The sequence below is a fragment of the Panthera uncia genome, assembly GCF_023721935.1.
Source record: "Panthera uncia isolate 11264 chromosome B3 unlocalized genomic scaffold, Puncia_PCG_1.0 HiC_scaffold_1, whole genome shotgun sequence".
NCBI lineage: Eukaryota > Metazoa > Chordata > Mammalia > Carnivora > Felidae > Panthera > Panthera uncia.
In genome coordinates this window covers 55,136,346-55,208,434 of record NW_026057582.1, presented here as the reverse complement: position 1 = coordinate 55,208,434, position 72,089 = coordinate 55,136,346, and positions in this window count along the sequence as shown.

The window sequence follows — 72,089 nt, the reverse complement described above, 5'->3', positions numbered from 1 at the left end:
GAGTGAAAGAGCCTGCTTGTGGGGAGGAAGGGCAGTGAGAGAGAGAGAGAGAGAGAGAGAGGGAGGGAGAGGATGAGAATCTTAAGCACGCTCCATGCACTACGCAGAACCTGACGGGGGGCACAGTCCCACGTCCCTGGGATCACGAACTGAGCCAAATTGAAGAGCCAGATGCTTAACCATCTGATGCCCAGACACTCCTGTCCTGTTATTTCATTTGGGACATGTTTCTCCGTCTCTTCATTTTGTCTAACTCTCTGTGCTTATTTATATATATCTTAGGAAAGTCAGCTATGTCTCCCGATCTTTAAAGTGGTGCCCTTGTGAAGAAGAGGTTCTGTGGTGCCCTCTAGTGGAATGTCCCTCTTCATCAGAACCAAGTGTATCAGAGATGTCTTCTATGGAGGTTGTGTGTGCCCTACTGTTGTGGGTGAACCACATTTGCCTTAGTCCAATTAGTGTCAGTGTTTGGTTCCCATGCTGTTAAGGTGCCAGTCTAAGGCTGTTTTGTGCTTGTATTTGGGCAATGTTAGCGGTCAGAACAGATGCCTTCCCTCAGCCCATCTACCTGAGCTATGGCCCCACTGAAGTACAGGGCACTATCCCTGTATTGTCCCTGAGAAGCTTCCCTAGGCAGGCAGGGCCTGCAGTCAATCCAGTTGCCTGCCCCGCAGTCCATCTGCTTGGATTGCACATGCATTGGTGTGTGTGGTATGTGGTTATATCCCCCTCTGTACAGGGTTGATTTCACTTTGGAGTGGTGCTCATCCCTGTAGGGGCTGCTTGTAGAATGAGATATGGCAGGAGGTGCTTTGGAGGGATGCCTGGTGAGTAGGGCAGGTTGGATAAGCAGATTCATAGAAGGCAAGGGAGGGGTACGTGGTGTTATCAAAAGAGGTGGAGAGTGTTCATGCTGGTTTCTGAAGTTGTCTGGGTATCTAAGCTCTATTGTCCTTGGGGAAGTCTCTTAAAGACCCCTGCCCCCTCCAGCACATGTTCTAGGATTATTAAATAAATCTTCATGTATACCCTAAATGCTTTTCAAACGGCTGTTTCTATGCTGTATCTCAGTGGAGTTGTTAGACTTGCTCTTTAAGGTCAGGGACTCTATTTCTAGCCATCCTCTAGCTCTGCCAGATCTAGGTCCACTGATTTTTAAGTACCTGGAGTTAAGCCCCACTGATGGTAAAACTCATGAAGGTAAGCCCCACTGATTTTCAAAACCTAATGTTATGGGGAGTCATCTTCGCAATGCTGGGATGCCTGGTATGGGGTCTGCTGCCTTCCTTATTCAGGCTTGTTGTGTCCTTCCCTTTTCTTAGTCTCACAGGTTACTTTGGTTTCTGACTGCATCTCCACCCCTCCTACCCTCTTTGGTGTGGCTCCTCTCTAGTATTAACTGTGGAAAGTCTCTTCTGCCACTCTTTCGTCATTTTCTGAGTTAGTTGCACTGATACAGCTGTTACCTAGTTGTGTTCATGGGATAGGGTGAGCTTAGGATCCTATTACTCCGCCATCTTCTCATTGAATTTTTTTAACAGTTATTTTGAATTCTTCATCTGTTAGATTGCAATATTCTGTCTTTGAGTTTGGTTGCTGGAGAATTATCCTTTTATGATTGTGATACTATATTTCCTTGTTTTTTTTTATATTATTTGTAGGTATGCACTTCTGTTTTTGCATTTGAAGCAGCCGATACATCCTTATCCAAGCTTTTATATTTTCCGTGATTCTTAGAATTTACCTATCAGAAACTTTTCTTTCGTATTCCAGAGGGTAGTGATAGAGCTCAATTTTGTTTTCAGTCCCTTGTCCAACCTTGGTCTCTTTTGTGAGCTTGATCTGTGGATGCTTTCATAGATTCCCTAGAGAGCATACACAGGAAGCCAGTAGCAGAGTATAGGGTGGTATGGGTTTAGCATTTGGGGTTTTGATGGTACCTGCAGGCCTGGAGGGAAGATCCTGGATTTAGGGTACCTCCAGGAGCTTATAAGCAGACTTTCTGGTGAAGCCTTGAAGCAGACTACAGGAAATGCATTCCCTGAATACCTTTTGATAATTTATTTGCTTCCTTCTCTTTTCCTCTCTCTCCCCAGTGATTGAGGTCCATCCTCAGATATCTAAGTGTTGCTGGAGAGATCAGGTTTCTCCAGCCACAACCCACATTGGTGGGAGAGCATAGTAGTCACTCACTACTTACAGTTCCTGCCTCCTCTGTGGAAGAGGCTGCCACTGTTATGGCTATTACACAGTTTAACCCTAGCTTCCCCCACCCCTGGGAGTAGGCAGCTCTGTTGAGTTTCACTGTTCTGCCATGAGACTTGTCTCTATTCCACTCCCATGGTGTGCTGGAATGTTTCCTCAGGCAGGTGGGACTTCTGCAAATTCCTTTTCCTCCATGGGTTTCTGTGCAGATTTATTTCTGTCCATTTGTTCCCTCTGATTGCATAGAGTGAGGGTGAGCATATTTGTTAAATCCATTGACTCTATGGTGCTTACTGAAGTTTTGTTTATTTTTGGGTGCTCACGTGGGCTAGAATCCTCCTAGGTTTTTTTGGTATAAGGTGCAGAGGCACTTTTGTTCAGTTATGGATGTTTAATTAAGTTTAAAAAAGGAGAGAGGGGGCGCCTCACTCAGTCAATTGAACATCCGACTTTGGCTCACGTCATGATCTCAAGGTTTGTGAGATCAAGCCCCACATCAGGCTCTGTACTGAAAGCATGGATCCTGCTTGGGATTCTTTTTCCATCTCTCTCTGCCCCTCCCTTACCCATGCTCTCTCTCTGTCAAAAATAAACATTAAATAATAATAATAATAATAATAATAAAGTATGGGTGTGAGAAAAGAGAAATGAATTGTCACCATGATACTGACATCATTCCTTGCTGACTTATTTTTTAATGTTAAACATTTGAGGATGTGTATACAATAAAGGAAGGACTTAACAGACAGGAAGAAATTGAGCATAGTTAAGAGAGAAAAAGAGCTGTGGAGAAAAATGGCATAGGGTGAGTAAAGGCAGAAGTGGCACTGTTGATGTTCAGCATCTAATTTTGTCAACATATTTATATCTTAAAGAGCACATTAGAAGTTCAAGTGTCATCAAGGGGAGGGAAGCAAAAATAATATAAAAAGAGGAAGGAGGACAAAACATAAGAGACTCTCAAATATGGAGAACAAACAGAGGGTTACTGGAGGGGTTGTGGGAGGGGGATGGGCTAAATGGGTAAGGGGCATTAAGAAATCTACTCCTGAAACCATTATTGCACTAGATGCTAACTAACTTGGATGTAAATTAAAAAGATAAAATAAAATTTTAAAAATTTAAAAAAAAGTTCAAATGCCATGCAAAGGAAGCCCCAGCTTTGTTAGAAATGATAAAAGCTACTCTTGTTGCACATTTAACAAGGCACTATTAGTATTTTTTATATAATTTACATGCAATTATCTGATTTAATCACATATTAACTAATGTGGTAAGCATATAATAAATCTTGGTGCACAGAGTTTAATTACTTTTAATAATTATGCAGCCAGAATTTGAATCCAGACACATAGTTCCAGCACTTGAACCCCAAATGGCTTTCATTAATGTCTCTCAAAAAGGTAAGAGCTTCTGTGGAAACCGGGGGTGGGCAGAGTGTCGGGGGGGGGGACCCTAATGTGAACCTAACAAACTAGTTGAAGTCAGTTGGGTCATGATAAAAGAGATGAGAAACTTCCCAGAGGTAAAATCAAGTTAAGGAAATTAATAGTTAATAAAAGGACAAGTATTTATTAATTTCTGACTATCCCCTATAATAGATTTTTTATATAAGGTATCTATTTTCATGTTTATCAATGTGTTGAGATAGTTATTTTAACTCTTTTCTTATTTTAAGAGAAGAAACTTGAGGCTAAAAAGGAAAAACAACTTGCCCACATTCACAAATTAAAATACTAGAGTTGAGATTTGAACCCAGGCCTATCTGATTTCATTGTTGACATATTTTTCTTTTTTACCTAATTCTATAATTCTGTCATGTATTTTGACAAAATGGTATATGACAAAATGGTAATAAGCAATAGCAACATACCTCCACTCACTCTTAGAATATAAATTTGCCATTATTCTATCAATGGCATAGAAAGTTGGTTATAATTTTAATGTAATTCTATAATAATCCTGACTTTTGGATCCTAATGTGAATTATTTGTTTTGTGCCTGACATGTTGCATAGCTTCACAGTCTAAAATCACAAGCCTTACTTTGTTGATTATATTTCATGGATTCATCTTTATACATTTTGGTTCCTAGAGTCATATAAACCCCTAAATCCCATGAGTGATTGCCCTGTAAGGTGTGTGATAGCTAAATTCTCAGGGATTGAGTATTAGTATGTACAATTACAATGAACCCAATTCTTTCTTCCAAGAAACATCTGTTCACTTTTACTCACAGATACATGCAGAATATACAGCATTCTATGTTATCACTGTTGTAATTTAATACTTATTTTCTTGATAGATTCTGAATGTAAGTTTCTCCAAATATTTTATTGTGCTTACTGCAATAAACCATCCTACATTGAAAATAACCCATTAAATGCCAAATTAGTGAAACTTCTACATTTTCTGAAAGACCACTGAATCGATAGATTTTCTTTTGTGTGACACTTGGATATAAGACTCTCCTTCAATGGATTAAATAAAAGCAACATTTATAAAACAGTGTGTTAACATATTCTCAGAAATATGTGGAACGGTTGACAAGTAGGATGGCCTGGTTGAAGTTTAGATACCATTGTAATAAAATTGAAAAGTCAAGGTTTTGATATACTATAAATTTATTTTTTTATTATCTGCAGTGTTTATAACATGGATTTATTTTGAGCTATAAATGATGAAAAATTAATATTTTCTTACAATTCACACTAGTATATTAAAATTCAACATTAAAAAGCTTGGTAGTAGAAGATCTTAATTGCTTACCTCAAAAATTGGAACGATCCAATACTAAGGTTAAAATTGGTGGGTAAACCCATCTTTTATGTCTTTTGTACTGGGATCCATGATTCCATAAACAAGAAACAAATTGTCTCCAATATGCTAAAACAAATAAACATATTTCATAGAGGCTTTCCCTATTGGAATACTCTCCAAAATACTATGTATACTTTTTATATAAAAATGTATATGTAAATTGGGACAGAAGGTGAGTTCTAGCTGTAGCATTCAGAAAATTCTTCTCCCAGACAACAATATAAAACTATATTAGAGTAGTGTTAAAACAATTAACTTGGATATAGCTTTTTATAGCTCTTTGGGGACTATGACCTCCATTTCATGTTTAATACTATTGGTGTTAAATACTAGCTGTGATTCTGCCCAAGCATGGATTGTTGAACATATCTTACAGTGTTACTTACCTAAGTAGGATAATATTTAATAAAATGAATAAAATTGTTGAAGTATAACATAGGATTTTGAAATACAGTTTATAGATTGAAATGCCTAGTTCCACTTATATTTTGAAAGCATCTAACACTGCCAGAAAAAAAAAAAAAGAGAACAAGTCATCTTAATTAATGAAATACACTTGTTATTTTTAGTTATTGTGGGTTGAAAATAAGTCTTAAGTAAGAAATGTGACTAGTGGAATACCCAGGGAAGATTTTTTAAATAATGTATCAAAATGGCATTAAGACATCTATGTTAAGTGAAATAAGTAAGAGAAAGACAAATACTGTATGATCTCTCTTATATGTGGAGTCTCAAAACAAAACAAACAAAAAAACAGCTAAAGCTCACAGATACTGAGAACAGGTTGATAGTTGCCAGAGGAGGTGCAAAACGGTGAAAGAAACCAATTAACTGTTTTTTGTTTTTTTTTTTTTTTTAGTTTACATAAATTGAATAATGAAAAAAAAAAGCAAAAAACACTTAGATGTTTCAAACAGTCTACTTGCAAGCTGAATACAACAGTGTTATTTCAGTGAATGGAAGTGACACATGTTCTGTAGTGCATGTAGTGAAAGGTTAAAAAACAATTGCAGTAAAGGTATATGTAACAAATGTACTTACAAGCTGTGTTCCACACTGTGCTTTCAGTGAATGGAAGTGTTAATCATTCTATAATGCATGTGGTGAAGTGTCCAACAACAATTGTTACAATGTTTCTAGTGAGACACACTCCCTGGCACACTCACACATACACACACACAGAAAACGGATTTCTTTTATCACATTTTTGGAGGTTATGGACTTGCATTGATGGAATATATGGAGAAGCCTTTTCAGATGACACATTGTATCATCATATCATGAATTGGCAAATATCATTACCCAACAGGCTGCTTTGGCAAATGTGTAAGAACCAGAATAAGAGCTTAGAAGAAAAATGAATGAGGATGCAATTATGTTAATGCATCACTTGATTTCTAAGCTTGTAATAATATAATATAATATAATATAATATAATATAATATATAATGTACAATACAACACAATATAATATATAATTTATAATTAATATATAAATAATTTTAAATACTTGAGTATTGATTAAATGATGTCTATTAGTTTTCATATTTAGTAATAAAGTAGTTCTTGCCAGTATAATATGGAAATGGAAGGACTCTGTTCCCCCAGTGAAAATTTTTTCATACCCCTAAATATAGGATAATTAAATTTCCGTAACATCGGTAGTATACTTGGATAACAATTTCCTGAGCCTTAATAAGACAACCAACTTGACCAGAGTCTGTTAGCAAACAGATGTATCAATTTCCTGTTGTCTGGTCTAACATATACAGAACAATAGATTGTCCAAAGTATATTTTGACTATCCATAAATTCTAGACCAATGCAACTTTTATTATGGGAGATATTCCTCTTATCAACAATGAAATATATTAATCATGAGGACAGAAAACCTGTGTCTCTTTTATTTAATGCTATTTTTCCTCTTTTAGTCCGGGGAGAAGGAATACTTCAACAGTGCAATAAATTATCAGGAAGAAAACTTTTCTTTTTGTCTTATAAAATACCCTTGAAAAACCTTCGTAACATATATAAAAATCTAGCCCTTTGAGATAAGCAATTGGCACCTTATAAACTTCCCTTTAATATGGTGACACTTTCCGATTATTTTTAAAGCATAGTGGCTAAAACTGGAAAATTTAATAGTTGTATATCAGATTATAAATTTGGCCAAATCTGGATTAAAAAAATGAAATTAAACTGTGCATTTCAAATCCAATTGCTTGAAGAAATATAAAAGAGGGGGCCACCTGGGTGGCCCAGTCGGTTAAGCCTCTGACTCTTGACTTCGGCTCAGGCCATGATCTTGTGGTTCATGGGTTCAGACCCCCATGCCAAGCTCTACATTGACAGTGCGTAGCCTGCTTGGGATTCTTTCTTTCTATCTCTCTTTGCCCCTCCCCTGCTAGCTGTCTATCTCTCTCAAAATAAATACGATTTTAAAAATTTATAAAAAATAAAAATAAATTTAAAAAAGAAATATAAAAGAATGTCTTAAACATATACAGCGAAATGTCTCCAACTGATTATTTGGGGAAAAATACGTTGGAGCAAAACTAATGAGTTTTTAAATAAGGGGTCGCTTTTTGTATCTGCATGTTTGCTGTTTAGTTGTCATCCTAGATTTGAAAAATAAATGTTCTCCGGAAAAGCATGCCAGACCAACTATTACTCTTTTTTTTGACACAGAATGAAGGCAAGCTTTGTAATTTCTATTCTACTTGTGTAAACTTTTTCAATTTTCTATTTGTTAAACTTGAGGTTAATTCTCCATGTAGACTTCCATCTTGGCTTGTCAGTTGTGACCACTTCTTGCTTACTAAAGTAGATAACTCTTATCTTTCCCAAGCCCATTTATTTTATCTTTATTACTGTAGAGCAAGGCTCTCAGGGTTTCTTACACTTATTTTATTACAGTTTTCTTATTACTGGGTTTTTCTCATACAAGTGATAGATTGCCACTGCCCTTTTGTCTTTCAATTCTATCATAATAAAAAGAAAAATACCTCTAAAAAAGTCACATTGGAGAGTGTTCAGGAAGAAGATTAAGTCACAGTTTATAATCCTGCACCTTTATTTCTCTGAGTGAAATAATACCACACAGTATCATGTTTATTAAAAGAAATTGGTCAGAAATGAACTTCAGAGATCTTCAAATAAATTATAAAGACATAAAACAATTCTATAACAAAAAAAAGCTGTTTTTGAAATAGTTGTTTCTATATAAAAAAATTTGTTTCTGAAAGTGTCACTAGTTTATATACTGATATATTGTCTTGTGATATTTATGACCAACTCGGAAACTTGATTCTGCCTCCTGCCATGAATTTCAATATTCTTGTCCTATGCACAATTCTTTCTAAGAAGCAAAAAATGTGGAATTATTAATTAAAAATAATCTCAGATGCTGTAGTAATACTTTCTGTGATGTAGACTGGAAAGTAATGAAATGAAACCAGGGTCAGAGATTGATAATGATAGATTATCCATAATTCTAAATATGATCAGCATTCTGCGTCTGAGGAAAGTACTTGTTATAATGATTCTATGAAAAAAATGTCAAAACCACTACCCCCAGTATCTATGGATGTCTCCATTGCAACAAATATGGTAAAAACAATGCTATTTGTCATATACTAGTAACAAAAAGTTTATTTAAAATGTTCTCAAAACTACATTTATAATGTATAATAGTGTGTGTGTATATATATATATATATACACATATATACTCACATGTGCTTGTAGGTACTATATGTATATGTGTGTGTGTATACATATATATATGTATAGACATATATATGTATACACACATGTATATGTATACACATATCCATGTATACACACATGTATATGTATACACATATCCATGTATACACACATGTATATGTATACATATATGTGTGTATATATATATATATATATACACACACACACACACACACACACATATAGTACCTACAAGCACATGTGAGTATATACTTACATTGGTTTCTATTACTGCCATTTGAAAACTATCACAAATTTAGGTAATAAATTTGTGCTGTTTTAAATGGCTAACAGTTGTGTAGGTCAGCGGCCTTATATACATCTCAGAAATCTGATAGCTAGGTTTTGGCAGGGCTCTGTTTCTTTTTGGAGGCTCTAGGGGGAGAATCTGTTTCCTTGCAGTTCAAATTGTTTGCAGTCAATACCATGTGGTTGTAGGACTGAGGTCCTGTTTTCTTGCTGGCTGTCAACTGATGACTGTGTTCAGCTTCCAGAGACCACTCACACTGGTTGACTCATGATTTGTTTTCTCTGTGTTCAAAGCAAGAAAAAAGGAGTCTAGTTCCTCTCACACTTTGAATGTTTCCTGCTACTTTTTCCATTTTCACATATTTTATGCCTTCTGTTCTTTCATTTTTTACAGACTGTGTCATTATATTGAGTTTATCTGATAATCCAGGATAATCTATTTTAACATTACAACCGTAATTCTATCTGCAGAGTTCCTTTTGCCGTGTAAGGTAACCTACTCCCTGACTCCAGGGAGTAGGGTGTAGACATTTTGGGGGACTCTGTATTCTGCCCTTTTCAGTTCACCCTCTTGTCTCCAAAGATTCACATCCATAGCATATGCAAAATAGATTCACCCCAACCCAGGTCCCTAAAGGTTTGATCCTATTACAGCATGAAGTCAAAGTACAAAACCTTAACTAAATATTATAGGATTTAAACTCCCAAATTTTACTATCTAAATCCTCTAAATTAGGTATGGGTGAAGCTCTGGGTATTCAGAGACTAATTCCTCTCCATCTTTTGATCCATGCAAGAAACTAAAGGAGCATGTTATTTGTTCCATAAATGCCATGGCAGGGCAGGCGGAGAAAACCACTGATGGACATTCTGGTTCAAAAAGGGATACAATGGAAGGAAAAAGAGAGTCCTTGGTTTCAAGCAATTTTGAAATCCACCTGTGAAAACCCCATTTGGTTTTAAGGCCTGGAGATAATTCTCTCTGGTTACTGATTCCACCCTCAGAGTACAGTGCTACATCTTCTTAGTCATCCTTCTTTTCCATGAAAGAGGAGAGCAGGTTGTTGTAGTTGAAGAGTTACATCATTCCATTTCCTGCAGGTAGAATTTCTGGAGTCCAAAGACCTTTCATTTTGTACTGTGTCCCTTTCAGTACACACTGGCAGTGTTTCCGCTGCTATGTAATTCTCAGTCACTTCGCGCATCTCCTTATATGTCATGGGGATTCGGGCCATTAAACATAACGTCTTTACTAGGCAATACTATTTCTATTTGGCTGCTACTGAGATGGCTAAAAAAAGAAAATTCCCCCAAGTTTCCTCAAGACCACTGGTTAGTTTCAGAGGTTAAACTTGAGATGCTCACATTTCCTCAAAGAACCTTTTAAATAATATAATACCCTATACTTTTAATCTTAGCAAAATGTGGTATGGTCATATCTTTGACTTTTCCTCTGGAAATGGTTTCCTGACCCTCAATTTCTTAATTTTAGTGTCTTTTGGCCATGCCAGTAGGTTGAATTCTCACAATCATTGTTTTAGTTATGTTTTATTTAAAGTTTTATTTTCTTAATCTTAGCATTCCCCTCAGGCATTTTTATAAGGATTCATTTGCTTTGTTCAACAAAAGGGGAACATGAGTCTTACTCTCAGATTGATGCACTTAAAAAACCCAGTGAAATTTTTATGTCCTTTCTTTTTTCGCAGTGAGTGTTGAGAAATTAATGTCATAAATGGGTGAAGCTTTATCAACTTGGGACCCTACCACCTTTGTGTGAGAATTAAACTATTGCTAATTTAAGCTACTGAGTATTCAGGATTATTTTTTTACTGCAGCATAATGTAGCCTGTGCTGACTATCACGTGAGGAATTTCAATGGATTTCTGTTTATTAATGATGGACTACAGAGGTGAACTGAAAGGAGTGTTAAGGAAAGTCTCTGTAGAGAGAAGGACATTTTTTTAGAAGCATGGATACAAGGAAAAGAAAATAAATAGGCTGTAAGTAGGCTGATCAAAGGCTACTTAAATATGGGTAACTTTTTATACTAAGTAAGCAGGGAATAAATAATGATTTTTTAATAAGGAAAGTATAATAAGGTACAATATTTGTAGACACATGAAAGAGAACAGCATGTAAAAGAAAAGAGTGATTTATATCAAATAGCAGAGTAATTTGGTCTTGTAAGTAGATTTAAAACTGACTTTTTTTTTTTTTTTAGGCTGGGTTGCGCCAATTATTTCATGGCAAAGAAATCTTGTCTTGATATTTTCACAGAGCCAGAAATGAGAATGGTAGTATAACCATCTTTATGATTTTCACCTCCCTGCTTATCTACTTATTTATTCTTTTTCAAAACAGAAGAACACTGAACAGAAAAATAAAAGACCAAACATGTTATCAAATATTTGATTTCCATCTAAGATTTTCTTTAAGTTATCAATTCAAGTTGAAATGAAATATATTTGATGGGATGAATTTGTAATGCTACTGTCCTTTAAAGTACCTATTAAGTATTCAGTATAATACAAGGCGTTGTGAAAACACCATTGGAAATCCTTCACAGTTAATGTGGTTTTTAATTTGTAAATGAAAAGGAATAATGGCTATTAATCTGCAGCTATGAAATTATGAATGGTTATAGAATTACTTTCCGTATTTATTGGACAGTTGATAAAAAAATCTAATATATTTAAAAGTTTAGAATTACTGATGGCAAGGCTCATCTCTGGATATCCAGTGATAGCAAATAATTGAAGCCACAGTATCTCCTTCGTTTTTATTTTAAAGAAGTTTAATTTCTTCTCACCGTTGAGATTTAGTACATATTTCTATTTCCACCTGCTGAAAAGGAATCCGTTTTATAGTTGCATGCTAAGTTCTTTTTTAACTCTGTATCCCTCAGGGAAACCCAATTAATAGTGATGGCGGTTGCAAAATGATTCCTTTATTTAACCTTTGTACTTTCCAAGTATTTTGAACATGTAAGAATGCAGTAAAAAAAACAATTAAAATCCTGCAATTAAAATTAATTTCTTCTTTACTGTCACATACTTAGAAATCATGCTTCTCTTAAGATATTTTTCCAATATGCCTAATCAGGAATAGACTGTACTATAAAACTGAATATTCTAGATGAAATTATTTTTAATAAAAAACAGTTAAGAGTTAAGATTTCTGATTACCTCTGTTATCTAGGAGTAAGGTAAAAAAATTTAAAGTACTAAAAAATTCTAGTCTAGTTCTTCTTTGATAAAAATTTCATGTTAAAACCAGCAACTTTAAGATTTTAATGAGAGTGTTATATGTTAAATAGGGATGTGTATATATACATTTTTTCTTTTTTTCAACTTGAGAGAGAGTGTGAGTAGAATGGGCAGAGAGAGAGGAACAGAGAAAATCCCAAGAAGGCTCCATGCTGTCATAGTGTCATGAGCCTGGGTGATGCCCCAGGATGTTTATTTCTAAAAGCTATGGTAAACCTGCATAAAACAGCTATCAGAAACAGAATTGTTCAACACAGCTGAACCACCCTTTCATTAAACTCCTGGTTTGTGTGAAGCACTTTGCCAAGACCTATACATATAATCACTCATACAATCCTCACAATTGTATAGAGTTGAGTTTACATAGGACAAATTTGGGCTTTAGGTAGGTTAGATAACTTCCCAAGATCACTTGGTTAAGAACTGATAGGATCTAGATTTAAACCTACGTGTGTCTGACTCTAAAACTTGTTGCTTGAGCAAAGGCAAAAACAGCCCTATACCTAGATCAATATTCTCCTGCCTTAGTGGGCATCAGAATCACCTGCAGCTTTTTCTTCAGTGGATCTAGAGTAGGACCCAAGCTTTAGTATTGCAACAATTTTCCAGTTACTGTTGGTCTGAGGACCATACTTGAGTACCACTGCTGGGTGAAAATTGAAAATAATACTATTTGTTATTACTTGTATGCATGAAGAAACATTGGGATTATATTCACACTCTATGTAAGAAAACAAGGAAACATGTAATGCATTTAAGAACTTCCATCAGGAACCTCTGGGTGGCTCAGCTGGTTAGACGTCTGACTTCAGCTCAGGTCATGATCTCACGGTTTGTGAGTTCGAGCCCCATGTTGAGCTCTGTGCTGACAGCTTGAAGCCTGCTTTAGATTCTGTGCCCCCTCTGTCTGTTCCTCTCCCCTGCTCATGGTCTGTCTGTCTGTCTGTCTCTCAGAAAATAAATAAACATTATTTTTTTAATAAAAAAAAGAACTTCCAAACATATATTGTTCAAAGGATTAACCTGGAAAGATTTCATAAATTGAAAAATATTCTCTAAATTTGTTCAAAAGGGTGTGTTTCTCAGGTAAGAACTGATCGTGTTTTATTTCCAATATTATTCATTTGTGTGCCTTATGATTATGTCGGGACATCCTTGAGCAAGGTCAGTGACATGTATAACTCTAACTACCAATCTGAGAGCCCTAGGAAGTGGAATCAAGATTTCATTGAGTCAGGCTATATTTTCAGACAAATGATAACCCATGCTCCAAACTTCCTTTGCCTTCACACATACACCATGTCAGTGTTAACTGGCCTAAGCACGTTCATTCTTTTGAATGATATAAATTATTTTTAACAAAACAATGAATTGTAAATGATAAATGTAATTAATTCATTGGTAGCTTACTATTGAAATTACAGGTATTTTGACTCAAAGTCTACAGTCCTGTATGGGTATATCAAGCTGTCACTTTGCTAAGAAATTGATTTGGCAATGTATCACCAGCCTTCTAGAAAAATCTCTCAGTGTCCTGTGTAGGGTAAAGATGAAAATTGAGATGCAGTGGAATTGTATTTCCTTATCTCAGAATGGAATGATGTAACAGCAGAAGCCACATATACATAATTTATATTTAGAGACAAGATGGGAACAATTATCCCAATAATGGTGATCAGAGTTTTGATATACAAAAGTCTCTGGTGATATTTAGTTGATTATAAGACCCCTAGAAATGAAATAGCTGGGCACTCTGTTAAGGTGCTTATTTGATGTTTATAGGCAAGAAAATTTCAGCTTTGGTGGATGAAACCTGTCTTTGAGGTAGCATGTTGTAGTGGAAATTCAGTGTTCAATCCAAACAAGTTGGCAGACTCTAAGCTCTTTAAATGGTGTGTGTGTGTGTGTGTGTGTGTGTGTGTGTGTGTGTGTGTGTGTGTCAGGGTGGGGGTTTTCCATCTCTTTGAAACCATACACTGCAATGAATCCACAAGTGTATATGCATGAATATTCCTGCAAGCCATATTCAAAGGCATCAGTAGCCACTTGTTTAGGTTGAATGTGCCTTCAGAAAATAAAAATTCTCATGCCTTCTGTAGGTTATTTGATTTGGGCCCTGAAGTGATGGTAATCCTTGGAGACTAAATTCACCATAGTGGTCCAATTTGAAGATAAAGCTTAAAGGAGTTTAGGCAATGGATGAAGTCTTGGCTCTAGTTGATGACCTATTGCTCTAGTGAGACTGTAGCTGCATTTTGGCTCTTTGACCAATTTCAAAATATATGTTGTGACCGGGAGAATCCCCACATGAATCTCTGAACTGGGTTTTATGGTAGGGTTTTATGATAGGAAGGGCAAATGGAAACTACTGAAACTCCCAACTCTTACAACGTGGTTTACATTTGGAAGTATTGTTTTGTTCCACCAGCAAGACTTGAAAGATGCAGGGTGGTAACTGCTCCCACAGCCTATATTCCCTCACCCGATGGTCATAGAAAATGGCAGTAGGTCATTGTGAATGTAACCAGATGGTGATACTCACTAAACCTGTGATTACAGGTATACATATTTAATAGGGGAATCCACAATTTCTGATACTGGCATAAAGTTTTTGGCCAGGAAAATAGTTTTATGTTTCTACCCCAGTCAGTAGAGAAACTGAGCAGAAGAATCAGAAGCTTATTTACCCTTGATATGAATACAGGGAACTTTAGTCTTTGCCATAAATTAGCCTAGACACCTTGGTTAGTTTCACGTAGTGCACGGTACCGAGCTGATCTATAATAGTATGCTAATTGGGCCTGGAAAGAATGAAGTTGCAAATATCCTATGTGATTTGGTAAGATATGTGCCAGAGTGTAGAAGATATACCTCATGGATGTTTGGCTAAAACTATCAATTGAGCTTTTAGGGTCTGAGACATGTTGGGATATATTTTCTAAAGGGAGAGACGAGGTGCAGGCCTCTTGTTATTTTTGGCTATAAATAACCTATTAGGGCAAGCTGCTTCAGTCATTTACTTGGCAATTTGTATGACTACCGATTTTTAAAGAGGCCCAGATAAATGGTGTGTATTGCTCAATTGGACCACTTATTCTATCAAATGCATTGGTAGTGGAGGTGGCTAGGACAGAGAGATGTGCTTTATGGACCCTCTGACAACCTCAGTAGAAAAATACTATGCAGACTTTGGGTTTTGGAAGAGAGCCAATCCCTCTGTTCCCTGCTAGTCATTTCTGTGTCAAAAACAACTCCTGGCTTGCTACTGGACCATAGTAAATCTAAATGGCTGACCATGGGGTCCCATGTAATTATGCAACCAATACTTCCATCATTAATTTGGATTTTTATAACTCCTCAAACCATAAAATTGTGTGTAATGACATTTCATTATAAAATTGAAATGGTACATAAATAACAGGCTAAAACTGGCACAGCGCACAACTGGGTGGTTTACTTATGTGATATCTAGTTCTACTGATTTGCTATATCTCTCTTAATCAGACCCCTGGCCTCTAAATAGTTCATGGGAGGACAGTAATAGCTCTAGTTTAAAGATAGATCTGTACATGATGCCATCTCTAACCGGAACTGAGTGGCTACTTTCCTACAGCACCATCCATAGGTGGCTCTGAAAAATAGTGGTAAAGTGAAATTCTCCCAGTGAGAAAAATTTTCAGATGATACAACTGGTCATTTGCTTTGTACAAAGGTAAACTAGAAACAGAAGGGGAAAAATTGGTGACAAGTCCTTTGGATAGCAGGCATGAAACTGGAGCTCCTGTAATGAACACATAGTGAGAAAATACTCAATACGTTTATGTGATGCATCTGTTGCAGAGGGAGTGATTGGCTTCTCTGTTTTCCTTACATTTTCTGTTTTTCCTAAATGAAATACACTTCCTAAATGAACCTCTTTCTTACAATGTGAAAGAACTCATGTATAAATGGATATTTCTAGCTCTTCATCAAAGAATCCTAGTTATGTTAATTTTGTCCACAATCCTTTAGAGTACTGTCTGAAAAAATATATATACAGACTGTAGTGTGTAAGTATGACTGATTTGTTGGAAGACTGGGAATATAATCAAAAGGCTTTCATCTAAAAATTAACTTCAAGAATTCTCATAATTTAGTACTTTTGTTTAGCAAAATCATCCTAGTGACATGATTTTGGGAAACGGTACTATTACATGTGGTAAGTAACAAGGCCAGCTCAAACACCGTGCAGAATCATCATGAGGAAGAAACTCCAAATCCAGAATGTCTGCAATCCAGAGAAAATCATGATACTGGTCTCTGAGCAAAGAGAAAGCTGGACGAAAATCAGACATATTGGCTACATCAGCCATTATATTATATCAGCCATAGCAGGCATATTTTTCATTTTATTAATTGGCCTTCAACACATGTGAAATTGCTAAAGTGAATTTATCGATTAGAATGCAAGACAATACTTTTCAGTATTTTTCCGATTGCAAATTATATTTTGAGCAAAACACATACCCTCTTGAAGAAAAAGGAAAGAAATATAATGATGGCTTATAATGTGATATTTAGAAGTAATGAAAAATAATGGATACCAAAAGAATAAAGTCTAGTAGTTCATTCTTTTCTGGTGTTTAATGGATTACCATTCACTCTTTTATTTAAAAATAACATTCCATTGCATCTCCAGTTTTTCAATGGATGTATTTTGCTATTTCTCTCACAAGGCCATTGATCACAAAATTTTAACTCAATGATAAATGAAAGAGTGTTAGCAAGATCTGCCTTTCAATTCATATTTATTGATATAGCTTTTATTTGAGTGAATTACAGTAGAAATATATCAAACAGATACTTTTCGCACCGTAGATTAGGAAGGGGCAGAGTAAATGTTATTTATTATCCATTTTAATCTTATTTTGTACTTAATTAGGACAGCTTCATTCAGGAGTAGTTATCTGACATTAATCTTGTTTTCTGAATATAGATGAAATATGAGCTTCATAAAAATTCTGCAACTTATCATCTTTAATTCAAACAAGATTTCTAACCCCTTATAAAGCTTTAGCTTTTCCCAGCAGCGTGGTAATGTCAGTTATCATTTGTCTCTGTAAAGAAATTTGAGAACATAAGGATTTTTTTTTTTTGCATAAAACTATATTTGAAAAGTTTCATCTATTTTCTGGCTTAGCCAGAAAGCTTCACATAAAATGTTACATATGAGCATTTTAAATGTGTTATGTACACATAAAAAAGGATATTGAGAAATTATTTTAATTTTTGTGGGCAAAGAGAAATACAATATGGAGAATAATGTGATTTTTGACTTAAGTTTTTCAAATGATTTTTATTAAATTGATATTCTTAATTATGGAGACATTTTCTTATTTTATAACAGCTACAAGGAGTGTTCTTTATATGGACTGTTAACGGGTAAATGTTGGCTATAGAATGTTTATTCCATTTGTCCAAATTTTGTTTCTCACAATAAAAGTGTCTAGTTGGATTAAGGGAGGGATAAGGTTTATTTTTCATTTACTCACACCACAGAATATGTACTTATTCAACATGCATAGATTCTTGAATTATTTTTCCTGAAACTCAAGTCATGTTTCTGTTTCAAATTGAAGAACAAAAAGGTGGAATTACTTTAGTACCATCTCTGTGTTGTGATGTCTACAACCTAAAATGACCCACCCTTCAGTCTTTTAAATAAGGAAAAGCTCTGACTTATGGGTGTGTCCTTAGATTGTTTTTGGTGTGTTATCACTAGTAAGATCACTTTCCTCCAGACTTTTACAGAGAAAATGTACTATTTTCCCCCTTGTAAAAAATATTATAGAGTTGTCAAAAATGAATATTGGTGTGTTTTCTAAATAAAAATATTGGCTTATTTCATTATACTCATTATACTAAATATTTAACAGCTATGCTCAAAGAAGACTTGTATATATCAGTTCTAGAAATGTGGTAGAGATTTTTGGAGTAATAGAAGACGAGATATTCTTTATAGAAGAACGTGGAGTTTATAATCAGAAGTTAGCTTTTATGTTAGCTTAGTTTTTTGTGTGTTTAATAAAAAACTGTAGATTGAAGAAGAAAACTACTAGAGGTTCTATAAATGGTGTAAATTGAAGTGTGATGTTTTATTTAAAACTTGTTTTTTTTTAAATTTTGTTCTTTCTCCCTTTGGATGGGATATTTTCTGCATTTCAACATACGTAGAATTCAGACAACTTATGTGATAATTTAAACTTTTACCTGGTCCTTTTTTGAAATCTGTTTTGTGTGTAGACTCTTGTCCACTTGATTCCAGCCAGCTGAGATGTAAACTCACCTAGTTATTTTTCAAATATATTCTAGCCAGACAGAGCAGTTCACTTTTCAGAAATGGTTCAAATAGCTTCTGATTTAAAACAGTATATGATGTTTATCAATAAAAGAACTATTCTATTTTAGGGGCGCCTGGGTGGCTTAGTCGGTTAAGTGTCCGACTTCAGCTCAGGTCATGATCTCACGGTTTGTGAGTTCAAGCCCGGCATCAGGCTCTGTGCTGACAGCTCAGAGCCTGGAGCCTGCTTTGGATTCTGTGTCGCCTTCTCTCTCTGCCCCTCCCCAACTTGTGCTGTCTCTCAAAATATAAATAAATGTAGAAAAATCTTTTTTAAAAATCTATTCTCCTTTAAAATAATACATATGCTAAAAGCATTGGACTTTTACCCAGATTAAAAGTCTTCCTCTTTTTTTTGGATTAAAAAAAATTCATCCAATTATCAAGCAAAACTAAAATCATAAAGAATAAAACTGCCTCAGAAACCTTCCACTCAAAGTTATTCCTTTTAACACTTCTTTTTCAATGTTTCAAATTTTTATTTAATTGTAGTTAGTTAACATACAGTGTAATATTAATTTCAGGAGTAGAATTTAGTAATTCTTCACCTACATACAACACCCAGTGTCGATCACAGCAAGTGCCCTCAATACTCATCACCCATTTAACCCATGCCCCACATCCACCTCTCCTCCATCAACCCTCCATTTGTTCCCTAGAGTAAGAGTCTGTTTCCTACTTTGCCTTTCTCTTTTTTTTTTCTTTTCCCTGTGTTCATCTGTTTTGTTTCTTAAATTCCATATATGAGTGAAGTCATATGCTATTTGTCTTTTTCTGACTGACTTATTTCAGTTAGCACAATACTCACTAGCTCTATCTGTGTCATTGCAATGGCAAGATTCTTTTTTTTGTGGCTATGTGATATTCCATTTTGTATTTACACTCCTAAGTACACACATACGTACACACACATACACACACACATATACGCATACATACATATACATATGCATGCCACCTCTCCTTTATCCATACATCAGTTCGTGGACATTTGGGCTCTTTCCATAATTTGGCTGTTGCTGATAATGCTGCTATAAACATCGGGGTGCATGTGCCCCTTTGAATCAGTATTTTTGTGTCGTTTGGGCAAATACCTAGTAGTTGCTGAATGGTAGAGTAGTTATATTTTTAACTTTTGAGGAACCTATATACTGTTTTCCACAGTGGCTTCACCAGTTGGCATTCCCATCAACAGTGTAAGATGGTTGCCCTTTCTCCACATCCTTGCCAACATCTGTTTATTCCTGTGTTGTTAATGTTAACATTTTGATGAGCATCCTCTGAAACATTATGGGTTCATACACTTGACAAGCCCACATAGAGAATAATGGTACGTATATAGTACTGATTATTATTGTAAAATATGCTTTTGTTTACCTAATATTATGCTATGAACAATTTCCTGTATTTCTGATCATAGATATATGTATATCATCCTTATAAAGTTTTCTATAAAATGTGATGTAATGTTCACACTCTAGTTTATTTGCCAATCTATTTATGGTACTTAATTACAATTTTATTCCACAAATTGAATTTTCTGTATCATATCATAAAGGATGAAAACTAATTTCCTTACCATTTGATTTAACATGTAAATAGCATATAATTCTATTCTATTCCATTTATTTATTTGTTCTTAGTCCACTATACCCCAATGTTGATTATTATAGCCATAGGATTGGTAAAATCTGGCACTGAAAGTCTTCAAACGTTGTTAATTCTTTTTTATTTAATTAAAAATTTTTTTACATTTATTTATTTTTGAGAGAGTGAGGCAGAGTATAAGCAGGGGAGGGACAGAGAGAGAAAGAGACACAGAATCTGAAGCAGGCTCTAGGCTCTAAGCTATGAGCACAGAACCTGATGCAGGACTCAAACCCACAAACTGTGAGATCATGACATGAGCCAAAGTCGGATGCTCAACTGACTGAGCCACCCAGGTGCTCCACAACATTGTTGTAAGTCTTCAGATTATTTTGGCATTTTTAGGATCACTACATTTACATATTCCTAAGGGTCTTGGAGTCCAGAAAAAAAGCCACATACTATTAATGTTACAACACAGATCTTTAGAATCTTTCTCTTTGCATATATGTATGTGCACATACATACATACACACGTGTGTATATATGTGTATGTATTCATGGTAGGAGAATAATGTCCCCCTAAAGATTTCCACATCCTAATGTGGAAATGTATTTGTATGTATACATTGAATGGATTGATGACATAAAAATGTATATACAAATATATGTCCACACTTGTGTTTGTATGTGTGTATACAAATATTTCATTCTTACTCTTGAATTTTTAGCTATATGTGTTTTTATATTTTTACTGATGTGGAAAATATATTATGTATATCTTCCCTGATTTATCTTCAAATATATGATGTTATGAACAACATGAGAAATTTACAATACTGTTATTTTTTTACTGTTTATTTTTGAGAGAGAGAGAGATCGATCATGAGCAGGTGAGGGACAGAGAGGAGACAGAGAATCCCAAACAGGCTTCACACTGTTGGCACAGAGCCCAACACGGGGCTCAAACCCATGAATCTCGAGATTCATGACCTGAGCTGAAACCAAGAGTTGGATGCTTAACCAACTGAGCCACCCTGGTACCCCTATAATAGTGTAATTTTTACTTGTCTCCCACATTTTGTGAGAATGTTGATGTTCTGTATTTTACATGTTAAAAAGACATACTATTTTTGCACTAAACAATCAAATGTATTTTAAGCAAATGGAATAAACAGATTATAAATGGCCATTTTTATAACCCTTTTGGTTCTCTTTATTCGTCTTGCAGATCTAGGGTACAAGCAGCTAATACTTTGCCTCAGTCTGAGAAACATTTAACCATTTTTCATATTGCTAGTCTAATGGAAGCAAATGCTCAAAAACAAACCCCAATACACCCAGCACTCAGTATTTTAAATTCGAGGCTAAATCTTCTGGCTACAGCTCTATACATTGTACCTGTGTGTTTTATTTGTTAGTTGAATCATTTTTAGTTAGAATTGCTTCTCCAGTTTCTTAAAATAATGGTTAATCATTGACAAGTGAAAGAAATATACTAGGTTGTTCATAAGTTTTGAGGAAACGGTTTCTGAACCCCAAATCAATGGCTAAGAGATATTCACTTCAAACATCGTAAAGTGCCAGCCAATTACAAGATAGACAACACAAAGGTTTGGGTGAGTGAATAGTTTCCCAGTTTGTTGTACTTAATGAACCAGAGAAAATCGCTTGTCCTCTGTCTCCCTGTTCTCAGGCCCATTAAAATGGGTAGTAATGCAGTCATTCTCTTTAGAGTCGTTGTAAAGAAAGTCTTTATGTAAAATTTTAAAGCCATTAGAAAATGTAAATATTCAATCAGTTAATGAACTGTTGACTAGGGGTTGGTGTGTGTGTTTGTTGGTTTTCTTGCTGACAATTGAAAATTGTTTTACATTTAGAATAGCAGTGAAATTATGTCAGAATAATCATAGTACTTTATCTTAAATTTGAATTTTTTTTCTTTTTTCTTTTTTAAATTTTAAAAAGTATTTATTTTTGAGAGAGAGAGTGCAAGCATGGGGCGGGTGGGGCAGAGAGAGAGGGGGACACAGAATCTGAAGGAGACTGCAAGCTCTGAGCTGTCACCACAGAGCCCAATGCAGGGCACAAACTTAAAAATTGCGAGATCATGACCTGAGCCGAAGTCAGACACTCAACCAAGTGAGCCACCCAGGCTCCCCTTAAACTTGAATTTCTTAAGCAGAATGTGATATGAAGACAATTATGAATTCTTCTATTTGAAAGAAACTTTTATTCAACACAAAATTAACCCTCTACATGCATTTTTATATAATATGGTGTTCCTCCCTAATAGAAGACCTTACAAAAGTTGTGTTCAGTTTTATTGGTGTATTACAATTGTTCAATGTACAGCTCATCATTAGCATAGTGTATTCCGGTCTATTTAGGATTTGCATAACATTTTTTTTTTTTTTTTTTTTTTTTTTTTTTTTTTTTTTTTTTTTTTTTTTTTTTTTTTTTTTGGGTCAGAGAGGGACAGAGCATGAACGGGGGAGGGGCAGAGAGAGAGGGAGACACAGAATCAGAAACAGGCTCCAGGCTCCGAGCCATCAGCCCAGAGCCTGACGCGGGGCTCGAACTCACAGACCGCGAGATCGTGACCTGGCTGAAGTCGGACGCTTAACCGACTGCGCCATCCAGGCGCCCCTGCATAACATTTTCAATGATAATTTAATAAACACCACTATAGCCTCAGCAAATCTTGTTAAGATTTAATTGGATTGTAAAATAATTTTATCTAGTTTTCATTTTATTAAGTGTTCCTGCAGTGTATTTGGTTTTAATTGAAGGAGTTAATTTGTAATCATTAGTGTTTACCTTTCTGCATTCATTCTCTTTTGAATACATTACCTGGATCATTTCAGTCCTGTAATACTGTTACATCAGTGGATTTGTCAAAATAGGCTTTTTTTTTTTCTTTTTTACTAAGTGGACTATAACTAGGAATTCATTGGAAATTGACATCTGTAGGCAGTGGGGTGGTGGGGTAGAGAGGGGGGAAATGTGGAAATTGCTGCCTTTAATGTATCATATTAAGAATATTCAAAATTTTTGCTTCATGAAGAGAATTTGGCATTAGCCAAAGTGAATTGAGGCAGATTTCCTATTGTGATATTCTTCATTTCCAAATGACCTGATTTCCTGGTCTGATTGATTTTAACTCCACCTTAAATATAGAATCTTAAGGAATGAGCTTGCCTCACTTAAGAGTTATTACTCCATGCTTTTAGTATGCCTTAAAGAAACTATTTCTCATGCTTGGATTCAGGATGTGATAGTACTTCTAGGATAAAAAGTAATAATGATTGAGTTAGGAACTCACAGAAAGTAAATTAAGAGCAAAGGCACAAATACAATTCTTACACCTCTTTGAAATGAAAGATACTTTAAAAGTATTTTTAAAAAATCTATCCAGGGGCACCTGGGTGGCTCAGTCATTTGTGTCCAACTTCAGCTCAGGTCATGATCTCAGGGTTTGTGGGTTTGAGCCCCACTTATGGCTCTGTGCTGACAACTCAGAGCCTGGAGCCTGCTTCAGATTCTATGTCTCCCTCTCTCTGCCCCCCCCCCCCCCCCCCAGAAAAAAAATCAAGCCTCTGTCTCTCTTTCATTCCAAAGTAAATAAACATTAACAAATTTTTTTTGTATCTATCCAGGAGAGAAAGCTATTATTTAAAGGAATCTTGCATATTGAATTAATTAACTGGTCTTATGATTATATGTTTGTATATATTGTAAGTCCTTTACATATATTTCTGAAAGTTTTATTACAGTAAATATGAAACATTCATTTTATTAAATACCCATTGTATTATGATTTTTATGTAAAGCAACATATCAGGTATCCATCAGCAAAACACCATCTCTGTGATATATGAGATGACCATTAAAACAATATTTTATGGAATAAAGGCATTTGAGAAATGCTAGGTACAAGAAATGTTGAAAAAGCTCCTTAAAGATGATAGAACTTTAATCATAAAGTATAATTATTCAAAATGCATAAATAAGATACAATACTTTCCTTATACATTTAACCATGAAAATCATTAAGAATAAAACACATGAGGTCTGAATGCACTTGCTGTTTATGGAAAACGATTTGGTAAATATATTTTATATGTATTTGTAATTGTATGCTGGGAAATAAATTATAAACCATATATTTACTCTACCAGCAGTACTTTTATGTTTAAAATTTTCAATTGAAAGTATTTGTGTGACATCCAGCTGAGTAAAAGCCCTACATTTGAAAAGCAGATGATTAAATTTAATATGCTGTTTTAGGCACAGTTTGTCTAGCGTTGCTATTTAATATGTTATTAAAGTGAAGTTAGGGTTAGGACCAGTGAGTTTCAAACACACAATTTTATGAAGAGATTTCAGGAAATGCATTTTTAAGGTCCTTCTCTTTAAAACTCCTCAGGAATGTTTACAGACAAGAAAAATAGGAAGACCTTGATCTTAATGATCGCACTCTAGTAGAGAAACAGACCTGTATTTACATGCGAAAATAAGTGAAGATCCACAAATAGAGGATTAATAGAAAAAACAGAGTGTTATCTTGGTAAAGAGGAAGTCGTGTAGTTTCCTCAGTTTAGATAATGATTAAAAAATCAGTGACTTTTGTGAAGGAAAAGGGCCAACAATAAAACAAACAAGTCAACATTTAGAACAGGGAAGTGGAGATGATAGTCATCGAAGGATATAAAAGAAACAATAAGAAAATAATGATGATGTTCAAGATAAAAATATTTTCTAGAAAAGGGGGATGGAACAGACGTTGCTAAACAGATTTTTAGGAAGATGAAGCCTGTGGAAAGGCCATTGCATGTTTTCAATTCCAGGAATGGTAATGCTTTAAAGGAAACTTTCAGTGAGTAAGTAGTGGGGGGATGGGGAAGCATTTTAAGTCGTTCAACAATGAGTGATGAGGAAGTTGAGTAGTGATTGTAGACTTCTTTTAATGAAATTTACTTATTAAAATTTTACAAAAGAATAGCAATGATGCTAACTTTAAGTTAAATATTATTTTGGAAGATCTGAGATTTTTACCTAAACAGAAAGTTTAGGGAAAGAGTGACGATGTGAAAAAATCTTTGATGAATTAAGCTTCTCGAGAGATTATAGGGAGATAGAGTTAATGCACACTAGAAGACTTAGCCCTGAACCTTTTGGGATGAGCACTGGGTGTTGTATGGAAACCAATTTGACAGTAAATTTCATATATTAAAAAATAAAAAAAAAAAAAAAGAAGACTTAGCCCTGAAAAGAATACTTCTTTTCCCTGAACAAAGACAATGTGCCAGTGGGCAGTGGGTTAAATATGAAGAGAATGAGATGCAGAGAAAAGTGAAGTGAAAGAATTTGCAGTAAATGGCACTTCACTATTTTGTAACACCACAAGTGAGGTTTCTGTTAAAAATGAGGGTAGACAAATGGATTTGGTGCTTGAGGATAGAAGCATTTCCAAAGAACATATGATAACACAGGTTTTGAACTGTACAAGTCCATATATAAGTGGAATCTTTTTCAAGCACTACTGTAAATTCATTTTCTCTTATGATTTTCTTAATATTTTCTCTAGATTTATTATAAAAATACAGTATATAAAACAGAGCATACAAAATATGTATTAATAGACTGCTATCGCTAAGGCAACAGTAGACTCTTAATAGTTAGGTTTTGGGGGAGTCAGATGTTATATGCAGATTTTCACTTGCATGGAGAGTCAATGACCATAACCCCTGTGTTGTTCAAGGGCCAATTGTAAGAATAAATTTTATACCTATGAATATTATTTCATTAATATTCAGGTAGTAAGGCTTTATGATTCTAATGATCTATCATGTGAAAATAATTTTAAAGAATATAAACTTAAAATAATAAGGATATTTAAGAAAACGATGCATATGTGCTAAAAATGAATTCGCCAATAAAGTTAGAGACCGAGCAAACTGGGCGAGGATGCTGGCAATACATAAACAGCTGAACACGCCTAAATGTTGACAGGAAAATTCTGGTTGTGACAAAGGAAAGCATTCTGGAAATTGTTACTATCGACAAAGTATTTGTTTTAAATTATGTTGACTACAAAGATATTTTGATTGTTCCCTGTGTGCACATACTTAGAAATCAGGAAAAATCTAATGCATCATGAATTTATAATTCCTAAAAGAAAATTCCAACTCCTACTGGATCTCAAGGGGGAAAAAATAACTGCTGGAGCATTCTGTGTGGTCAACATTAAGTGAATATTATTTTATATTAATAAAACGGCTGTTCTCTTTGATTCTAGAAGTTTTTGGTTTTGATTTTTAGATTACGTATTGATAGTAAAGGCGAGTTATCAGTGGAAGAATATAGGAGGAAGGTATTTTTATTTTTATCCTTTCTGAAACTTAGTAGAAAACTTTAGAAAACTAATTGCCAAGGGGGAATCCGAACTACTTTTTCTTTGCCCTAAAGTTGTATATAAGAGCATAAGTAATATTCAGGATAAGACACATTTATCTCTTCAATTATTTGCTGAGCCACTACCACAACTATATCATATAAATGAAGTTGAATGAAAGCAAAAGCCAAAAAATATGCTTCAATATTTATGTAAAAATATAAAGCATTTAAAATGTACAGTTTAGGGGCACCCAAGTGGCTCATTAGGTTGAGCAGCCTTGATTTCAATTCAGATCATGATCTCGTGGTTGTGAGATCAAGCCCTGCATGAGACTCCACGCTGAGCATGGAGCCTTCTTGGGATTGCCTCTCTCCCTCTCTCTCTGCCCCTCCATGCTTTGTTCTCTCAAAAATAAACAAACATTTAAAAAATAAAATTTATAGTTTATTTGATAGATAATTTAGTACATTTCTAGTGGTAACCATAGATGTCTTTTTTTAACATGACTGTGATTATTGTAGATTGAGGAATAGTGGAGTAAATTTATTTCATATGAAGCATGCCAACAAGAGAATTTGGGAAACTTTAGTAACTTATTGACGACCCTCAGTGGATTAAGTAAGAGGTGGAATGTATCTGCATTCTTAAATATTTTCTCTTAGACACATTGCTTGAAGTCTGATTCCTAATATATTCTAGACAACAGTAACCCTAATATTTAATCTTACTGTCAAGGAAATTCAGTCTTTCAACTCATTTAGCCAGATAATCCATATGGAATCAAATGATTATTTAAAAATATATCTATGCTAATAACTAAAGTCCAGTGAAAATCATTCTTGTTATTTTGAAGCTATTAATGTCAGAAGTTTTCTCGTTCTTTCAAAATGTATAGAAAATATTTATTTTCCCCTTCTGTATTCATATAGAAAGTTTTAAAGAAAAACAATCTATGAACAACAGGCTTGGTTTTCTTTTTATTTTCCCCTTCTGTATTCATATAGAAAGTTTTAAAGAAAAACAATCTATGAACAACAGGCTTGGTTTTCTTTTCTCATAGCATTTAGAATGTGCAATTGCAACTCAGTCTATGCAAAATAATATTGTTGATAGCCCTCAATACCTTTTCTCCTACTTTCTTTTTTAAATATGAAATTTATTGTCAAGTTGGTTTCCATACCACACCCAGTGCTCACCCCAACAGATGCCCTCCTCAATACCCATCACCCACCCTCCCCTCCCTCCCACCCCCATCAACCCTCAGTTTCTTCTCAGTTTTTAAATGTCTCTTATGGTTTGGCTTCCTCCCTCTCTAACCCTTTTTTTTTTTCCCTTCCCCTCCCCCATGGCTTTCTGTTAAGTTTCTCAGGATCCACATAAGAGTGAAAACATATGGTATCTGTCTTTTTCTCTAGGACTTATTTCACTTAGCATAACACTCTCCAATTCCATCCACGTTGCTACAAAAGGCCATATTTCATTCTTTCTCATTGCCACGTAGTACTCCATTGTGTATATAAACCACAATTTCTTTACCCATTCATCAGTTGATGGACATTTAGGCTCTTTCCATAGTTTTGCTATGTTGAAAGTGCTGCTATAAACATTGAGGTACAAGAGCCCCTATGCCTCAGCGCTCCTGTATCCCTTGGGTAAATTCCTAGCAGTGCTACTGCTGGGTCATAGGGGAAGTCTATTTTTAATTTTTTGAGGAACCTCCACACTGTTTTCCAGAGAGGCTGCACCAGTTTGCATTCCCACCAACAGTGCAAGAGGGTTCCCGTTTCTCCACATCCTCTCCAGCATCTATAGTCTCCTGATTTGTTCATTTAGCCACTCTGACTGGCGTGAGGTGATATCTGAGTGTGGTTTTGATTTGTATTTCCCTGATAAGGAGCGACGTGGAGCATCTTTTCATGTGCCTGTTGGCCATCCGGATGTCTTCTTCAGAGAAGCGTCTATTCATGTTTTCTGCCCATTTATTCACTGGGTTATTTGTTTTTTGGGTGTGGAGTTTGGTGAGTTCTTTATAGATTTTGGATACTAGCCCTTAATCCAATATGTCATTTGCACATATCTTTTCCCATTCTGTTGGTTGCCTTTTAGTTTTGTTGATTGTTTCCTTTGCTGTGCAGAAGCTTTTTATCTTCATGAGGTCCCAATAGTTCATTTTTGCTTTTAATTCCCTTGCCTTTGGGGATGTGTCGAGTAAGAAATTGCTCCGGCTGAGGTCAGAGAGGTTTTTCCCTGCTTTCTCCTTTAGGGTTTTGATGGTTCCCTGTCTCACATTGAGGTCCTTTATCCATTTTGAGTTTATTTTTGTGAATGGTGTAACAAAGTGGTCTAGTTATATTCTTCTGCATGTTGTTGTCCAGTTCTCCAGCACCATTTGTTAAAGTGACTGTCTTTTTTCCATGGGATATTCTTTCCTGCTTTGTCAAAGATTAGTTGGCCATACTTTTGTGGGTCTAGTTCTGGGGTTTCTATTCTATTCCATTGGTCTATGTGTCTGTTTTTGTGCCAATACCATGCTGTCTTGATGATTACAGCTTTGTAGTAGAGTCTCAAGTCTGGGATTGTGATGCCTCCCACTTTGGTCTTCTTCTTCAAAATTACTTTCACTATCGGGGTTTTTTGTGGTTCCATACAAATCTTAGGATTGCTTGTTCTAGTTTCGAGAAGAATGCTGGTGCAATTTTGATTGGGATTGCATTGAATGTGTAGATTGCTTTGGGTAGTATTGACATTTTAATGATATTTATTCTTCCAATCCATGAGCATGGAATGTTTTTCCATTTCTTTATATCTTCTTCAATTTCCTTCATAAGCTTTCTATAGTTTTCAGCATACAGATCTTTTACATCTTTGGCTAGGTTTATTCCTAGGTATTTTATGCTTCTCGGTGCAATTGTGAATGGGATCAGTTTCTTTATTTGTCTTTCTGTTGCTTCATTATTAGTGTATAAGAATGCAACTGACTTCTGTACATTGATTTTGTATCCTGCGACTTTGCTGAATTCATGTATCAGTTCTAGCAGACTTTTGGTGGAGTCTATAGGGTTTTCCATGTATGATATGTCATCTGCAAAAAATGAAAGCTTGACTTCCTCTTTGCCAATTTTGATGCCTTTGATTTCCTTTTGTTGTCTGATTGCAGATGCTAGAACTTCCAACACTATATTAAACAACAGCGTCGGGAGTGGACATCCCTGTCGTGTTTCTGATCTCAGGGGGAAAGCGTTCAGTTTTTCCCCATTGAGGATGATATTAGCTGTGGGCTTTTCATAAATAGCTTTTATGATGTGTAAGTATGTTCCTTCTATCCTGACTTTCTCGAAGGTTTTTATTAAGAAAGGATGCTGAATTTTGTCAAATGCTTTTTCTGCATCAATTGACAGGATCATATGGTTCTTTTCTTTACTTTTATTAATGTGATGTATCACATTGATTGATTTGCAAATGTTGAACCAGCCCTGCAGCCCAGGAATGAATCCCACTTGATTGTAGTGAATAATCTTTTTATATGCTGTTGAATTCAATTTGCTACTATTTTATTGAGGATTTTTGCATCCATATTCATCAGAGATATTGGCCTGTAGTTCTCTTTTTTTTTTTTTTTTTTGTGCTGGATCTCTGGTTAGGAATCAAAGTAATGCTGGCTTCATAGAATGAGTCTGGAAGTTTTCTTCCCTTTCTATATTTTGGAACAGCTTGAGAAGGATAGGCATTATCTCTGCTTTAAATGTCTGGTAGAATTCCCCTGGAAAGCCATCTGGTCCTGGACTCTTATCTGTTGGGAGATTTTTGATAACTGATTCAATTTCTTTGCTGGTTATGGGTCTGTTCAAGTTTTCTATTTCTTCCTGTTTGAGTTTTGGAAGTGTGTGGGCGCTTAGGAATTTGTCCATCTTCCAGGTTGTCCAGTTTGTTGGCATATGATTTTTCATAGTATTTCCTGATAATTGCTTGTATTTCTGAGGGATTGGTTGTAATAATTCCATTTTCATTCATTATTTTATCTATTTGGGTCATCTCCCTTTTCTTTTTGAGAAGCTTGGCTAGAGGTTTATCAAGTTTGTTGATTTTTTCAAAAAACCAACTCTTGGTTTTATTGATCTGCTCTACAGTTTTTTTTTAGATTCCATATTGTTTACTTCTGCTCTGATCTTTATTATTTCTCTTCTTCTGCTGGGTTTGGGGTGTCTTTGCTGTTCTGCTTCCAGTTCCTTTAGGTGTGCTGTTAGATTTTGTATTTGGGATTTTTCTTGTTTCTTGAGATAGGCCTGGATTGCAATGTATTTTCCTCTCAGGACTGCCTTCCCTGCATCCCAAAGCATTTGGATTGTTGTATTTTCAGTTTCATTTGTTTCCATCTATTTTTTAAATTTCTTCTCTAATTGCCTAGTTGACCCATTCATTCTTTGTAGGGTGTTCTTTAACCTCCATGCTATTGGAGGTTTTCGAGATTTTTTCCTGTGGTTGATTTCAAGCTTCGTATCTTTGTGGTCTGAAAGTGTGCATGGTATGATCTCAATTCTTGTATACTTATGAAGGGCTTTTTTGTGACCCAGTATGTGATCTATCTTGGAGAATGTTCCATGTGCACTTGAGGAGAAAGTATATTCCATTGCTTTGGGATACAGAGTTCTAAATATATCTGTCAAGTCCCCCTTTCCAATGTATCATTTAGGGCCCTTGTTTCTTTATTGATTCTGTGTCTAGATGATCTGTCCATTGTTGTAAGTGGGGTATTAAAGTCCCAAGCAATTACCACATTCTTATCTATAAGGATGCTTATGTTTGTGATTAATTGTTTTATATATATGGGAGCTTCCGTATTCGGTGCATAGACATTTATCATTGTTAGCTCTTCCTAATGGATAGACCCTGTAATTATTACATAATGCCCTTCTTCAATCTTGTTACAGCCTTTAATTTAAAGTCTAGTTTGTCTGATATAAGTATGGCTACTCCAGCTTTCTTTTGACTTCTAGTAGCATGATAGATAGTTCTCCATCCCTTCACTTTCAATCTGAAGGTGTCCTCAGGTCTAAAATGAGTCTCTTGTAGACAGCAAATGGATGGGTCTTGTTTTTGTATCCATTCTGATACCTTCTGTCTTTTGGTTGGAGCATTTAGTCCATTTACATTCAGTGTTATTATAGAAAGATATAGGTTTAGAGTCATTGCTATGTCTATAGGTTTCATGCTTGTAGTGGTGTCTCTGTTACTTTGTGGTCCTTGCAACATTTCACTCACAGAATCCCCCTCAGGATCTCTTGTAGGGCTGGTTTAGTAGTGATGAATTCCTTCAGTTTTCGTTTATTTGGGAAGACCTTTATCTCTCCTTCTATTCTGAATGACAGACTTGCTGGATAAAGGATTCTCAGCTGCATATTTTTTCTGTTCATCACATTGAAAATTTCCTGCCATTCCTTTCTGGCCTGCCAAGTTTCAGTAGATAGGTCTGTCACTAGTCTTATCAGTCTCCCTTTATATTTTAGAATGTGTTTATCCCTAGCTGCTTTCAGAACTTTCTCTTTATCCTTGTATTTTGCCAGTGTCACTATGATATGTCATGCAGAAGATGAATTCAAGTTACTTCTGAAGGGAGTTCTCTGTGCCTCTTGAATTTCAATGCCTTTTTCCTTCCCCAGATCAGGGAAGTTCTCAGGTATGATATGTTCATGTACACCTTCAGCCCCTTTTCTCTTCCTCTTCCTCTTCTGGAATTCCTATTACACGGATATTGTTGCATTTGACAGAATCTCAGCAATAGATTCTCTGCTGTCCTCCATACTTTTTTGAAGCCCAGTGATTGATTTTATGACTATTATTCTAAAATTCATGTCCTGTTATATTGCTTAAATAGTTTTTGATCAATTTGTTAGCTGTCTCTACTTCCTGGAGTTTATTTTGAGGAGAATTCTTCCGTTTCGTTATTTTGGATAGTCCCTGTGGTGGTGTGGAACTGCAGGGCACTTCCTCTGTGCTGTCTGGAGTAACTTGTGTTGGTGAGCATGACTGCAGTCAGACCTGATGTCTGTCCCCAGCCCACCACTGGGGCCACAGTCAGACTGGTGTGTACCTTATCTTGCCCTCTCCCAGAGGCAGGAGTCACTGTGGAGTGTTGTGGCCCCGGGCTACTTGCACACTGCCAGGCTTGTGGTGCTACTTTAATGGGATCTGGCATATTCGCGGGGGTGGATCTGCAAGGTGCACAGGGGCGTGAAGGGCAGGCTTAGCTCAGTCGGTGGTCCCTTGCAGGAGGGGCCCTCCAGCACCTGGAGGGAGGCTGACCCATCAGAGGGATGGATCCACAGAAGCACAGCATTGGGTGTTTGCACGGTGCAAGCAAGTTCTGTGACGAGAACTGGTTCCCTTTGGAATTTCAGATGGGGGATGGGAGAGGGAGATGGTGCTTGCCAGTGCCTTTGTTCCCCGCCGAGCTGTGCTCTGTCTTTCAGGGCTCAACACATTTCCCTCCCAGTGTCCTCTCACCCTCCTGTTCTCCAAGCAGAGCTGTTGACTTGTAACATTCCAGATTTTAAATCCCACTGGCTCTCAGAACTCACAGAGCCTGGCCCCTCTGCTTTTGCAAGCCATATTTCAGGGGCTCTGCCTTGCCCAGTGGGCTGCCGGTTCACCACCCCGGCTCCCTCCTGCCAGTCCGTGTAGCCTGCACTGCCTCTCTGTCCTTCCTACCATCTTCCCTGGGCTTCAAGCCTGTGCTTGGCTCCAGAGAGTCTGTTCTGCTGGTCTTCTAGCGGTTTTCTGGGTTATTTAGGCAGATGTGGGTGGAATCTAAGTGAGCCCAGCGTCCTCCTATGCCACCATCTTCTCCAGTAATCCACAGTTTCTCCTACTTTTAACTAATTTTCTTCAGATCATTCATGCATTATCACCCCGTAAATAATTATTATGGTTATATAGGATTTATTAATATTGAGGAAGAATAAAATGGTAAGGTAAAGGAAAATACCTAAGAAATGCAAAATGGAAAACTGAAAAAAATTATTAGGATTGTTTACTTCCTATTAGAGAAAAAAAAATTTTCATTAAAAAGATCTTTTCTGTAGAAGGGAAAACTCAGGTAGAGCTGAGATATGAAAATTAAGTTAGAGTGAAACTGTAAAATAGCTCTAAGCCCTTAGTCTTCATGCTTCAAATTCGACAGAAATTATGTATAATACAGTGATCTTTTCGGTTATGTGATATTATTTTATAAGTTCACAAATACAAAGGGGTAGAATTATTTAAGGCCACATCAGAACATTGATTATGCCACCTATTTGCTCTTAATCTTTCCTTTTCATGACCTACAGAGGAAGAAAATTCACTTAAAAAAATTCCAAAACCTAGTCTTCAGGTCTTTTATAATCTAACCCTAATCTACATCTCTCTTTTCACCTTTTGTTGCTCCCCAGATCCATCACCCTGAATGTAAATTTCTCCTATTTACTTTTTCAAAATTACAAATTCTTCTGTGACTATTCAGAAAACTGTCAAACTTTTTATCTCAGTGCTAATGACACCTCTATAATCTAATAGCATATAGTTATCTTCTTATGATAGCATTTACAATTTAGATTATGATTCTTTACACACTTGTCTCCATTAAAAGGACAATATCATTAATCTTTATATCACAAGTGCCTGTGTGCTACCTGACAATACATGACAAGTAAATATCTCTTGGATGAGTAAATTAAATAACACCACATTCTTCTTCATGTTTCCTTATAACTTGTTTTTTTTCCTGTTACTTTTGAGCTTCATCACCCAAATAAGAGGTATAAAAAACCTCAAAACCCATTATATGTCTTTGAAAATTGCAGAATTTGTTTTATTACTCTACACTTTAGTCTTTCTTTTTAATAAATTCAAGTACAAAGGCCAATTACATTGATGTCTGGATACTCATCACTATCATAAAAATGTCACCTTGATAGTACTTGTTAATCATAGAATCTTTTTCTTCTTTTTAGTTCTAGAAGATAAGTGATAATTGTGTATCCCTTTTGTGCTGTGCCCTGCTCTTTTACATGAAGTAATTTCTCATCCTCTCAGGATTTAGGTGATTATATAGCAAGATTAATTATGTGCAAGAATTCCTATTTCCAGTTGTGTAATAACTATGTATCTCTTTGCAGAGTACTTGACTTTTCTTTATGAGGCTGTGACTGTGATATAGGTCACTCATTTAGATTCACAACTACTAGGAATCATCTTGTCTTTATATAGAAGAGGAAGTTACTTAATAGCTATGAACAGAATAATGTGTTTGGAAAAATATTCACTTAAAGAATTTAAGAATATAAATGCTCTTTTCTCAAAGAAATAAAAGCTATTTATCCCTTATTTTAATGAGCAACATTTTAGCTATTCCTTTTTTTTTGTCCCTACCTTTTTTTCTCAAGTTGTTGAGCAACTACCCTTATTACCACTTTGATAAATACTAATTGAACAAATTAAAAAGGAAGAAATTCTTGAAGATCTGTTTTTGAAAGATTGAAAAGAAAACCATGGGGTAAGTGCATTAGTAATATGTATTAGAGTTTCAAATTAGATGTTGGCAAAGTTGAATTCCAAAATAGAACTATTCTTTAGTCAGGACGTGAAAGTATCTTTCTCCTTAAATTAGTAAACAGGTTATATATTTACTGATTATGTATTTCAGTTTCTTTTGAGTTTGATGGGTTAGCAACATACATGATGTCAATTTGGGGAGTTCTTACGTATTTTTAAAAGTTCCTCAGTAATAGGGTTATTGCAAGAAATGGTTGTTATTGTCAGAGAAGTAACTAAAGAGAGTTTTAATGAAGTGTTATAAGTAGAGATGAGAGAGCCAACCAGGTTTGATGATGCATCCAGGGCTTAGTAAAAATATAAAGTCATAACCACCCCTGTCCCAACACAGCAAAAAAAGGCAACTTCAGGAGTAAAGGAACTTCAGAGAGCACTGAAATCACAGGGACTTTCAAACAGAGCTGTAGTGTTTGACAGTCATAAGACAACCACTGCCAAAAGATTGTTGGCTGTAGAGAAGGTTTCTGAAGGAATATATAACAACACCTCTCTCTGCCACCTTCAAATCTTCAGCTGAAGCCTCTGTCAGCCAAACTCTACTTGAAAATATTCCATAGAGGTCATTCTCCTGAGACCCAGAGGGAGGGGAAGGATGGGGTGCTGAATTAAAGGACCTCACAGAGGTTAGCGAGCACCCACAGTTACTTTGCAACAAAGAGCACATTTCTTTTTTTTTTTTTTTTAATTTTTTTTTTTAACGTTTATTTCTTTTTGAGACAGAGAGAGACAGAGCATGAACGGGGGAGGGTCAGAGAGAGGGAGACACAGAATCCGAAACAGGTTCCAGGCCCTGAGCTGTCAGCACAGAGCCCGACGCGGGGCCCTGAGCTGTCAGCACAGAGCCCGATGCGGGGCTCGAACCCACGGAACCGCGAGATCATGACCTGAGCTGAAGTCGGCCGCTTAACCGACTGAGCCACCCAGGCGCCCCAAAGAGCACATTTCTAATGTGGAAGATGTTCATGATTTTCAGGTTTGATTTCCACCCATTTGGATACTTGTTTACATGGTAGATCAGTGATGAAAGGTGAATAAGGACTGCTTAACTATAAACCCTGAAATCAACTTTTAAAAGTACCCTTTCACATTTGAAAAGTGTAGGCACTGGACTTTGGCAAGGAAGGAATATGTGTCTATAAGACCGTCCTTGGATACAAATGATAATAAGTTTTGAACAATTTTTCTTCAGAGATATGTTAGACCAGGAGATTAGAAGAGCTAACACATGTAAGATGGAGTTCTTAGATAACTGAAGGTAGAGTTGAATTTATTCCGATCTACTCATACCCAGAGAAATTCTTGGTGTACTTTAAGTTTTTAGTATCAGTTGCATTGAATATTACAAAATATTTTGGTTTTCAGGACTGTCACTAGCTCTCTTAGTAGGCTTAGGTAAGTCATCTACTCAGCATCATTGTCTTTGTCTATTAAGTGGGATCAGTACTTACGTAAGGTTTCTCAAGCATTACTTAAGAGTATAAATTGACTTGCATAATTCCACCATTATTTTAGATCACAAAGATCAAATATCATGATTTCTTGTGGCTCAACCTAGTTCAGTGTAATCTCCTTTGTTGCTTCTAATGTAGAACATTGAAGGAATTAAAAATTTAACAGGGGCTTTCATTTCATTTTCAGGCTTGTCAAATAATCTTAGATATTAAGACTTCAGAGGCTTAAAAGAAGATCTCAGTTTTTTTTATTCTTGTATTAATAAAAGCTACTAATCATTAACATGAATTAAATGTTGTTCATGTGCTCTACCCCTTGCTAAAGACCTAGGTCTGTTTGTTTTAGTTTTTTCCATGATGCAAGAAATTTAAGTTTAGGAGAATGTTTTCCTTACAAATCAATAGAGGATTTTACAGTTGAGTAGAAAAAAGTAAATCACAGCAGTCTAATCATTTCCCCTGAACTTCATACAGGAAAATGTTGCCCCCTTGATCACTAACCATCCCCTTTCTGCTAACATTTAGATCTCTAAACTGTATGTTTCAATTGATTAGGCTTTTACTCTCTAAAATATAATTGCATACAGTTGTGTTTTCCTGAGATTACAATTTAATTGGGGTAGGTGTTTTTGAACTATTCAGCAACAAACTTACAGAAATATCTAATTTTGCTCTCATGGAAAGATATTCATATTAACTATGATTAGATCAATGAGGTTAGCTTTGAGAGAGAATTCTTACTTTCTCATGACTTTCAGTAATCCTTTTGGCATCATCAGTGTGCTGTAAATGCATGGGCAAAGTGCTATGAGAGCATTATAGTAGCAACCAAGTTTTCCTGGTTAAATTAAGAATGTGATATGGGGAAAGAAAACTCATCTCATTCTTGATAGTAGTATATTCTTTTTTTTAAAGGTTTTTTTTTAATGTTTGTTTTTGAGAGAGAGAGAGAGAGAGAGAGAGAGAGAGAGAGAGAGAGACTGAGCATTAGTGGGGGAGGAAAAGAGAAAAGGAGACACAGAATCTGACAAAGGCTCCAGGCTCCAAGCTGTCAGCACAGAGCTCAATGCGGGGCTCAAATTCATGAACCATAAGATCATGACCTGAGCCAAAATTGTATGCTAAACTGACTAAGCCACCCAGGCACCCCAGTAGTAGGGTATTTTTAATAGTATTGTTTCTAATTTATAGAATTAGTAGAACCAAAAGGGCCTTGTAAAAGTGTCTTCATGTTTAGCTGCTGTTGATTATTTAAAGTAGGGGTTTTATAACTATAGTCCATAGGCCAGATAATGTCCACAGCTACCTATATTTGTAAATAAAAATTTACTGGAACACAGCCACATATTATCTTACATATTGTCTTTATCTGCTTTCACACTATAATGGCAGAATTGAATAGTTGTGACAGACATGGTATGGCCCACAAAGCCTAAAATAGTTACAATTTGGCTGTTTATTTTTTTTAACATTTATTCATTTTTTGAGAGACAGAAACAGTGCATGAGTGGGAGACGGGCAGATAGGGAGGGAGACACAGAATCCAAAGCAAGCTCCAGGCTCTGAACTGACAGCACACAGCCCGACGTGAGGCTCAAACTCACAAACCGTGAGATCATGACCTGAGCTGAAGTTGGACCCTTAACCGACTCAGCCACCCAGGCGCCCCACTATTTGCCTGTTTAAAAAAATAGAAAAGAAAAACTGTCTTGAAGTGGTGGGTTCAATGATACAGAGGAGTAAAGACTTGGACAGTTGTAGAGCTGTCTTAGAAGCTTTATTACACCCAGATCACATTCAGAATTCTGATTTAAATTTTGAACAGCAAAATACTTGCTGATCTACAAAAATCTCCTGCATTGAGAGCCATTTTACAATTGCTATGAATCCTGGTGGGTCAAATAAAGTGTCATTAAATACTTCATGAATTACACGGTGCCTCTTAAATGTATGACATTTACTAATAGCTCCTTCTTGAGTTCACATTTGAGTGCATATATGTACTAAGTACTGGATATATCCATGAAGAAAACACACACAACTCCATCCCTCAGTATGTTCACTGCTTTGGAGAGATGGACAAATAAAAAGTTGAAAGCTGTGATTGTAATTATCTTCATTGTAATATTTAAAGAGCTGTATAGCCCCGTAGTGAACCTAACTCCATATGCTTGAGGATGGTGAGGCATGGTGGGAAATGATAGCAAGTGTGCTTATCTGCCTTCAAAGCAGATGGATTTTAAATTTGTTTTGGTCTTTCTTTAGTATATGAATATAAGTTTTAAGAACACATATAATTCTTTAGTACAAAGCCATTGGTGGGATCTGATACCAGAAATATTTCCTATTCCATAGTCTGCCGAAATTCTAGTATTATGCACTCCTTTTCCACCTTTAGCTTTTGGGCAGTATAATGGTCACCTTAATGTGTCTATACAAACACTTGGTCAAAAATTATTCTTGTTATCTGTGAGAGTTTTGGGGATAAGTTTAATATTTAAATTGCTAAATTGAGCAACACAGGTTGGATGAGGCTGACACATATTAAGAAAAGCAGTCATTTGAAGCATGAACCAAAGGCTGCCTTCCCCTGAGCAAGAGGAAACTCTTCTGAGTACCTTCAAATTTACAAGAATAATCTATTTACAGAGAAATAAACAGTTATCTGTCTATCCATCTATCTATCATCTGTCTACCTATCATCTATGCAGATCTTCTAGTGTTTGTTTTCTGGAGAACCCTGATTGGTACAGTTACAACTTCCTATTGGTTCCTTTAATATGTTAGATCTGAGCAGTAATCTGCCATAAATCATGTTTCAAAATGTAAATATTATGAGGGAAAGAAGAGAGGAAATTACAACAAATGTCAAACTTCCCTTTTTAGGAAAAATCAACATTAGCGACATGTGTTCCCCATGATGAATGTGGAACACAAGTAGAAAAAAATCAAAGGACTGGTTGTAACCAACTCCTTCCATAGTATTACAGAATTTGTGCTGTAGTTGAGTTTATTCCTTAAGTACATTTAGACAGATTTATTTAGCTAAAACTCCATATCCTTGAGGTCTGTGTCAGTTATGTCCACATGATACAATATTCTGAGTTTGCTAAAAACAGATAGCAGAGCACATACATGGGAATAGGTGGGACAACTGAGGTAATTTAATGTAATTTATCATTGCAATAAACTTAGTATAACAAAACTGTATATCTTATATTAGTAAGAAAATTAGGGCAGATTTTGCTAATTATTTCATAACTTACAGTTTTTTTGAACATATAAAAATAGGCATACCCCAAGAATACAGAAATCTGTTTTTTTACAGCATTATTCCATATGTGAAAATATTTGATTTTCTATGACTTTGTATATAGCTAATATTTATTGGCTTTTATTGTAAGTACTAAAATGATTAATAATCAGCCTAACAGGGCAACTGGCAAATGGGTGTATGTGTGCTAATTTGTACTTTCTCCATTTTGCATTAGCAGATAATAATTGTGAATAAATTAATCCCTTTAAATGAGATAAATTGTTGGGGCGCCTGGGTGGCTCAGTTGGTTAAGTGTCTGACTTCAGCTCAAGTCATGATCTCCTGGTTTGTGAGTTCAAGTCCCTTGTTGGGCTCTGTGCTGACAGCTCAGAGCCTGGAGCCTGCTTCAGATTCTGTGTCTCCCTTTTTCTCTGCCCCTCCCTGAGTTGCATGTGCATGCTCTGTCTCAAAAATAAATAAACATTAAAAAATAAACAAATTGTTTAGTTTTTATTTTTTTAATGTTTATTTATTTTTTTGAAGGAGAGACAGAGTGTGAGGCGGGGGACGGGGGGGGGGGCAGAGAGAGAGGGAGACACCGAATCCAAAGCAGTCTCCAGGCTCTGAGCTGTCAGCACAGAGCCCGGTGCGAGGCTCGAAGTCACAGACCACAAGATCATGACCTGAGCCAAAGTCAGAGGCTCAACCAACTGAGCCACCCAGGTGCCCCTTGTTTAGTTTTTTGGGGACTAATATTATACTGGCAAAACTTAGTTTCTTCTCTTGTTTTATTTTTGATTCCATGACATTGAAAGCTCTGGTCTAAAATCTCTGGGCTCCAATTTCTCAGCTATAAAATAAGGGGGATGGGGCATCTGGGTGTCTCAGTCTGTTAGGCATCCGACTTCGCCTCAGGTCATGATCTCCCGGTTTGTGAGTTCGATCCCCACGTTGGGCTCTGTACTGACAGCTCAGAGTCTGGAGCTTGCTTCAGATTCTGTGTCTCCCTCTCTCTCTGCCCCTCCCCTGCTCATGCTCTGTCTTTCTCTGTCTCAAAAATAAATTAAAAAAAAATTAATTTAAAATAAGGGGGATGGATTAGATTATTTCTAGAGCTTAATCCTAAAATTCTGCTGCTTTAGTAAAGTATTTTTATGCCTAATTTGTTCAGTTTTTCTCTGCATTAATCAAAATTTTCAGATAATGATCAAATATTAGTATTTTTGAAACTTAAATACATTTTTGTGCATGCATACAGATGATTCAGTACAGAATAGTCTCAATTATTTGAAAGTTTCTTTGAAAATGATGTATTCCCATGCAAAATTAGTGTTCGAACAGGTGCTTTATTACTCAATTTTGCTCAAAGTAGCCACTTCTTAAAATTTATGTTCTGTTGGTTTCTTGTATGTAGATGAATGCACAAGACAAAAGGATTGCTGCAGCCTTGGTTCTATATAAATAGTCATTTTTTTTTCATTTTAAAGTTACAATAATTCATTTGGCACCTTGTAGTTATATACCTTACTGAAATATGTGTCTCATGCCTTGATTTTTTTTTTTTTTCATTCTTGCTGTTCTGTTAGTTCCAACTTTCTTGGTGCAAAAACAAACTAGACTTAGTCCCCAATTTGTGGTGGTTTGAGTTAACAATTGTTTAACTTTATGAGAGTGGTCAAGTGACATGCATTCAGAAAAGAACTGTACCTCACGTTTTGAATTTGGTGTTTTTCAGGCTAGCTATAGAAGTATAATACTCCCTTGTGATGCTAGGAAGTAGGGAACCCCAGCTCCCAGTCAGCCATTTGATCATGAGTATAAACAGCAAATACACTTAAAATCATTTTAAATCCATATAACCATTCTGTTTTTACTTTCAGTATACAGTAAGTTGGATGAAATATTCATGATTTTCTTATAAAACCAGATTTGCGTTAGATGGTTTTGCCCTACCATAGGTTAATGTGCTCTGAGCATGTTTAAGTTAGGCTAGAGAATGCTATGATGTTCAGTAGGTATATTAAATATGTTTTAAACTTAAAATATTTTCAACTTACAAGGAGTTTATCAAGACATAACCCCATCATACATCAAGGAAGATCTTATGTAGTTATGTTAATCTTGAAAATCTGCCAAAGTAACAAGAAGCAATAAAACTAGCATAAAGGAAATAAACAACAAATTATTGGGAGAAGAAAATTTGACAACAGAAGCTAAACTAAGCACCACTTACAGATGCAGTGCATAAAATAATCACTTTTATCCTTTTTATGAATTCTTATTTTTTTAATACCCTATGAAAGTTATTTCATTGATAAATTCTGATTTCCCTTAAATATATTCTCTACTGTGTGTAGGCAGGGAAAATTAAAAGGCAAGTTACCTTGATTGGCAAAATGATATCCACAAACAACCTCTCTCTCTCAACACATACGCGTGCGCGCACACACACACACACACACACACACACACACACACATTCGTAACTTCCCTAATCCTTTCAGACTGTAGTTATTTTAGTATCATGCAAAGAAACAGACCACTTATGGGGTGACTGGGTGACTCAGTTGGTTAAGCGTCTGACTTCGCTCAGGTCATGATCTCACAGTTTGTGAGTTCGAGCCCCGCGTGGGGCTCTGTGCAGACAGCTTGGAGCCTGGAGCCTGCTTCGGATTCTGTGTCTCCCTCTCTCTGCTCCTCACCCGCTCACACTCTGTCTCTCTCCATCTCTCAAAAATAAATAAACATTAAAAAAATTTTTAAAAAAGAAACAGACCACTTATGAAATACTGCAAAGATATAATGCTTCTTTTCAATACTTGCAAGAGTTTTAAGTTTTCTGGAAAGCCTTGTGATGGTCACTCTCATAGCATCGTGTACTTTTTAATATGTTCATAAAAATTAGAATTTTACATTTATTATTGAAATCATATTTATCTTCCCTACACCTACCCTATAAGTTTCATTTGAGCATGGAGTGTTATTTGTGTGTTCATCATTGCATTCTCTTAATCGAAGTACGTGGAAGAGGAACTCAATGACTGTCAAATGAATAAAGGATGTGTGGTTCCAATGTTAGGGTTTAGTAAAAACAGATGGAATTAAAAGATAATCAGGTATTCTATCAGTACAAAGATTTTATGATATTTATAAATATCAGGCAAGAGATATCATTATCTTCCTGTCAAACTTGGAGAATGGTCTCATAATGGATGGAAGATTGCCAAGATGTCTTCTAAAATTGCTTCTAGGTTAAGATTGTATCCAACAAAAGGGCATATTTAGTGAGTTACTGGATCAAATGGTGTACATGACTTATAATAGTTTATATTACCTATATACTTTAAGTATGAATGTATTTGATTTTTGATAATAGTCATCCTAACAGGTGTGAGATGACATCTCAATATACTTTTGATTGCCTTTGCCTAATGACTAGTAAAGTTGAGCACCTTTCCATATACCTGTTGGCCATTTATCTATCTTTGAAGAAATGTCTACAAAGGTCTCATGCTCATTTTTAATTGAGTTATTTGTGGGTTTGTGGGGCTTTTTTGGTTTGTTTTTTGTTTTTTGTTTCTTTTTTTGTCGTTGCAGCAGAGATGTATGAATTCTTTGTATACTTTATTTATCCTTTATCAGGTATATGGTTTACAAATATTTTTTTACCAAACTGTAGGTTGCCTTTTCATTCTGTTGACTATTTACTTTGCTGGGCAGAAGCTTTTTAGTTTGATGTAATCCCATTTGTCTGTTTGTCGTTTCATTGTTTGTTACTTTTGGTGTTATAGCTAAGAAATCATCACCAAGGCCACTGTCAAGAAAATGTTTTCCTATGTTTTCTTCTTGGAGTTGTACAGTTTCAGGTCTTAGGTTAGAGGTTTTTTTGTTTGTTTTGTTTTTTGTTTGTTTTTATCCATTCTGAGGTGAATTTTGCATATGGTATAAGTTAAGGGTCCAATTTCAGTATTTTGCAAATGGATATCTAGTTTTCTCAGAACCATTTTTCAAAGGAATGGTCCAATCCCCATTGTGTATTTTTGGCTCCCAAGTCAGTTAATTTTACATGTGTGGATTGATTTCTGAGCTCTCTGTTCTCTTCCACTGGTCTAAATGTCTATTTTTATACCATTACCAAACTGTTTTGATGGCTACTGCTTTGAAATATGTTTTAACACTTTTAAAATGTTTATTTATTTATTTTTTTGAGAGAGACAGGGAGACACAGAATCTGAAACAGGCTGCAAGCTCTGAGCTGTCAGCACTGAGCCCAATGCAGGGCTCGAACCCACAAACGGTGAGATCATGACCTGAGTTGAAGTTGGACGCTTAACCTACTAAGCCAACCAGGTGCCCCTGTAATATGTTTTGAAAAGAGGAAATGGAATGACTCCATCTTCTTGTTCTTACTCAGAATTGGTTTTGGCTATTTGGTGTCTTTTATGCTTCTAATAATTTTAGAATTTTTTTTATTATGTCTGTAAAATGACACTGTATTTTCATAATATTGCATTAAATTTGAAGATGGCTTTGGGTACTATGGACATTTTAAAAATAGGAATTCTTTTAAATCATGAACACAAGATACCTTTCCATTTATTTGTATTTTAAATTTTCTTTTATATTTTATGGTGTTCAGTGTACCAGTTTTTCACCTCATTGGCTAAAGTTATTCCTAAATGTTTAATTCTTTTTGTTGCTATTATAAGTAGAATTGTTTTCTTGATTTCATCTTCAAATAGCTCATTGTCAGTGTATAGAAAGGATGGTCTACCACACACAAAACAATCAATGTGATACACATTAAGATAATGCAAGTTAAAAATCTCATGATCTGATATGGGCAGAAGACATGAACAGACATTTTTAAATATAAGACATCCAGATACCTAACAGATACATAAAAAGATGTTCAGCATCACTCATCGTTAGGGAAATACAAGTCAAAATCATGATAAGATACCACCTCACACCTGTCAGAATGGCTAAAATTAACACAGGAAACAACAGATGTTGGCGAGGATGTGGAGAGAGGGGAACCCTCTTGCACTATTTATGGGAATACAAATTGATGCAGCCACCCTGGAAAATAGTATAGAGGTTCCTCAAAAAGTTAAAAATATAACTAGCCTATGACCCAACAGTTGCACTACTAGATATTTAACAAAGGAAACAAAAATACTGAACCAAAGGAGTATATGTAGCCAAATTATGGAAAGAGCCCAAATGTCCATCAACTGATGAATGATTAAAGAAGAGGTGGTGGTGTCTACATATATATACACACATATACAGACACACATGCATGCATCACATATACAAAAAGGAATATTAGCCATCAAAAAGAATTAAATGTTGCCATTGTCAATGATATGGATGGAGCTAGAGTATATTATGCTAAGTGAAATTAGGCAGTTAGAGAAAAACAAATATATTATTTCACTCATATGTGGCATTTAAAAAACAAAACAGATGAACATAGAGTAAGAGAAAAAAAGAGACGCAAACCATAAGAGACTCTAACTATAAAGAGCAAACTGAGTGTTGCTGGAGGGGAGGTGGGCAGGGGGATGAACTAGATGGCTGATGAGTATTCAGGAGGGCACTTGTGATAAGCACTGGGTGTTACATCTAAGTGATTAATTACCAAATTTTACTCCTGAAACCAATACTATACTATATGTTAACTAACAAGAAGTCAAATGAAAATTTGAAAATAAAAATCACATCATCTCAATAGATGCATGTAAAGCATTTGACAAAATTTAACACACTTTTATAATAGAAACTATCAATAAATTAGGTATAGAAAGAACTTAGCACAGTAAAATCTGTCTATGAAAATCCCAAAAACTGAAGGATTTTCAAGAATTAGAAAATAAGCAAAGATGCTCACTCCCACTGCTTCTGTTCAACAGAATACTGGAAGTCTTAGTCAGAGTTTTTAGGAATCAGAAAAAGAAATAAAACACTAAAATCACAAGTACAATAATTTCTGTTTGGAGATAACATGTTTATATATTTATACCATACATCCAAAGACCTAAAGGCTCCATCACAAAGCTGTTATAACTAATAAATGAATTTAATAATGTGTCAGGTTTATAATCAACATACAGTAATTGTCTTTAAAAGAATCATATTGGTTACTCTTCACTTACCTATTTATATTTTGGAACATATCAAGTCTCTGATTGCATGGAATCACCATTACCAGGAATCCTTTTTTTGTTTGTTTTTCTAAGACTTTAACATTTTAGAGCAGTTTAAAGTTTACAACAAACTTTAGAGGAAGATGCCAAGATTCCCCACCTTCTTCTTGTCTCCACACATGGACAGCTTCATTCCTATCAACAATACTCATCAAAATGGTGCATTTATTTACCTATGATGAACCCACTTTGACACATTATAATCATTCAGAGTTCATAGTTTACCTTAGGGTTCATTCTTGGTCTTACACTTTCTATGGTTTTGGACAGATATATAATGATATGTATCCATTATTATAATACCACACAGTATTTTCACTGAGTAAAAATATTCTGTGCTCTGCCTATTCACCTCTCCCACCTCTGGCAACCACTCATCTTTTTTTATTATCTCTACAGTTTTGCCTTTCCCAGAACGTCATGTCATTGAAATTGCATACTATATAGCCTTCTCAGATTGGATATTTTCATTTAGTAATACAAATTTAAATTTACTCCATATCTTTTGATGGCTTAATACTTCATTTCTTTTTAATGCTGAATAATCTTTCATTGTCTGGATATACCACAGTTTATTTATCCGTTTAAAACTTAAAGGTATCTTGTTTGCTTCCAAGTTTGGGCAGTTATGACTAAAGCTGCTATAAACATCTGCGTGCAGATTTTTGTCTGGACATATGTTTTCATATCCTTTGGGTAGATCCCAAGGACTGTGACTGCTGCATTATATGGTAAGAATATATTTAATTTTTTAAGAAACCACCAAACTGTTTTCCAAAGCTACTGTAGTATTTTCATTCCCATCGGCAGTGTATGAGAGTTCCTGTTGTTATACACCTCACTATCATTTGTTGTCAGTATTCTCAACTTTGGCCATTCCAAAATATCTGTAGTGGTTTCTCATTGTTGTTTTAATTTTCATTTCCCTGATAATAAATGATTTGGAGGTTCTTTTGATATGATATTTAGCCATCTGTATATCTATTTGGTAAGATGTGTGTTAAGTTTTTTAGCCCATTTTATTTATTTATTTATTTATTTATTATTATTTTTTAATATGAAATTTATTGTCAAATTGGTTTCCATACAACACCCAGTGCTCATCCCAACAGGTGCCCTCCTCAATAACCATCCCCCCCCCCCCCCCACCCTCCCACCCCCCATAAACCCTCAGTTGTCAGTTTTTAGGAGTCTCTTATGGTTTGGCTTCCTCCCTCTCTAACCTTTTTTTTTTCCTTCCCCTCCCCCATGGTCTTCTGTTAAGTTTCTCAGGATCCACAAAAGAGTGAAAACATATGGAATCTGTCCTTCTCTGTATGACTTATTTCACTTCGCATTAACACTTTCCAGTTCCATCCACATTGTTACAAAAGGCCATATTTCATTCTTTCTCATTGTCAAGTAGTATTCCATTGTGTATATAAACCATAATTTCTTTACCTATTCATCAGTTGATGGACATTTAGGCTCTTTCAATAATTTAGCTATTGTTGAGAGTGCTGCTATAAACATTGGGGTACAAGTGCCCCTATGCATCAGTACTCCTGTATCCCTTGGGTAAATTCCTAGCAGTGCTACTGCTGGGTCATAGGGTAGGTCTATTTTTAATTTTTTGAGGAACCTCCACACTGTTTTCCAGAGAGGCTGCACCAGTTTGCATTCCCACCAACAGTGCAAGAGAGTTCCTGTTTCCTCTCCAGCATCTATAGTCTCCTGTTTTGTTCATTTTAGCCACTCTGACTGGCGAGAGGTGATATCTGAGTGTGGTTTTGATTTGTATTTCCCTGATGAGGAGCGACATTGATCATCTTCATGTGCCTGTTGGCCATCTGGATGTCTTCTTCAGAGAAGTGTCTATTCATGTTTTCTGCCCATTTCTTCACTGGATTATTTGTTTTTTGGGTGTGGAGTTTGGTGAGCTCTTTATAGATTTTGGATACTAGCCCTTTGTCCGATATGTCACTTGCAAATATCTTTTCCCATTCCATTGGTTGCCTTTTAGTTTTGTTGATTGTTTCCTTTGCTGTGCAGAAGCTTTTTATCTTCATGAGGTCCCAATAGTTCATTTTTGCTTTTAATTCCCTTGCCTTTGGGAATGTGTCAAGTAAGAAATTGCTCCGGCTGAGGTCAGAGAGGTTTTTCCCTGCTTTCTCCTCTAGGGTTTTGATGGTTTCCTGTCTCACATTCAGGTCCTTTATCCATTTTGAGTTTATTTTTGTGAATGGTGTAACAAAGTGGTCTAGTTGTATTCTTCTGCATGTTGTTGTCCAGTTCTCCCAGCACCATTTGTTAAAGAGACGGTCTTTTTTCCATTGGATATTCTTTCCTGCTTTGTCAAAGATTACTTGGCCATACTTTTGTGAGTCTACTTCTGGAGTTTCTATTCTATTCCATTGGTCTATGTGTCTGTTTTGTGCCAATACCATACTATATAGAATCTAGCCCATTTTAAACATGATTATTTTCTTATTGTGTTTTAAGAGGTTTTTGTATTTTCTGGAATAATAACCCCTTATGAAAGAGGTCTTGAAAATATTTTCTCCCAGTCTGTGGCTTGCCTTTTAATTCTCTTGATACTGTCTTTTGAGTAGCAGAAGTTATCAATTAAATGGACTCCAGGTTATCAATTATTTTTTCATGACTTGTCTGGTGTTATATCTAAAAAGTCAACCTTACACTCAGTGTCATCTAAATTTTCTTGTATGTTGTCTTCTAGGAGTATTAGAGTTTTGAATTTTATATTTAGGCCTGTTGTCCACTGAGTTAATTTATGTGAAGAGCATAAGGTCTGTCTCTAGATTCATCATTTTGCATATAGATGTCCAGTTCTTCTAGTACCATTCATTGAAGAAACTATCTTTGCCCCATTGCATTCCCCTTGCTTTCTTGTTAAAAAGTCAATTGACTAAATTTTTCATGTCTATTTCAGGACTTTCTATTTTGTTCCATTTATTTATTCTGTCACCAATAACACACTCTTGATTACTGTAGCTTTCTAGTAAGCTCTGAGGTCAATTAGTGTCAGTCCTCCAACTTTTCTCTTCATCAATATTATGTTATTCTGAGTCTTTTCCTTCTCCCTATAAACTATGGAACCAGTTTATCAATATTGATGAAAAAACTTGAGATAAATTATGACTGGGATTACATTAAATTTGTATTAAATTGGGAAAAATTGGCATCTTGGCAATATTGAATCTTCCTCTCCATGAACATGGTTATGCATACAATTATTAGCTTTTCTTTTGATTTTATTCATCATACTTTTGTAGTTTTCTTCAGCTAGATCTTTCATATTTTTGTTAGACTTATACCTAAGTGTTTCATTTTTGGAGTATTTATGTAAATACTGCATATTTATTTTCAAATCCCACCTGTTCATTGCTGGTATGTAGGAAATCAATTGATTTTGTATATTAACCTTATGCCATATAGTATATATGATAACTATCATTTTCTGAGAATGGAAACAGTTTTATATTCACCTTTCCAATCTGTATGTATTTTTATTTCCTTTTCTTAGCCTTACTGCCTTAGCAAGAATTTCCAGTACAATGTTGAAAAGAAGTGATGAGAGGTATATTCTTGACTTCTACCTGATCTTAGTGGAAAAGTTTTGAATTTCTCATCTTTGAGTATAATGTTAGCTGTAGGATTTTTGTAAATAGCATCTGTCAAGTTGGGAAATTTCCCTCTATTCTTAATTTGCTCAGAGTCTGTCACGATTCAGAAGTTGTTTTTCTGCATCTATTGATAAAATCATGCGATTTTTTTGTTTCAGCTTGTTGATATAGTCAACAAGCTGAACAAGGATGAATTGATTTTCAAATGTTGAACCAACCTTGCAAACCCAGAATAAATCCCACTTGATTGTGGCATATAATTATTTTTATGCTTTATCAGGTTCAATTTGCTAATATTTTGTTGAGTATTTTTGCATCTATGTTCATGAGAGAAATTAGTTTGTAGTTTTCTTCTAATGTGTTTGCTTTTGGTACTAGGGTAATGCTGGTTTCATATAAATAATTGAAAAGTATTCCCCCTGCTCTATACTTTGAAAGAGATTATACTTTGAAAGAGAATTGGTGTAATTTCTTCCCTAAATGTTTGGTTTTATTCATCAGTGAACCCATCTGGACCTTGTGTTTTCTGTTTTATAAGACTGATTATTCAATTTATTTGATACATACAGTCCTGTTCAGATAATCTATTTCCTCTTGTTTTTTTTTTTTCACCTTGCACCTTTCAAAGAATTGGTCCATTTTATCTGTTACCAAATTTGTAGGCCTAAACGTGTTCATAGTATTCCTTTATTATCCTTTTAATTTCCATGGTGTTTGTAGTGATGTCCCTTCTTTCATTTTTTTTTTTTTATTTTATTTTAGAGAGAGAGCAGGCAGGGGAGAGAGCGGGAGGGAGGGAGGGAGGGAGGGAGGGAGAGAGAGAGAGAGAGAGAGAGAGAGAGAGAGAGAGAGAGACACGGAGACTGAAAATCTTAAGCACACTTCACGCTCAGTGCAGAGCCCAACATGGGGTCCAGCACATGTCTGGGATCATGACATGAGCTGGTATCAAGAGTTGGATGCTCAACTGACTGAGCCATCCAGGCATCCCTCACTCTATATATTAGTAATTTGTGTCCTCTCCTCTTCTTGGTTTGCTTGGCTAGAGGTTTGGTGTTTTTTTTTTTTTTTTTTTTTTATTATCTTTAAAAAAAAAACAAAAACCTTTGTTTTTCATTGATGTTATATATTGCTTTTCTGCTTAGAATGTTTTTGATTGTTGCTCTAATTATTATTTTTATTCTGTTTATTTGAATTTAATTTGCTCTTCTTTATTGTGGTTTCCTAGGGTGGAAACTTAAATTTTCAGTTATATATCTTCTTTTCTAATATATATGCTCAATGGTATAAATTTCCCTCTAAGTACTACCTTCACTACATTTTAAAAATTTTGGTTAGTTAGTTGTGTTTTTATTCTCATTTAGTTTCTTTTGATATTTCTTTGACTTGTGTGTTGTGTAGAAGCGTGTTGTTTCAAGGATGCCTGGGTGGCTCAGAGGGTTAAGCATCTGACTCGTGATTTCAACCAGATGATGATTTCCAAGTCCTGAGATCGAGTCCTGCCTTGGGCTCCATGCTGAGCTTAGAGCCTGTTTGGTATTCTTTCTCTCCCTCTTCCTCTGCCACTCCCCCACTCATTATCTCTCTCTCTCTCTCTCAAATATGTTTTTAAAGTGTGTTGTTTAATCTCTATAAATTGAAGTATTGTCCAGTTATCTTTCCATTAATTCTAATTTTTTTCCATTGTGGCTTGAAAGTCTAAATTAATTCTATTTTTTACATCTGTTAATGTGTGTTTTATGGCTTGGAATGTGGTCTGTTGTGTTGAATGCTCCATGTTAGCCTGACGAAAATGTCACTTCAGCTTTCGTTGGATGAAGGAGTCTAGAAAAGTCAATTTTATCCAGTTGGTTGGTGGTGGTATTCAGTTCGGCTATGTCTTTGTTGATTTACTCCTTGTAATTCTATCAGTTTTTGTGCCAGGTAGTTTAATAATCTGTTGTTAGGTGCCTACCCATGAAATCATTTGCTGCTCTGTTGTTAGGTGCATATGCATCAGGAGATGTTTTCTTGGACATTTGATCATTTTGTCATTATGCCATGTCTTTATTGCAAATAGTTTTCCTTACTTTAAGGTTTGCTCTGAAATTGACATAGCTACTCATGCTTTTTTGTGATTATTGTTACATAGTATATTTTTCTCTATCCACTTACATTAAATCTATATATGTCTTTATGTTTAAATTTTTTAAAAAATACTTTATTTCTTGAGAAACAGAGACACTGTGAGTGGGAGAGGGGCAGAGAGAAAGGGAGAGAGACACAGAATCCAAAGCAGGCTCCAGACTGTAAGCAGTCAGCAGAAACCCCGACATGGGACTCGAACTCAGAAACCACAAAATCATGACCTCAGCCAAATTTGGATACTTAATTGACTGAGTCACCCAGGTGCCCCATATGTGTCTTTATATTTAAAGAGGGTTTCTTGTACTCTACTTAGAGACTACTCACACTTTTTTAACTACTCTGAGAAGCTGTCTTTTACTTGGTGCATTTAGACCACTGACATTCAAAGTGATAATTGATGTAGTTGGATTGATATTTACCATATTTATTACTGTTTTCTATTTGTTGCCTCTATTCTTTGTTCTTATATTTCTTTTTTTCTGCCTTTTTTAAAAGTCTATTTATTTATTTTGAGAGAGTGAGAGAGCAAGAGAGCAAGTGGGCAGCAAAGAGAGAGAGAATCCCAAGCAGACTCCATGCTGTCAGCACAGAGCCTGACCTGGCGCTCAAACCCACAAACTGTGTGACCATGACCTGAGCCAAAACCAAGAGTTGGATACTCAACCAACTGAGCCACCCAGGTGCCCCTGCCTTTTGTGGTTTTAATTAGCATTTTGATTCCATTTATCTCCTTTCTTAGCATATCAGTTACAGTTCTTTTTTTTTTCTTTTATTTTTCTTAGTGCATGTCCTAGAATTTGCAATAGACATGTAAAACTAATCCAAGTCCATTCTCTAGCAACATTAAATCTCTTTACAAAAGGTATGAGTACTTTAAAATAACAAAATAATCCTACTATCTGCCTCTATCTCTTGTATCATTCTCTTTCACTCTACTTAAATATAACCATACATGCACATATGAATTGAATGAATTGCTATTATTTTGAACAAATTTATGTGTTCGACCAACTAAGAAAAAAATTTATTTTAAATTCATGTTTTCCTGCATTGATATTCTTCATTTCTTTGTAGATTTTGATTTTCTGACTGATTTAGGGATCCCAGACACAGTTCCAACATGGCAGGCAGTTCTCTCACACAGCATATCAAACAGTTCTCAGACACGAGCAGCGTGTCTAAGAATTCAGCTCAATTCATACACTATCCATACAGATTCCACAGGGTAAGGGTTCTGGTCTACAAGACTGCTTCCCACTCTTCACTTCCACTGCCATTAGCAAGCCCCAGATTGCTACCTGTGTTTCTGACCACCAGTCACAGATTGGTGATTCCAGTCACCTCCTCCTTGACTTTGATTAATTTGCTAGAATGGCTCACAGAACCCTGGCAAATATTTTATGTCTATCACTTAATTTGTATCATTTATCACATCTTTTAATAAACAGCCAGATGTGATAAATAATATGAATTAACAACCAGATGAAAGAACACTCCTAAACAAAGGAGTGTCTGACCTCTTGGAGCATCGGGCCCAGTCCAGTGGCATATGGTGAGAGGTAGAACTGAACGTTGTAACCTTATAACCACATGGTTGGTCCTTCTGGCAATCCATCTCTTTCCTTAGTAAGATCCAGAAGTCACCTTCATTAATAACAGGTCACCCTTTTTACGTTCATGGACCAAAGCATTTTCAGGAGCTGTTGATGAAGACCAAATTTGTTGCTACTAGAACTTGCTTTACAAGAATATAAGAAATTTATTTTAAACAAAACAAAAATAAGTCAGTATGATATAATGATTTATAAGAAATACATATTTGATCATTCCAGATCATTTTCTCAGATATTACACTGACCTATTACTTTGTTTAAAGAACTTCTTAACATTTTTTGTAAAGAAAGGTCTGGTACCAATAAATTCAATTTTTGCTTGAGAAAGTCTCGATTTCTCCTTTACTTTTTAAAAATGAGACCTGGGGCGTCTGGGTGGCTCAGTCGGTTAAGCCGCCGACTTCGGCTCAGGTCATGATCTCGCGGTCCGTGAGTTCAAGCCCCGCGTCGGGCTCTGTGCTGACAGCTCAGAGCCTGGAGCCTGTTTCAGATTCTGTGTCTCCCTCTCTCTGACCCTCCCCCATTCATGCTCTGTCTCTCTCTGTCTCAAAAATAAATAAACATTAAAAAAAATTTTTAAAATGAGACCTAATTGACATATAACACTGTATTAGTTTCAGGTGTACAACATGATTTTGATATTTGTGTATATTGTAAAATGATCGCCACAATAATTCTAGTTAACATCTCTTACCATATATAGTTTCAAATTGTTTTCTTGTCGGAAGAACTTTTAGATTTACTCTTAGCAATTTTCAGATACGCAGTATAGAATTAACTATAGTCACCATGCTGTACGTTATATCCCAGTGACTTATTTTATAAGTGGAGGTTTGTACCTTTTTACTCCCTTCAGTGCTTCCAGGCTTCACCATCCCCCACCTCTGGCAACTACCAGTCTGTTCTTTGTATATGAACTGTGTGGAGTTTTTCTGTTTGTTTATTTAAATATTTTTTTAATGTTTATTTGTTTTTGAGAGAGAGATGGATAAGTGGGGAAGGACAGAGAGAGGGAGACAGAATCTGAAGCAGGCTCTAGGTTCTGAGCTGTCAACACAGAACCTGATGCAGGGCTCGAACCCATCAACTTTGAGATCATGACCCAAGCCAATGTCAGGTGCTTAACCGACTGAGCCATCCAGGCAACTCTGTTTTTTTTTTTTTTTTTAATTGTTTTAGATTCACGTAGAACTGATATCATATGGCATTTGTTTCTATCTTATTTCACTTAGCATAGTGGTTTCAAAGTACATCCATGTTGTAGCAAACTGCAAGATACCCTTGGTTTTAATGGCTGGGTAATATTTCATTGTGTATATATACAACATTTTCTTTATCCATTCATCCATCCATAGGCACTTAGGTTACTTTCATATCTTGGCTATTGTAAATAATGCTGCACTAAGTATGGGGATGTGTATGTCTTTTCAAGTTAGTGTTTTCATTTTCTTTGCATGTTTACCCAGAAGTGGAATTGGTGGGTCATATGGTAGTTCTCTTTTTAATTTTTTTGAGGAAGCTCCATACGGTTGTCCATAGTGGCTGCACCAATTTACATTGCTACCAACAGTGCATGAAGATTTCCTTTACATTCTCACCAACAGTTGTTATTTATTGTCTTTTTGACTATAGTTACTTTAACACGTGTGAGGTGATAACCGATCTTCCTTTTTATTTGCATTTGCCTGATGTGTAATCATGTTTAATAAACTTTTCGTTTACCTCTTGGCCATGTGTGTCTGTTTTGGAAAAATGTCAGATCTTCTACTCATCTTTTAATCAGCTTTTTTTTTCTATTGAGTTGTATAAGTTCTTTATACATTTATATACTCCTGACCTTTTTTTTTTAAAAAGGTTTGTTTGTTTGTTTGCTTATTTATTTTTTAGTAAAGTTTATTGTCATATTGGCTAACATACAGTGTGTACAGTGTGCTCTTGTTTTTGGGGGTAGATTGCCATGGTTCAACGCTTAAATATAACACAGAGTGCTCATCTGAACAAGTGCCTTCCTCAATGCCCATCACCCATTCTCCCCTGCCCCCATCCCCCCCATCTACCCTCAGTTTTCTCTCTGTATTTAAGAGTCTCTTATGGTTAGCCTCCCTCCCTCTCTGTTTGTAACTATTTTTTTTTCCATTCCTTTCCCCCATGGTCTTCTGTTAAGTTTTTCCAGTTCCATATATGAGTGAAAACATATGATATAGGTCTTTTTCTGACTGACTTATTCCACTTAGCATAGTACCTTCCATTTCCTTCCATGTTGCTGCAAATGGCATGATTTCATTCTTTCTCATTGCCAAGTAGTATTCCATCGTAAGTATAAACCATATCTTCTTTATCCATTTGTCAATTGATAGACATTTAGGCTCTTTCCATAATTTGGCTATTGTTGAAAGTGCTGCTATAAACATTGAGGTATATGTGCCCCTATGAATCAGCACTCCTGTATCTTTGGATAAATTCCCAGTAGTGCTATTGCTGGTTTGTAGGGTAGTTCTAGTTTTAATTTTTTGAGGAACCTCCACACTGTTTTCCAGAGTGGCTGCACCAACTTGCATTCCCACCAACCGTGCAAAAGGGTTCCCATTTCTGCACATCCTCTCCAGCATCTGTATTTTCCTGAGCTGTTCATTTTAGCCACTCTGACCTGTGTGAGGTGGTATTTCAGTGTGGTTTTGACTTGTATTTTCCTGATGAGGAGTGACATTGAGCATCTTTTCATGTGTCTGTTGGCCATCTGGATGTCTTCATTGGAAAAGTGTCTATTCATGTCTTCTACCCATTTCTTCACTGGATTATTTGTTTTTCGGATGTTGAGTTTGGTAAGTTCTTTATAGATTTTGGATACTAACCCTTTATCTGATATGTCATTTGCGAATATCTTTTCCCATTCCATCAGTTGCCTTTTAGTTTTGTTGATTGTTTCCTTTGCAGTGTAGAAGCTTTTTATCTTGATGAGGTACCAATCATTCATTTTTGCTTTTAATTCCTATGCCTTTGGAGATGTGTCGAGCAAGAAATTGCTATGGCTGAGGTCAAATATGTTGTTGCCTGCTTTCTCCTCTAGGGTTTTGATGGTTTCCTGTCTCACATTTAGGTCTTTCATCTGTTTTGAGTTTATTTTTATGTATGTTGTAATGAAGTGGTCTGGTTTCATTCTTCTGCATGTTGCTGTCCAGTTCTCCCAGCACCCTTTGCTAAACGGACTGTTTTGTTTTTTTGTTTTTTTGTTTTTTTCCATTGGATACTCTTTCCTGCTTTGTCAAACATTAGTTGGCCATACATCTTTGGGTCCAATTCTGAGTTCTCAATTCTATTCCAGTGGTCTGTCTTTGTGCCAATACCATGCTGTCTTGATGATTACAGCTTTGTAGTAGAGGCTAAAATCTGGGATTGTGATACCTGATGCTTTGATTTCCCTTTTCAGTATTACTTTGGCTATCAGGGTCTTTTGTGGTTCCATACAAATTTTAGGATTATTTGTTCTAGCTTTGAGAAGAATGCTGGAGCAATTTTGATTGGGATTGCACTGAATGTGTAGATTGCTTTGGGTAGTATTGACATTTTAACAATATTTAATCTTCGAATCCATGGGCACGAAATGTTTTTCCATTTCTTTGTATCTTCTTCAATTTCCTTCATAAGCTTTCTATAGTTTTCAGCATACAGATCTTTTACATCTTTGGTTAGGTTTATTCCTAGGTATTTTATGCTTCTCGGTGCAAGTGTAAATGGGATTGATTTCTTTATTTATCTTTCTGTTGCTTCATTATTTGTGTATTGAAATGCAACTGATTTCTGTACATTGATTTTGTATCCTGCAACTTTGCTGAATTCATGTATCAGTTCTAGTAGCCTTTTGGTGGAGTCTGTAGGATTTCCCATGTATAGTATCATGTCATCTGTGAAAAGTGAAAGCTTGACTTCCTCTTTGCCAATTTTGATGCCTTTGATTTCATTTTGTTGTCTGATTGCTGATGCTAGGACTTCCAACACTATGTTAAACAACAGTGGTGAAAGTGGACATCCCTGTTGTGTTCCTGATCTCAGGGGGAAAGCTCTCAGTTTTTCCCCATTGAGGATATTAGCTGTGGACTTTTCATATATGGCTTTTTATGATGTTTAAGTATGTTCCTTCTATCCCGACTTTCTTGAGGGTTTTTACTAAGAAAAGATGCTGTATTTTGTATATACTCCTGACTTTGAAGGGTAATGCTTTATAAATTATGGAATTCTAGGTTGTCTGTTGTTGACTCTCCATATGTTAAATATTTCACTCCACTGTCTATCTTGCATGGTTTTTCAGTAGAAGTCAGATGTAATTCTTATCTTTTTTCCTCTATAGGTAAGGTATTGTTGTTGTTGTTTTTCTTCTTGTTCTTTCAAGGTTTTTAAAAATATGTATATTTGCTTTTCTGTATTTTTTAAATGATATGTCTATGTATAGGATTTTGGTATTTTTTCCTGCTGTGTGTTTGATCTTCCTGTATCTGTGTTTTGGTGTCTGATATTAATTTGGGGAAATTTTCAGTCATTTTTGTTTCAAATATTTCTTCTGTTCCTTTCCCTCTTCTCCTTCTTGTATTTCCATTTCCTGTTTGGTATACCTTTTATAGTTGCTTCACGATCCTTGGATATTGTTATTTTTGGGTTTTGTTCTCCTTGCTTTTCAGTTTTAAGGATTCTATTGATAGATTCCCTAGCACAGAGATTGTTTCCTCAACCTTGTCCAATTTACAAATAGGTGCATTGAAGGTGTTCTTCATTTCTGTTAGTGTTTTGTTTTGTTTTTGCTTTTTTTGTTTGTTTTTTATCTGTAGCATTTCTTTTGCTTCTGTCTTAGGATTTTTACCTCTCTTCCTACATGCCCATCTTTTCTTAAATGATATCTACTTTATCCATTAGCACCATTAGCATATTAGGCGTAGTTGTTTTAAAGTCACAGTCTGATAATTCCAACATCCATCCATGTCTGGTACTAATGTTTACTCTGTCTCTTCAAATTACATTTTGTTTTATGTTTGTTGTATGCCTTCTAATTTTTTTTCACAAAAGCTGAATATGATATATTGGGTAAGAGGAACTTTTGTAAGTTTCCTGAGTGATGTGGTGATGAGGTGTACAAGAGGGGAAATGTTTGATATGCTGTAGTTAGGTCTCAGTCTTTTAGTGAGCCCATGCCTCTGGACTGTGAACTTCACTGGTATTTTTCAGATTTTTTTTTCCTCCCTCTTAGGTGACACAGGATGGTTACAATGGGCTGGAGTTGGGTATTTCCTTTCCTACAAAGGGGAAGTTACTGCTGACTAGATTTTGGTATTTCTCTTCTCTAGGCCTTGTTAAGAACAGAATGTTTGGCATAATTCAAACTGGTTCCTTTTCCTCTCCCCTTGCTAGAAACCAGAGGTGATTTATCTTAGATATTTACTGTGAAAAGCTGGTTGAGTTCCTTGAGATAAATGTCAGAATATTGTGGGGATCCTCCTACACGTGGGTCCTCCTGGAATTTTTAAATCTTAGTCTTACCCATACAGAGTCTCTAGCAACCTGTTAATTATAGTTCAGGTTTTTCAACTTGGTTAAGGTTCAAGTGGCATTGTCTGCTCATGAGTGTCTACTCTGTTAATCCACAACTCCCTGTATTCAGCTCTCTGTCTCTGTAATTATGGGAATAGAGGTTTGCCTGAATCTTTCCCTCTATGTATGCAAGAAGTGTTGTTGATTTTTTTAAGTCACTTTACCTACTTGTTGTAGGACAACATGGTATCTTTTAAGCCCCTGACCTGCAGAACCAGAAACCGAAGTCTCCAGGAATCCCTTTTTAAGTGAATCATAACCAAAACCCTCACCCTATTGTAAAGTAAAATGCAACTTCTCAACGCAGCCCTTTCTCCCTTTCATCAGCATGCGGCAGCGTCAGTGAGTTTGAGGTATTTGGTTTCTAGTTTGAGTTAGATACCAAATCCTGTCTTATACTCCAGGGTGTCTTTGGCAAGTTTTTGAGATAAACTTTTGGTGATGCCTTCCTTTCACCCAGTTTCCCATGAAGGGGAAGTGTTCTTTGCTTTTTTAATAGTTCTGAAGATATTTTACCAATAATATTTATAAATCCTGCCCTAAGATATGCCTTAAAAAGGTAAATCTTATTGTATGGACTCCAAGGGCAATATGATTTAGAGAAAGCAGGCATAATGCAACCTAGAAGATTTTGTTGTTTAAAGTGAAACTGGAGTAAAATTTGTACAATTTCCTAATACTACAATACTAAATCTTTCACTTAATCATTACACCATTCCTTTGGATCCAGACTTATAACAAAGGCAAGTACACTTTATTTTTGGACTTTAAGTATTTGATTTTGAATTAATAGTGTTTAAGAAGTAAATTAGATCATTGCCTAAAGTCACTCAAATGTGTCAGTTTGGTTGAGAGTGAACATGTAATTTTCCATTCAATCGTGGACACATTTCATGGTGAACAGGAGCACACATTGTAGATGATGTCAGACAAGAAGCATAAGGTGGACTCTACCCTGGTAAAGTAGACACATGGTCACTCAAGGCAGGAAGCTTTTAGCCATATAGAAACATCAACTTAAATTGACTTAAAGTCTGAAGAAGTGTATTAAAGCATGTTATAGATGTCTCACCTCCAAACAAAATGTTCTATATCCTGCTTTGTAGTACTGGTCTAGAACTCAGCAAGCCATATTGTTGATTTGCCACCTTATTCCTGTTAGTTTCTGTCAGTAGCAAGAACTAGAGGGACACAGGAAGGCAAGAGAAAGAAGGGTGTTGTTCTGTTTTGATGAAAGGTCTTTTCCCTTTCACACTCCTGTCAGTAATACTTTACTCAAGCAGTGGCAGGTCATTGGACCGACAGTAGTTAAAGTCAATTTGCAGTCTTTCTAATGCATGCAAAACCATATTCATTATAATCCTTAAGAGTCACCAGCACAAATTGTCATACTCTCTTCCAAAATTGGGATCTTAGTATACAGGGACCCCTCCATGCTCAAAGATAAAAAGAATCACTGTTTAGCAACATATTCTCAGATGTACAGTTTACAGATCCATGGGCTTGCTATGACACTTTTTGTGTCTTCTCCAAAGTCATATGTCGAAGCCCTAACACCCATTATGACTTTATTTGGAGATGGGGCCTCTCAAGAGGAGATAAAAGTTAAATGAGATCATAAAGGTGGTGCTAAGATCCATGAATCAGGACCCTCAATGACTCTTTCTTAGGTGCATGGTGAACACAAAGTAAGAAGGCATCATGTGCAAGCCAAGGAGAGGGCTCTCACCAGAACCCAGAAGACTGGCATACTTACCTCAGACTTAGAGCATTTAGAACTTTGAGAAAACAGATTTCTGGCATTAGAGCCACCCAGTCTATGGCATTTAGTTATCGCAGCCCAAGGAGACTGTTGTAGTCCCTTTCCCCCAAGATTCTAAGTTCCAATAATTTTAACCTTTTTTTTGTAGCCCAGCTGTGTGGTAGCTGCCCCATTCTTCTGTGATCCCTTTGAAATCTTTGTTTGTTTTCCCCTTTCAGTTCTTCACTTTCTAATGAAGAGTTCTTTATATTTGTTTCTCCCTGTTTAAGAGCTTCAGGTGTGTTTTTGTTTGCTGACTGGCTCTTGTTCACTGTACTTAAAAATACACTCAGAGTTTTTTTTTTTATATGGTGTAGGTCTTGATTTAAATCAGTATAAAAAGAGAAAGACTCATATTCAAAGTTTTAATACCATCATCCATAAATGAAGTGCCTATATATGTATATTAATATATATTAATATCTGTAAAGCGTAAGGCACAATACCTAGTATAGAGTTAAAGTTAACTAATTTATTAACTTTGTGTAATATTAGGTGTGGATAGGGGACAGGATGGAATGAATGGGAAAATGAAATATGGTAAATATACTCAAAACCACTGAACTACACATTTTTTTTTATTTTTTTATTTTTTTTTAATTTTTTTTTTTAACGTTTATTTATTTTTGAGACAGAGAGAGACAGAGCATGAACGGGGGAGGGTCAGAGAGAGAGGGAGACACAGAATCTGAAACAGGCTCCAGGCTCTGAGCTGTCAGCACAGAGCCCGACGCGGGGCTCGAACTCACGGACCGCGAGATTGTGACCTGAGCCGAAGTCGGACGCTTAACCGACTGAGCCACCCAGGCGCCCCTGAAGTACACATTTTAAAAAGATGAATTTTATAGCATGTGGATTATATCTCAATAATAAAATGAAAGAAAAGGTATGGGGATAAATATAAAAAGGAAAGACTTTTACAGGGCCCCTGGGTGGCTCAGTCAGTTAAGCTTTGACTCTTGATTTCCACTCAGGTCATGATCTCATGGTTCATGAGTTCAAGCCCCATGTTGGGTTCTGCACTGGCAGCGCAGAGCCTGCTTGGGATTTTCTGTCTGCCTCTCTCTCTGCCCCTCCCCCACTCACTCTCCATCTCTCTCTCTCAAACATCAATAAATAAACATTAAAAAGAGAAAGACACTTATGAGAATATTAGAAAACTTTGCTGACAATATTGGATGATACTGATGACTATGATTTTAGTAATAATTTTGTAATTTTAGTAATAATGAAATGTTAAAAATTAGACTTACATTGTGAAGTACTTATATATTCCAAAGATTGAACTTAAGTGATGGACACACAGGAGTTTATTATTTTGTCCATAATTTTGTATATTTGAAAATTTATATAATCAAAGTTTGTTTTGTGCATATACATATACATGCCTAATTAAATCTGAAATCCATGCACAAATTCAATCTCCCGTGACTTCTTACACCACTGCTACTATTCCCCATCTCCTCACTGCTACAATACCCTAACTGATCTCTCACCTTCTCTTTCCTCCATAGAGTTTCTTTTTAACTGAGCAGTTAGAATGATGACTTCTAAAGAAAACCAAATCTTTCTCCTCCACAGAGAACCCTTTGCATTGCACTCCATATAGACATAAAAGATCCTACAATACCTCATAGTGTTCTACATGGTCTAATCCCAATCTTTCAACTTCTTCAATGCTTCCCCTCATCTCCTGCTTCTCTCTCCTTAATTTGCTCCACTCCAGACACACATTAATCTCTCTCTCTCTCTCTCTCTCTCTCTCTCTCTCTTTTTTGAACACACCTATTTTACTCAAACTTCTTGAAACACACCTCCCCAGATACTTGGCTGGACTCCTCACTCCCTACAGTTCTTCTGTGGCTACAATATTTAAAATTAGACACACTACTATCTGTCCCCCTAAACTGATTTCTTTTCTCCCCTATTTTTTCATATTATATTCAATAATAATGTAATGCATGGTAACAATAGTAATTGAAATACAGTGACTAGGGTTTGTCAACTGACTTTTGTCTGGCCTCAGTTGTAGAGGATTCATGGTTAGGATGATATGACATATTTGGGAAGTGACAGGCAACTTTTTTCTCAGGAAACTGGTGAGTCCTCAGATTCTTAAACTTTCTCTAGCCTAGTCTCCTAGAATAGGGCTTTCAACATGAGTGCCTATCTCAAAGAGGTGTAGGGATTCCTGGAGTTGCTCCTGCTTCCATAAGTATACTAGCCACCAGGACAGAATTAGACTGACTTTGCATTCCTGCAGAATCCTGGCTTATGTTAGTGGTCTTGGTATAAAACGTTAATAGACGGGCGCCTGGGTGGCTCAGTCGGTTGAGCATCCAACTTCGCTCAGGTCATGATCTCACCGCTTGTGAGTTTGAACCCCGCATCAGGCTCTGTGCTGACAGCTCAGAGCCTGGAGCCTGCCTTGGATTCTGTGTCTCCCTCGCTTTCTGCCCCTCCCCCGCTCATGCTCGCTCTCTCTCTCTCTCTCTCTCTCTCAAAAATAAATATTCAAAATAATTTAAAAAAACATTAATAGAACCACCTTTTACCCTTTCATTATAAAAACTGCTCATGCTTTGAAATAAGTTATAAGGCAGTCTTACCCACAATCCTCCCAGTGAGTATTTAAAAGCTGGAATGGACACCTGCCACCCAATAATGTAAAACTACAGCCAGGATGCAAATATATCTGAAGGATGCTAAAAACTCTCAGAACCCTTGGTTTGTTGGGACTGCAGTGTTTTGTTACATTATAATGATTTAACCCTAATGTTACCTGAGTAAATATTATGTGTCATAGTCATTGATGAAATAAAACATTTATTATACTTAATGCATTTGGGGGAACCATGCATTTTAGTTAATTTTTGTTTATTATCCCTCTTCTATATATATGTAATAAACACTGTGAAAACAGTTTTTTTTTCTCTTTGATTCTTTTTCCCCTTTTTACTTATGTATCCACAAAACACAACAGACTACTTGGCACGTTAAATGTTCTGAATAAATATTTGTTGAAATGAAAGGAGGTTCTAGAATTTATTCTATCCTTGCCATTTCTAAAATTGATTTTGTCATTATGATATTGCTTTCTAATATGCTTTTTTCTCCTCCCCAAAGACAGAAAAGTCATTTTGAATGAAAATGGAATTCTAGCAGAGGATACTTTTTGTGAAATTTAGTTCATTACCTCTTGCTTGTGAAGCACTTAAATTTCCCAAAATCTCCATGGTGTGATAGTTTATATCTTCAGTCTATGATTCATTCACTTTTAAAAGCTAAATAATAGGTGCAATCTTGCAAAAAGGAACATATTAAAAGGCACACAGTATCAATTCATGAGTTTTGGGAATTTTTTAAAAGGATATTTAGATGTTATTCAAAAGCTAGAAATCAAAGAACTCAAACAGTGTTTTCTAGAAGTATCATCTGAAACACTTTAACTCAAAAGTAAAACAAATCCAAATATTTTATATAAACAAGCTTTCCAATTATTTTTATATAATAAATCCAAATATGTTGTTGTGTCATATGGCCCATGTTTACACACACATGTTGAACTTGAAATAGCAAAATTAAGTAAGTAGAACCAGTTATGAACATGGACGATGTTATGCTATATAAAGTAAACTAGTCAGAGAAGGACAAATACTTTGTAATTTCATTTATGTGAGATAGCTAAAAAAAGTCAAACTCATAGAAGCACCGAATCAAATAGTGGTTGTTGAGGCTCGGAAGAGGAGAAAATAGGGAGTCATTGTTCAGTGGGATACAGTTATAGTTACGCATGAAATACAACATTTTGCATACAGTTATCAATACTGTATTGTGCACTTAAGGATCTGTTAAGAGGATAGATCTCGAATATGATCCCCCCATCCACACACACACACAAACACAAAAGAGGTAATAGAGATCATTACCTTGATTGTGGTGATGATATACCAGATGTTTGCCTGTGTCCAAATTCATCAGAGTACATACTAAATATATGCATAAGCTCTCTGTATATTAAGTATACTGCAGTAAAACTACTGAAAAAGTTTCTCCTCTGCAAGATATACAGAACTGGAGGAGGACATATTAAGAACCAGACCTTTTATACCTGGTTGAAAATAGAATAAAAATGCATTAACTCTATACATCATCCCTCTTTCCATTTAAAAGTAAATATTGTAGTTTGGGAATGAACATGAATGTAAGACTCAAGAAACCTTAGACCTTATCTTTTACTCCTCATGAACTTGTAAAAGTCACTCGTCTGTACACTTACTTTTTTTCATCTGTTTAATGAGAAGTTAAACCTTAATTTCCTCTGTGCTTTGCTGAACTAAAATCCAATGATTAAACCCCTTAGAAATAAAATAAATTAGTTTTTTTATGATACAATGAGGATTTAAACTTACAAACAAGTTAACATTTAAGACACTGGTTACTATTGTATTTTCAACTACTTTTCGAAGAGATATGTCAATACAAACAGTTAATTGATACAATTGAACTCCTATCACTGGATAACAATGTTATCTTTATAAGAGCAAATAGAAAAAAAAATATCCTTTTCATGAAATTGGTCTTAAACTCTCATTTTGATCTGAATTCCTGTAAAAATATTTTTTCAGTTTTTTCAGCAGTTTGGACTATAATTTTCAAAACCTGTGGGCCCCCTGCCTTCAGTTCACATTAACGCTCAGTCTCAAAATTTTCTTCTGCATCTTTAGGTAAAATGCACAGAAGAAAGCTTACTGTTCCATTGATTTTTGCAATATAAAGCCTTTTCCATGGCATAGCCCTACCCACAACCCTCACATGAATGCCACCCATCATTGTTTTTTCATGCCAACTTTCAGTGACAGCCTGGACTCTGAAATACATTAGGTAGTGACTGAAGTGAAATGGGGAGAAGCCAACCAAAATTTTACATGCTGTGGTATGTTCTCTATCTTACCCTCAGCCTCACAAATGATTGAGGAAAACAAAGCAACTGGATGGAAATTTATCATCTTCAGGCAATGAACTCTAGAATCTTCTAGAATCTTAAATCTACCTGTTCCTACAGTCTACTTCTTCAGTTACAGAAATCTGCTAACAAGCCCAGTTCTTCCACTAGTTCTGTCCTACTTTTCCTCTTCTTGGGGCACTTGGTCTCTTTAATCTTTCTCAGAGATCAGCACGCTCTCTCTCATATGCTAAATCTCCATTTTTTCCATTTCCAGTAATTGAAACTTCTGCGTCTGCTGGTTCAAAACAAGAGTTTGAGGTTTTCATTCGTTATTTTTCACATCGGTGGTCTGTTGTTTCCAACTAAAAGAGTGTGACTTGCAGGGAGGCCTCACATCTGCCATTCATGTTAGGATTTATTTGTAAACCGAAACCTCATGGGGAAGCTGATTTGATAGCTATTGTGGCTCAGGTTTAGTAAATATTGCAATACACTTTAGTGTCCCCTGTCTCTGGAGTTGCCATAAAAAGATGAAATTCTTAACCTGAATTGTGAATGCCTTTTCTTTAGAAGCAGGGGAAATATATGCCAGGTGGTTGGGGCAGCCATTGCTAACAAGATTGGACTGTATTGCTTTGAGACTCAATAAAACAAAACCATGTTTTCCTTCCCCTTTAACATGGCTGCAGCATGGTCTGAACCAACGACTACCAGAGTGTTGACTGGCATATCAAACTTTTTTAGTATCTCTGCCAGACAGATATATACTGTTTCCCTATCTCTATACAAATACTGAAGCAAATCCAAAAGACAAACATGGAATTAATTATGAAATACAGACATATGAATACAAAGAGTCTCTCAAGTGTGGTACTTTTATTTGGCATATTCTACCTAGGAAACTATTTTAGGCACAAATTTGAGTGCATAATTTCCCAAAACTCAGTTGTTATTTTTCCTTATCCATTTCCAGTACATGGAAAATTATAGAATAATAAATAACCTTCTTATAACTGAGAGACCAGTTCATCAGTTACCAAGGCCTACTCAATCTTTAGTCATCTGTACCTCTTCCACTCCATCTTCTCAATGGAATTGCTTTAGCAAATCCAAACATATGACTTCAACCTGAAGTATTTCAGTATGTGCTCCAAAAGTAAAAAAAAAAAAAAAAAAGAAAAGAAAAAGAAAGAATAAAACTATCATATAATACCATTTTCACTTTTTAAAAATTAATATCTTTAGTATCTTCAAATTTGTTGTTCTAATATACCCCAATTATCTAATGAATGTTTAATAGCTGATTTTTTCAAATTATGACCCAAATTCCAACACTGTACTTAATGTCTCACATTTTCGTCTCTTTTTTCTTAATGGACATATTTTTGAAATAGATATATAAATTACAAGCATACAGCTTAATAAATTGTTAAAGTAAACTATCACTCAATAAAGAGAATATCAGTTATTCACCAGAATCTTTCTTCTAGACCCTCCCTTGAAAGGTAGCAACTGTTTTGATTTCTATCATGGCAAGTTTCCCACATCTGTAACAACTTCTGTACCGTGTATTACAAGTAGACAATTGCTGGATAATACCTTATGTGTATATTGAAATTTAGTACATTGCCAAGTAATTTTTCTGACGTGTTTGTAACAAATTGTACTGCCAGCAGCAATGTATGAAAAATTCAGTTTCTCTTTAACATCAACAATACTTGTAGTTTTACCACTCTTTAAATATTTCTTATTTTTGTGACTATGTGTGGTTTAATGTACATTTCTATGGTCACTCATTTTTTTATTTTATTTTATTTTATTTTTTATTATGAAATTTATTGTCAAATTGGTTTCCATACAACACCCATTGTTCATCCCAACAGGTGCCCTCCTCAATGCCCATCCCTCACTTTTCCCTCCCTCCCACCCCCCTCCTCCCCTCATCAACCCTCAGTTTATTCTCAGTTTTTAAGAATAAACTTATGGTTTGGCTCCCTCCCTCTCTAACATTTTATTTCCTTCCCCTCCCCCAAGGTCTTCTGTTAAGTTCCTCAGGATCCACAAAAGAGGGAAAATAGGGTATCTGTCTTTCTCTGTATGGCTTATTTCACTTAGCATAACACTCTCCAGTTCCATCCATGTTGATACAAAAGGCCATATTTCATTCTTTCTCATTGCCACGTAGTTTTACATTGTGTATATAAGCCACAATTTCTTTATCCATTCATCAGTTGATGGACATTTAGGCTCTTTCCATAATTTGGCTATTGTGGAAAGTGCTGCTATAAACATTGGGGTACAAGTGCCCCTATGCATCAGTACTCCTGTATCCCTTGGGTAAATTCCTAGCAGTACTATTGCTGGGTCATAGGGTAGGTCTATTTTTAATTTTAATCTCCACACTGTTTTCCAGAGTGGCTGCGCCAATTTGCCTTCCCACCAACAGTGTAAGAGGGTTCCTCTTGCACATCCTCTCCAGCATCTCTAGTCTCCTGATTTGTTCATTTTGGCCACTCTGACCGGTGTGAGGTGATATCTCAGTGTGGTTTTGATATGTATTTCCCTGATGCGGAGTGACATTGAACATCTTTTCGTGTGCCAGTTGACCATCTGGATGTCTTCTTTAGAGAAGTGTCTATTCATGTCTTCTGCCCATTTATTCCCTGGATTATTTGTTTCTTGGGTGTGGAGTTTGGTGAGTTCTTTAGGATTTTTGGATACTAACCCTTTGTCTGACATATCATTTGCAAATATCTTTTCCCATTCTATAGGTTGTCTTTTAGTTTTGTTGATTGTTTCCTTTGCAGTGCAGAAGGTTTTTATCTTCATGAGGTCCCAAAAGTTCATTTTTGCTTTGAATTCCCTTGCCTTTGGGGATGTGTCAAGTAAGAAATTGCTCCGGCTGAGGTCAGAGAGGTTTTTTCCTGCTTTCTCCTCTAGGGTTTTGATGGTTTCCTGTCTCACATTCAGGTCCTTTATCCATTTTGAGTTTATTTTTGTGAATGGTGTAAGAAAGTGGTCTAGTTTCAACCTTCTGCATGTTGCTGTCCAGTTCTCCCAGCACCATTTGTTAAAGAGACTGTCTTTTTTCCATTGGATGTTCTTTCCTGCTTTGTCAAAGATGAGTTGGCCATACGTTTGTGGGTCTAGTTCTGGGGTTTCTATTCTACTCCATTGGTCTATGTGTCTGTTTTTGTGCCGGTACCATGCTGTCTTGATGATGACAGGTTTGTAGTAGAGGCTAAAGTCTGGGATTGTGATGCCTCCTGCTTTGGTCTTCTTCTTCAAAATTACTTTGTCTATTCGGGATCTTTTGTGGTTCCATACAAATCTTAGGATTGCTTGTTCTAGCTTCGAGAAGAATGCTGGTGCAATTTTGATTGGGATTGCATTGAATGTGTAGATAGCTTTGGGTAGTATTGACATTTTAACAATATTTATTCTTCCAATCCATGAGCACGGAATGTTTTTCCATTTCTTTATATCTTCTTCAGTTTCCTTCATAAACTTTCTATAGTTTTCAGCATACAGATCTTTTACATCTTTGGCTAGGTTTATTCCTAGGTATTTTATGCTTCTCGGTCCAATTGTGAATGGGATCAGTTTCTTTATTTGTCTTTCCGTTGCTTCATTATTAGTGTATAAGAATGCAACTGATTTCTGTACATTGATTTTGTATCCTGCGACTTTGCTGAATTCATGTATCAGTTCTAGCAGACTTTTGGTGGAGTCTATAGGGTTTTCCATGTATGATATGTCATCTGCAAAAAGTGAAAGCTTGACTTCCTCTTTGCCAATTTTGATGCCTTTGATCTCCTTTTTTTGTCTGATTGCAGATGCTAGAACTTCCAACACTATATTAAACAACAGCGTTGGGAGTGGACATCCCTGTCGTGTTTCTGACCTCAGGGGGAAAGCGTTCAGTTTTTCCCCATTGAGGATGATATTAGCTGTGGGCTTCTCATAAGTGGCTTTTATGATGTGTAAGTATGTTCCTTCTATCCCGACTTTCCTGAGGGCTTTTACTAAGAAATGATGCTGAATTTTGTCAAATGCTTTTTCTGCATTAATTGACAGGATCATATGGTTCTTTTCTTTACTTTTATTACTGTGATCTATCACATTGATTGATTTGCGAATGTTGAACCATCCCTGCAGCCCAGGAATGAATCCCACTTGATTGTGGTGAATAATTCTTTTTATATTAGTTGAATTCGATTTGCTACTATCTTATTGAGAATTTTTGCATCCATATTCATCAGGGATATTGACCTGTAGTTTTTTTTTTGTTTTTTTTTTGTTTTGTTTTGTTTTTGTTTTTTTTTTTGTTTTTGTTTTTTTTGCTGGGTCTTTATCTGGTTTAGGAACAAAGTAGTGCTGGCTTCATAGAATGAGTCTGGAAGTTTTCCTTCCCTTTATATTCTTTGGAACAGCTTAAGAAGGATAGGTATCATCTCTGCTTTAAATGTCTTGTAGAGACTCTTAAAAGCTGAGAACAAACTGAGGGCTGATTGGGGGTGGGATGGAGGGGAGGGTGGGTGATGGGTATTGAGGAGGGCACCTGTTGGGATGAGCACTGGGTGTTGTTTGGAAACCAATTTGACAATAAATTTCATATATTTAAAAATGAATGAATGAATGAATGAATGGTAGTATTCCCCAGGAAAGCCATCTGGTCCTGGACTCTTATCTGTTGGGAGATTTTTGATAACTGATTCAATTTCTTTGCTGGTTATGGGTCTGTTCAAGTTTTCTATTTCTTCCTGTTTGAGTTTTGGAAGTATGTGGGTGCTTAGGAATTTGTCCATCTTCCAGGTTGTCCAGTTTGTTGGCATACGATTTTTCATAGTATTTCCTGATAATTGCTTGTATTTCTGAGGGATTGGTTGTAATAATTCCATTTTCATTCATTATTTTATCTATTTGGGTCATCTCCCTTTTCTTTTTGAGAAGCTTGGCTAGAGGTTTATCAAGTTTGTTGATTTTTTCAAAAAACCAACTCTTGGTTTTATTGATCTGCTCTACAGTTTTTTTTAGATTCCATATTGTTTATTTCTGCTCTGATCTTTATTATTTCTCTTCTTCTGCTGGGTTTGGGGTATCTTTGCTGTTCTGCTTCCAGTTCCTTTAGGTGTGCTGTTAGATTTTGTATTTGGGATTTTTCTTGTTTCTTGAGATAGGCCTGGATTGCAATGTATTTTCCTCTCAGGACTGCCTTCCCTGCATCCCAAAGCATTTGGATTGTTGTATTTTCAGTTTCATTTGTTTCCATCTATTTTTAAATTTCTTCTCTAATTGCCTGGTTGACCCATTCATTCTTTGTAGGGTGTTCTTTAGCCTCCATACTTTTGGAGGTTTTCGAGACTTTTGCTTGTGGCTGATTTCAAGCTTCGTATCTTTGTGGTCTGAAAGTGTGCATGGTATGATCTCAATTCTTGTATGCTTATGAAGGGCTGTTTTGTGACCCAATATGTGATCTATCTTGGAGAATGTTCCATGTGCACTCGAGAAGAAAGTATATTCTGTTGCTTTGGGATGCAGAGTTCTAAATATATCTGTCAAGTCCACCCGTTCCAATGTATCATTTAGGGCCCTTGTTTCTTTATTGATCCTGTGTCTAGATGATCTGTCCATTGTTGTAAGTGGGGTATTAAAGTCCCCAGCAATTACCATATTCTTACCAATAAGGTTGCTTATGTTTGTGATTAATTGTTTTATATATTTGGGGGCTCCATATTCGGGGCATAGGTATTTATCATTGTTAGCTCTTCCTGATGGATAGACCCTGTGATTATTATATAATGCCCTTCTTCATCTCCTGTTACTGCCTTTAATTTAAAGTCTAGTTTGTCCGATATAAGTATGACTACTCCAGCTTTCTTTGACTTCCAGTAGTATGATAGATAGTTTTCCATCCCCTCACTTTCAATCTGAAGGTGTCCTCAGGTCTAAAATGAGTCTTGTAGACAGAAAATAGATGGGTTTTGTTTTTGTATCTATTCTGATACCCTCTGTCTTTTGGTTGGAGCATTTAGTCCATTTACATTCAGTGTTATTATTGAAAGATATGGGCTAAGAGTCATTGTGATGTCTGTAGGTATCATGCTTATAGTGATGTCTCTGGTATTTTGTGGTCCTTGCAACATTTTACTCACAGAATCCCCCTTAGGATCTCTTGTAGGGCTGGTTTAGTGGTGATGAATTCCTTCAGTTTTTGTTT